This window comes from Puma concolor, chromosome D4 (genome assembly GCF_028749965.1).
Source record: "Puma concolor isolate L17-30 chromosome D4, mPumCon1.1.hap2, whole genome shotgun sequence".
NCBI classification, from domain to species: domain Eukaryota; kingdom Metazoa; phylum Chordata; class Mammalia; order Carnivora; family Felidae; genus Puma; species Puma concolor.
Window position 1 is genome coordinate 85693770 of NC_141679.1, and position 72089 is coordinate 85765858.

Genomic DNA, 72089 nt, shown 5'->3' on the forward strand with positions numbered 1-72089 from the left:
AGGAAATGGGGTGACAGCAGATCGGGAAAATCTGTCCTTTGGGGCCACCTGTATGGTGCCTTGTTGGTTGACAGAGGACCTGGAAAGCCACATCTTGACTGGTGTTGACCACGAGCCATAGATAACCCTCCAGCCAGAGAACCATCGTGAAGATTATACCAGTCATATAGTCTGCTAAGGAGTAGACTTGTCTTGGTGTGGGTTCCTCCACAAGTAGAACCTGAGAAGGATTTCAGAACAAGGATTTCCCAGTCTGTCTGGGAACTGATCCCAGGAAACACCCATAAGAGAGTAGGGGAGGGAAAGGGAACACAGCCAAAAGCTGACAAAGTGAGTTGTCCAACAGGTTACCATGATGGGCAACTAGAGAAGGTTCTGCCAGGGAGCCTCAGGGACATTATAGAATGTGCCTCAGAGTTGCCCCAACCAAAAGATGGGACAGCTTGGGTATTTGTGCATCGAAGCCTCCTTCATCATTGGTCCAGAACTGCTTCCAGGGGCAAGAACCCTCTAGATCCTCCGGCTTGCCCTGCGTTTGGGCCAAGTGTGCTTACACAGGCAGAAGAGCCCCCAGGCAGAAGTTGCAGGTGCAGTGAGCAACCTTCGGCAACTAATGGTGAATGCTTTGGGCATGTGGGCAAGGCACCGACATAACCTGCTGCACGTGCCAGCTTAAACCCACTGAAAAGATAGTCTGCCATTTTATGTAACTGGAGCCAATCAGGTACTGCGTCGAAAGAACAACCCATCAAGCAGGTAACTGAGGTGTGGTCGTCCCTTCATTCTCCAGCACCTGCTTCTCTTCTTTGTGCCCCATGCCGGCCTGATTGCAGAATTCAGCTCCATGAGGGCCCTGAAACAAAAGCATTCATGAAGAATGTTATGAGTATTTTTTTTAATTTTTTTTCAACGTTTTTATTTATTTTTGGGACAGAGAGAGACAGAGCATGAACAGGGGAGGGGCAGAGAGAGAGGGAGACACAGAATCGGAAACAGGCTCCAGGCTCTGAGCCATCAGCCCAGAGCCCGACGCGGGGCTCGAACTCACGGACCGCGAGATCGTGACCTGGCTGAAGTCGGACGCTTAACCGACTGCGCCACCCAGGCGCCCCATGTTATGAGTATTTTTAGGCACTGTGGGAGAGGATGATGTACCACCCAGTCCGTGGTGAGCCCCAAACACCTCTTGGGCTATTCCTTTCATGGGGGTTATTTCCCTGTTCCTCTCCTGGTGGCCAGTCTGCTGAGGTTCTCTCCCTCAGCCCCACCCCATCGCAAACTTCTGCTTTCTGTGGCCCCTTGGGTATAGATGATTCAGCTCTGCCCCCGTTTCTCTCTCCAGCCTTGTTATTCCTTCACTCACCGTGTGCTCAGAGAAGCCAAGGGCCCTCTGGTTAACAGGGCCCAGATTTCCTAAAAGGCAAGTGAGCAAGACCATGCCCTTTGGAGTGTCACCCCCCACTCCAAATGGCTCATCAAAGTGGTTCTGCTCAATATAGAGCATTCTAGGGAGATGGAATTATTTCCATCTAGTGGTATAGACAGCTCCTGGGATGCACTTTGGAAGATGGCTGGGTCTCAAAGACCATGCTGGTGTGATATGGGGTGAGGAACACTAAGCCAGGAGGTGCTGTGGCCAGCACCTGGCCCAAGGCAAGTTAGAAGGGCCCAGTGTCTTAAATCTTCTTGGTTGAAGACTGTGGCTTATCTGAGGTCTGTCTGCTAAGAGTATCTCTCGATAGACACAGATCTGAATCCATAGTCTCCAGAGACCTGCAGTCTGGATGGAGTCAAGGCTAAAGCTGGTCCAGTGTAGTGTCCTGTCCTGTGGAGAACTCAACTGGGCAAGCTGGTCAAGTGGGAGCAGTACACAGGATGAGTAAAACATGGAAGCTGTAGAGAGAACCCCAGCCATCCCAAGAGCCCTCCCTGGGGGTCTGGGGAGGAGCCTCTTATAGAGCCACATATAGGTAGGTCTGAGAAGGCAGTGACCCCACCATGAGCAGGTGCAAAGCATCTCTGGGCCTTTGCACATGCCATTTCCTCTGCCTGGAAAACTCTAATCCTAATCCAACCTACGCAACTAAGTCCCCCTACTCATCCTTCAGGACTCACTATGAAAGTCACTTCTTTGGGGGAAGAGGGGAGGAGTCACTTCTTCAGGGAAGCTTTCCTGGACTCCTCGGTCTTGCTCAGGCCACAGTGCTATTTCCTTCCACGGCCTCCTGTGCTGCTTAGTAGCACTTAACTACAATTTTAGTAAGCGTAAGTGTATGGCGTTGCCGTGAGTTTATGTTTCTCTTTCCCTCTGGGCTCTAAACTCTACGGGGACAAGCTTATAGTGTGTTTCACTCATTGCTCCATCCAAGACTGCACAGTGCCCCGCAGACTGCAGAGCTCATTAAATGTTGAATGGATAAATGGATGGATGGATGGGTGCGTGGATAGACAGGTTTCGTTTCTTGTAGTACTTCAGTATCGTTTCCGTTTCCTCCTGTCTTTCCAGAAGATGTGGTTGGAAGTAAGGTACACCTGGCGTGAGGTTCACCTGGACATGAGGTACTCTCAGGGCTGATCTGTGAAGGTCTCTGTGTTCCTCCTCCATGTGCCACCAGATGATGCAGAGGATCCCGCAGAGAACCTTAAGGCCCTAGGCAGTAGCACAGCCACAGATGCAAGGTGCCTGGGTTACTGAATGACTGTGGAGCAGAACTCAGCTCTCCCCTTGCCAGTGGACTTTATCTCTTTACCCAAGAGGGAAATAAAATTTTATTGTGTGAAGCTGCTGAGGTTTGGGCGTTTGTCACAGCAGCGAGCAGAACCTACCCTGGCTGATACGTCTCCTACGACGGAGGCCCCAGGAGGAGCCTGGTCTGATTGTTTTTTTTTTTTTTGCTTTCAGCATCCCTGTCTGGTTGCCACCTGCCATCATAGCAAGGGAGATGAGTGTGGAGGGAAACGGGAGGGGGTTGTTTGCAAACGGTGGTTCCCCAGACCCCCCTCTCCCGGGAAGGTGTGTGTGACTTGAGGACATGGTAGTTCTAGAGCAGTGACCAGGCAGCAGACAGGGGGTAGGAGCTGTGTGTGTCCATGACCTCTGGATAGTCACTTGTCTCTGATAATAAAGCCCGCCTCGCGGAGCTGTGTGAGCACTAAAAGAGCTCGAATATGGAGCGCTTAGCAGAGCGCTTGGCCCTCCGTAAGCACTCCATAAAAGGGAGTTATCGTAATTATTATTATTTTTCTCAGGTCTCAGTTGAAGGAAGCCTGAATTGAAAACCTTTTGTCTCGTTCCATTTCCAAGCCAGACGGCCCCATTTTTCTCCCAGTTTCTGCAGTTCTTGAGCAGCCCCGGTGCCTATTACACAAACCCCAATGCATCTTTGAAGTTAGCAGCTAATTATGTTCCAGGAAGTTATAGATCTGGAGTTTTCCGTGAGCCAGAGGCAATTGCCTGCTCTGGCTCTCATTTCCCAGCACAGCCTTCCAAGGCCTGATTGAGGCTGTAATTGGGAGCCCCCTCCCCTGGCCCCAGGGGCCTTCTGGGGCCATCCTCTCTGTGTCTGGGAGTCAGGCTGCCCCTTCCCATTCTCACTTCCCAGCCTTTGCCCGCCCGGGGCTGCTTCCTGCAGCTGCTGACAGGATGAAGGAAGTGTTTGGCTGTGTGTAGTTGGGTTGGGAGGCAGGGTGAGGATCTCGTGCCCCAGAGCCAGGGAGCCCATGAGAAATCACCCGCTCCTGGTAAGGTGCATTTGGTCCTTTGTTGTTATGAGCAATAGTAGTTTTTGTAGTTTTTGCTGCTGAATGAGTAAGTGACTCGTGCCCGTTTAATGTATAAGTGATTGCCCCCTCCCACCTCGCTGCCTTTCTGAACTGCCTCTCCATTCCTGTCCTGCTCATCTCCACTTCTCCCTGCAGCCAGATGAGCACCCTTGCCAAGGCTTAGTCCCTCTCCCCCCATACTGGCCTGTCCTCAGGGGAGGGTGCCTCCCTCCGTGAATAGCACTCCCCAACCCGGGGCCGGGGCTAGGATGAGGCCGGTGAGGTGCCGAAGGTACAGAGTTTAAGGAAGTGTGTGCTTGTACTCCCCTGAGATCTTTAACTTGGGCACCTCGCTTGCTCCACCCTAATTGGGGCCCTGCTCCAGAGGCCCCCCCCTCCCCATCTCTTTGGGAGATGAGCTCCCCCAGCCACAGCCAGCAAAGGCATACATCCGTTTCCCCTGACAACTTTAGCGAGCTACGGCCTTTGTGAGGGCAGGAACCAAGGCTGCCCTGCTCACTGCTATCTCCTCATTCTTAGCACGTGGCCTAGCACACAGTAGGCCTAGCACACAGTAAGCACTAATGAATAAAAGGAATGAATTGCCCCCAACCACCAAGATAAAATTTAGCAAGAGATAATGTCAGTAAGGCACTCAGCTAGAGCCTGAACACACAGTAGGTGCTCTGTAAATATGAAGGCCATTTGAATCTGAAGTCCTCTAGGAGGGCAGCAGGAGGGGGAGTCTATGAGCCAGTCCATGGGACAAAGATCTGGGAGTTGAAGTGGAACCCAAATCCAGTATGTGCCTGAAATATGACACCCCAAGAAGAGCCACCCCACCCCTAATGTGTGCCAAACTGTGCTGGGTGTTCCTGTGGCATCACTCCATTTGTATTAACAGTCATTTCTGCAGCATGAATATCCCAGGCTTGTTTTGACTTTGAGTCTTGTTTGGCTGTGAATATGTCTGAAGAGTTCTTGAAACTCCTAGACAATTTTGCATAATACTGTGCCAGACATAGTACTGAGCATCTCTACGTATATTAGAGCATTTGACCTCTGATATCAGACCATATTAATAGATACATAGAGTCTGGAACAAAAGAGGTGATAGGCCCTATCATTTCTGACTTAGTGGGAATTTACCCAGAGTGGTACCCAGAGTGTTCCTTCCTCAGGAAGTCCCACTTTAAGAAATACCGTGGTAACAAGGGATACAGGAGTACTGATGCATAGGGGCACTTGTACCCCAATGTTTATAGCAGCACTCTCAACAATAGCCAAATTATGGAAAGAGCCTAAATGTCCATCAACTGATGAATGGATAAAGAAATTGTGGTTTATATACACAATGGAGTACTATGTGGCAATGAGAAAGAATGAAATATGGCCCTTTGTAGCAACATGGATGGAACTGGAGAGTGTTATGCTAAGTGAAATAAGCCATACAGAGAAAGACAGATACCATATGGTTTCACTCTTATGTGGATCCTGAGAAACTTAACAGAAACCCATGGGGGAGGGGAAGGAAAAAAAAAAAAGAGGTTAGAGTGGAAGAGAGCCAAAGCATAAGAGACTCTTAAAAACTGAGAACAAACTGAGGGTTGATGGGGGGTGGGAGGGAGGGGAGGGTGGGTGATGGATATTGAGGAGGGCACCTTTTGGGATGAGCACTGGGTGTTGTATGGAAACCAATTTGACAATAAACTTCATATATTGAAAAAAAAATACCGTGGTAATTCCAAGTGAGTTCAGAACCCCTCAGATGCAAAAGGATTCCATGTAATAAGAAGAGATGAAGTCTGTTGGGACACTTTGTCCATGGATGAGAAGAATCCTTTCAATTATATGATTTAACTTCTTTCATAAAGGATGAAACTTAATAGTGGGAGGCAGCTCCCTGGTCCTGGCTTGGCCCAGGCCGGGACTCCCCAGTGAGAGCCAGCCAGCTGTGGAGTGGGTTGTCTAGCTAGGTAGTAAGCTCCCTTCACCAGAGGTGAGCAAATCAGAAAGTGATGTCCATGCTGCAGAAACAACTATACGCAAAGGATAAGCTTCTAAACTCTTAGATATGATCCTGGGAGCCTGAGCTTCACACACTTCAGTCATCCATTCACCCATCCATCCATCCATCCATCCATCCATCCATCCAGTAAATAGTTCTTGAGTCCCAGCCATGTATAAGGTACTGTATCAAGTGCAGGAGGAAGAGTAGTGAGAGATACAGCCATGACCCCTGCCCTGTCCTGCCTGCATTCTGAGGGAGGAGAGATAATAAAGGCTTGTAAGCCTTCCGACAGGAGAAAGACCAACTTCTAGGAGGGTTTTAAATCTAGATTACTTTGTGGCCTGGGGCTTATCAGCTCAGAGCGCCACTCCCTGGCAAGTCGTCCAGTTTAGGGCTAAAAAGGTGGAACAGGATATGTCACACCCTGTCCCCCCCACTTCCTCAACTGGACTGTAGGCATGCTGAGGGCCTCTTGTGATCTTTGGCATCTTGCATGGTGCTTGCCACAGAGAAGGAACTTCTAAAAGTCTAGATGACTAAAGAATTGGAAGGATGCATGGAAGAATGGACAGACAGATGGGCTGACAGATAAACTACATGGCCGAGGCCGGAGAGCATGTGGCCCGTCATGACCAGTCAGCTGCAGAGCCCGTCTTCATCCTTAGCCGGGCCTAGGGTACCTCTGTGGTGCTATGCTGCTGTCTGTTAGTCAAGGGCCTTGGCCACTCTTGTCTGGGTCAGGTGACCCAAGCTCAAGGCAGCATTCGCTGTACTGCCAACCACCTCACTGAGCTCGTCCCCCAGTTCCCTCTGATGCCGTCTCCTCTCTCCTTTCTAATGGGAAGATCGATGTCGTTGGAGAAGTTGGAATGAATAGAAGTGGTGATTAGTGTTGCCTTCTCTCTGCCATCTGTAACCAGCAAGATGGTGTGGAAAGGACACAGGCCATGAGTTGGGCAGGCTAGAGTGAATCCTGCCTCACCCCTGATGCACATGGAGCACATGTGTTCTCCCTCCAGGCCTCAGCTTTCTTTCTCAAAAATGGAGGTAATACTATGGCCCCGTGGGTTTGCTGTAAGAGTTCATAGGGATTGAAAGAGCCAGGAAAGTGGGTACGGCAAAGGCAAGGCAGTCCTGGCCGAGGCTTGTCTGTGTTGGCAGGGAGCTTCCAGTCTTACGGGAGGGCAGAGAAGGGTGTTGACACTCCGCTCCATGTTGGTTATCAGGTACCTAGAAAGGGCCTCACACTCGGCTTTGGAGGCTCTGTGAGCTTGCTTGGCAGGAACGTGAGCTTGAATGGGTGGACCTAATCTGCACGTGTGCCTGGGGACCCTCCCCTATCTCACTGGAGGAAGCAGGGTCAGGGACTTTGGGCCCCACATGTATACTTGGACACCCAAACTTAAGGACAGCCCTGAGCCCCCAGGACACAGGCTCAGTCTAGGCTGGAGAGGATAGGTGCACGTGTCCCCAGGCCCAGTGGCCACACACCTGGCCTTTCTGAGAACTTTATGGTGCCAGATACTTGCTTCTTTTAAAGTTAATGTGTTATTTTTTTCTGATTATAAAGCCAGATCAGACTTGACAAATACATAAAAGAACAAAAAATAGGGGCGCCTGGGTGGCGCAGTCGGTTAAAGCGTCCGACTTCAGCCAGGTCACGATCTCGCGGTCCGTGGGTTCGAGCCCCGCGTCGGGCTCTGGGCTGATGGCTCAGAGCCTGGAGCCTGTTTCCGATTCTGTGTCTCCCTCTCTCTCTGCCCCTCCCCCGTTCATGCTCTGTCTCTCTCTGTCCCAAAAAATAAATAAATGTTGAAAAAAAAAAAATTAAAAAAAAAAAAAAAAGAACAAAAAATAAAAATCTTCCTTAATCCTATCACCTAGAGGTAGCCACCCATAACATACATCCTTCTTTCCTTTTTTCCTTCTTGTTGAAAATAACAAAAATAGCCACTCTCGCTTCTTGCTTGTTCATCACATGACTGCGCATGTCTTATCGCACACAGGCCTCACAGTGGTCCATGAAGCAGGAACCCTTTTGCTAATGACAAAAGGGAAGGATCAGAGAGGTGAAGTACCTTACCTAAGGTCACTCAGCTTGAAAGTAGCAAATGACCAAATACTTATTTGAGTGAACAAAAATCTCTGCTCTCAGGGAGTTTACATTCAGGTGCATGCTACCCAGACCTGTCAGACCCAGACCCAGTACTCTCTGCCCTGCACTCTACCTCTCGGATCTTCCTGTCTGTCTTTTTAGGGGTGTGTGTGTGTGTGTGGAGTGGAGTCTTGTATGTGTCACCCATTTGACAGGTGCACGGATCTAAGGTCTTTAAGTACAGGCACCTGACACATAGGAAGAAGCACAGGGGTCCGTCTTGGGGCTGCTGTAAACTGGCCGCCCTGCGCCCAAGGCCTCTGAGGTTGACTGGAGCTCTGGGCCACTGTGATGGGCTCATTCTTCCAGATGAGCCCATACAGACTCTCAGCTCTCTCTACAACTCTGGGAGCCCATCTGCCAGATGAGGAAGGAGCCTCACAGACATGCTATTACCTGCTCAAGGTCACACAGCAGTGCGGGCTAGGGTCTCCTGGGTTTTCCTGAGTCATCGATCTGTGTCCCTGCCCTTCTACCGGCTACTGAGAAGTCTGCCCTTCACTCTGCTCGCAGCTGTAGGTGGCCTGTGATCTGGGGCTTTCGGCAAATGAGTGGGCCATGCCAACCATGAAGCCATAAGTGGGGGCAATTCTGCTGCCTCACTGCCCTGTGTGCTAATGAAGGACGGACCCATAGGAACCACCAAAAGCAGAAAGGGTGATTGCTACCTGTTTCTGCATATGCCTGGACTGGAGGCCGGGAGGCCGAGTCCTCGGTGTGGTCCTCCCCTGCCAGCAGCTGTGGGCACTCACACACACTTATGCCCTGAATGTACCTGCCCCAGGGTGAACGCCATTGCTCACACCTGGTTTCTGTTGATTTTGTGATTCCCACTCTCTGTCTTTGTCTCCCCTTCTTATTTCTTGCCCTCTCTCCCTTTCACTCTCTGTGTCTCTTTCTCCCCCTTCTCTCTCTCTGTTCCCCTCTACATGTCATTCTTCCTCCCCACCCCTCCTACCCAGCCTGAGCTCTCTCCTTCCTTGAACCCAGTGCTGGCCCCCTGGGACTCTGGGCCTGGAGCAGCAGCCAGGGCCAGGTGGGGCCAGGCCGGGTGGGGACTCCCACAGAACCCCCTCCCCAAACTCAGAGAGGTGGTTCCCTCTGCTCTGCCTGGCGTGGGTGCCAGTGATTTCATCTGCCTTTGGATATGAAGCTCAAATTGCACATCAAAAAGGATAATGCATCTTTAAGCTGTTACAACGACTTCTCAATTTTTCATTTCCTGTCAGGGTGGGAGCTGCAGGAGGCAGGGGCGGCCGCAGAGCCTGTCTCCTGCCAGCGAAGTGTCTGCCTGGATTTGAGCAGTAAGAAACCCAGGGGTGATAAATCGCTATTTCTAAGTAAATTTCATGCATTTGCCCTTTGGTTAAAGTCTCCCCTCTCAGCACTTTCCCTGTGCACACAGCCCGACTAATAACGCGCCGTGCAAGCTCTCTCCGCTGTGACAACTGATTGCACTTTGAAGTAATAATGGCTGATTTAATAATTGGTATAATTTTTCACTAGTACCTGAATGTCATCGACGCACAAAATAAGCTACCTGGACCCATGGCTGCAGCACTTTCCCTTCTTGGGGAAATCAATAATGCATTAAACCCCCAACTCAGGACCCCGAGAGGCCAGGTCCCGGTGGAAAGTGTTAATGGGGAGGGTTGGAGTTGCCCCGCGGAACCTCCAGGGCAGGAAGGCTGGACAGAGACCTTCGGTTGGGCTTGGGTCTCTGAGGAGCAGTGACAGAGGGTCATGAGCCCCCCCCAAGGCCCGGCCCAGCTTCCACCTGCAAAGGTCCAACCCTCTTGGCGGCTGCGGAGACTTAACCACCCCTCTCCCAGCATCAGCTGCCATGCACACAAATTGTGTACATGTGTGTGCATATGTGTTGGGATTGAGTTCAACTTCATCTTTGTTTATAGGGGCCTACTAGGAGCCAGGAATTGTGCTGGGTACAGTGGTATGCAAGACTGACCCGGTCCCTGCCCCTAAGGAGTTTTTAGTCTCAGACCACGTGTGAGCATGGGTGCATGCAGATAACATCTAGTGCACTAGCGTGGGGTGGGGCCGGTATGTGCTGCGTGTATGTGTTTATAAATGCGTGCGTCTGTCTAGGTCTGCATGTTCGGGTGGTGTGTGAGTGTGTCTGTGTGATCTATCAGGGTATATGTAGGTACTTCCTCTCCGTGCCTCCCTTGGCTTTGAGAATGTATCCAGGACTAAGGCCAGAGCTACTTCTCCACAGTGAGCTGGACCAGGGTCAGTAAGTGGGTCCTCCCTGCTGCTCAGAATCTGCCTTCCCGGGGTCCAAGCTGCCTGCTTCCCTGAATTCCACCTTTCGCACCCTTCTGTGCCACCCCTGCCCACGTCACTTGCTTGGGCAGAATATTCTCCAATCCAGAGGGCACGGACTCTGCAGTCACGTCGGATCCCGTCCTTGGAAGAGTCAGATGCTCATCCCTGAGCCCATTTTCCCACAGGTTCTGTGAGGATGTAGGAGGTTTGTGAATGCAGCCTCTTTAGACCAGGCCTGCACTAGGAGGCTCTCCATAAACATTAGCTCCTCCCTCTCCATCCTGGTCCCAAGCAACTCTCATGAGTGCCTTGAGGGTAGGGAGTCGGTTCTACTCAAGGCTGAGGTCCAGTGACTGGGACAGGCCACAACACATAGGTGCACAGCAAACATCTGTTAAACAAATGCATGGCCAGGTCTGTCAGCCATTAACAAAAGAAATGGGTATGTGGAGAAACTGAAGGGCTTTGGTCAGTGCCTACTTTGGGGGTGATGGGGCTGGGGCTGTTTCCCACCAGCTCTGTAGTTTGCCAGAGTTTTGCAGGGACCAGGAGGAGTTCTCTGGGCCAAGTGGGCAGGAGGGCTCTTGTTCCTGCCAGATCTGGGACCCAGTCAGGCCCCCTGCCCCCAGCCCTCTCCCCTCCCACTCACCGCTGTCTGGCTGTGAACCGGGAAATCGATTTCAACTTCATCTCATCTCAAGATCAAACATCTTAAGTGAGATTATTCACGTTCCTCCATTGTTTCTAACTCATTTCCTATTTTCCAGTTGAAAAACCCTGCCAGAAGCATTCTGTGGCAGAGATTAAAACAATTTTGGAAGCAGGCACCCAATTCTTCTCTTTGGATGTAAGCAAATTGGATGTCTGTGAGAAGCAGGCAAATTTTATTATGAACACATAGTTTGCTACTTAACTATCCTTAAGACCCCGAGTGCTGCGAGTTCTCAGCAGGAGGGCTCCAGAGGGGGCAAGATGAAGGGTGGGGAGGGGTGGGGGTGGCAGACCCCCAGCTGGGTCCCCAGCCTTTTCCTGCACAGTGGGAAGCATTCCCCAGTCTCCTGGGGTAAAGGGAGGGAGCCACATTCGCTGGCACCCCCTAGGTCCCAGGCACCATGCCAGGCACTTCCAATGCATGATTTCTCTGAATTGCCCCAAAGGTCTTGTGGAAGGAGAAATTTGCTTTGACTATATTTTAGGTGAGGAAACCGGAGACTCAGAGAAGGAAAGTAACTTGCTCGGGATCACCTAGCAAGTGGTTTGTGAGTTAAAATTTGAGTCCAACCCATGTTGTTAACCACCACTGTGGTAGATTGCAAAAACGGGCCACAGTTCTTCACGTTTCCCTGTATCTGAGTGGAGGGGTTTAGTTCCCTACCCTCTGAATCTGGAATGGCCTGTGACTTGCTTTGGGCAATAGAATGTGATGAAAGAGACCCTGTGCTAGTTCCAGTCCTAGGCCCCAAAGAATCCTTGCACACTTTCGCGGTGTCCCCCCCCCCCCATTTAATTGAAGTGTTCATTCCAATTTAATTGAAAACCCTTTATGAGTCACTTTAATCCTCATGTGGAATCACAGAAGTCCTCTTGTTAGGGATATGACCTGGGATTCTGGACCTCCATTGGCACCAGAGGATCCTTGGACAGACTGGCATTACTGTCTCCCTCGAAGTTCCTTTGCTCCAGGGACCCTTTATCCAAGGGACATTTCTTCAGTTGCTGCTGTTTGTAACAGTCATCAACATGGCCCTGTCCTGCTAGTGAGTAGCCCAATCGGGACCACAATCGGAGGAGGCAGGGTCTCTGCCCTCCAGGGACCAAAGCCTGGCTGGGGAGACAGTAAAGCAGACCTGGATGAAGCACTGGGCCCCCTCCCAAACCTCACAGCTGCCAGGAGGTGGGGTGACTTCATCTTCACGCAAGGCTCTTCCCAGGCGGTTCCCTTAGCAACAGCGCCTTGCTTTGACAGCCGCCTTCACAGACAGTCGGCTTTCCGGGAGGCTCCTTCCCCAGCCCCATCCATTCTTCAAGTGGAGATCTTTGCAGAGCTTTTAAGCTGAGATTCAGGCAGTCTCTTCCTGACCCTCGGGGAGTCAGGAGGCCCCCAGACCTTGTGGCGTTCCTGAACTGGTCACGAATGTCCTGTTGATTGGTCTTCCCATTCCTCTGGCTTCCTCTTTCCTTCTGCTGCAAATCCTAATTAACTTAATCTTGCTTTTCTAACTGTCCCCCCCCCCCCCATTTTCTCTCTCTGCCTCCTCCTTGCTTTTTTCTACCTCCTGACTTCTCTTTTCCCTCCAACACACCTGCGTTCCACCTGCCTTTCACCCGCACATTAGCAGTTAAAGCGTCTGCATTGACATTTAATGTTCTTAATATAGGCCTCAGTGACAGAGAAAAGGGGGCACAGAGTTCCCACACTGCCGGGGAGAGAGCTCTTTATCTCCCATCCGTGAGTATGGAGACCCTTCCTTCCCAGTCACAGAGGAGGGGGCAGCTTTAATCAGGTCCATAAACCTTAGGCACTTGCTGGCTTTTCTGTCTGTTTCTTCCATGACCCCTTTTCTTTAAGCTTGTTGGGGCAGCCAGTAATGATGATAAGAGCCCAGCTCTTTCCCCCTGCCGGCCACTGTGCAGGGAGCCTCTATCTCCATGATGTCACCGACTCCTAGTAACCACCTATAAGCTACTAATACTAGTCTTCCCATTTCACAGGTTAGAAAATCTTCCAAGAGGTTAGCTAACTTGCTCAAGGCCATCAGTTAATAACCAGGGATGTCAGTAGCAACAGAAAATGTGAAATTCTTTTTGCCTCTGAGTCCCCACCCAGCAGAAGTGCTGGGACCCCCACACCCTTGGACAGGACCCTTATCAAAGCTTGTGCAGGAGGGAGTTTGAGCCCAATGTGCACCTGCACCCATAGCAGTGTCCTCAGGGAGCCAGTCCCAGGGTATGAGAGCACAGTGGCTTTTGTGTGGTTTACTAATGGCCAGCTGCTGCCGTCAGTGCTGACCCTGCAGTTCCGCCTCCATATTGTTCCTCTCTTGGCTCCTGTCACTGATGTGGTGAGGAAGAAGATTCCTCCACTCAGACCCTAAAATATGGCCTACATGCAAGAATGAGATTGGGTCCGTTCCCTGGGACCAGGGTGAGTCAGAGAACAGTTGAATGTTTGTCCTTGTTTCACACCCAAAAGAACCTCTTTCCACCAACCCACAGTCATAGGGTGGAGGCCAGGCAACATGTTATGGGAGGCAGGGGGCCCGGCTCTTGTTCCAGAACCATAATCCCATTGCTCTGGACTGTGGCTAACTGTCCCAGTGCCCCTGTCATCATTATTATTACAATTGTTTCTCCCCAGAGGCTCACTGAGTGCCATTTTCCAAATAGCTGGCCTGGGCTTGAGGAGACATAGGAGCCCAGAGCATAGAGGTGAAGATTGATAGTAAGGAAGAAAGAATGTAGGTCAAAGGGAAAGGGAGACCAGGTGGAATCCTGAGGGTAGAAGGGGAACCAGTGAAGGACCCCAAGTCATGTGAGAGTTTGGAGGAAATCCAGAGTGCAGAATCACCACAGCCAGGTGAGGAGGCATTGGGAGTGGAGTCAAAAACTGCTGCGAAGTCAGAAAAGGGGGGACTAAGAAGCATCAGCTGGGTCTACCAGCAGCAGGGTCACTGGTGATCTTGATGCGAGTTCTTTCCATAAAGAGGTGGGAGCAGAAGCCAGACTGCAGTAGGTCAGGAAATCAGTGGGAGAAAAGAGCAGAACAGACAGTTCTTTGGGGAATATTGTCCACAAAATCCAGTAAAGAGATACAGAGGGGCTGAACGTGATAAAAGATGTTTTTGTTTGCTTGAATTTTAGGATTGGAGAGACTTGGGCATTTTTAAATGTTGATGAGAAGGCTTTAGTAAGAGGAAGGGAATGGGGTTAATGGGTGGGCTGAACCCCTCCCCCCTCAGAGGTGGAAGGGGCCGGGCTAGAGCTCTGGTACTGATTTGGGGTTGGTTTCAGTAGGAGGAAGCCACAGTCCCTTCCATCACCCAGGAGGGAGGGAGGCAGTGACAGATGTGGATAGAGATAAGTGTGTAGGTTCAACAGGAAGAGACTGTGACACTGCCAGCTAAGGGGGAAGAGAAGGCCTTGAGGTGGGCGGTTTGAGGGGGAATGGGGAAAGTTGGCAGGAGTGGAGAACGGAAGAGAATGCTGGCCAGGAAAACACAGAATTGATGTGAAATCATCTGTGGCTGGGACCACGAATCATGTAATCAAGGGAGCGTACATCTCTTCCCATTGTGTCTAGCAACATCATGTTGGAAGCCTGAAATTGGCTATAGTGGGGGTATTTATACCATGGAAATTGGAAAATGCAACAAATCAGGATTATTTTCCCTGGAGACTGGTTAAACATTTGCCAACACACCTTGGAAATATTTTACCAGTGAATACAGCAAGAAAATAAGAACAAACAAGTGGTAAAACTATAAGAAAGAAGGGGGCAAAATGATTTTTCACATATTATATGCTTATTTACCTAGGAAATCCAAAAGATCAACTAGAAACTATTACAATTAATCAGGGAATTCAGTAAGATGCTGACTTAAAAGAAATATTCAAAAATCAATACCTTTCCTATGTACCAGCATTAATCATCTAGAATATATGATGGAAAAAAGATGACATTCACAATGGCAACAAAAATATAAAATACTTAGCAATAAACTTGGCAATAAATGTGTGAGACTAAACTTAACATAAAAATAAGAATTGACTGTATGGAAACGCCTGCTGTGTTCATGGAAAAGAAGATTAAAAATTGTCAATTCCATTAAGATTAATCCATACATTTAATTCAGTGCCAATTAAATCCCAAATGTATTTTCTTACTTGCCAACATCAGTTCATTGGGAGTTATAAATAGACAAGAACACCTAAGAACATCTTAATAAATAAAATTGATCGAGGTGGGAGCTACTTTCAAGGTCAGATATTAAAATGCAAGTACAGAAGGGGTGATGTTGCCTACTGCTTCATTGTCCACTGTTGATTCAAGGTTTCTAGAACAGCACCTGATCCACAGAACTACTCAATACATACTCATTAAATGAGTGAGTGAATGAATGAGTGAAAATGCATTGTAAATGTACAGCCTCTCAAAACAGTATGAATTGGTACAATTAAACAAATGAGCCAACATAAGAAAGTAACTCAAGCATTTATCATTATTTATTATATGATAAAGGTGGCATTGCAGAGCAGTGGGAGAAAACATGAATTATTTAATAAATAGTGCTAGCATAATTGGTTAACTATTTGAAAAAATAAAGTCATACAATTGGACACATACTAATAACGATCAGTTAAGCAAATTATGTGTATCAATATGATGGAATGCTATGGACCTATAAATGTTATGGATGATATCTCTTGGCATGGGTCACTAAACTGTTAGGTGGAAAAGGGAACAGGAAACAAAATAATAACGCAGTTCAAAGGACAAGTGATGGAGTCAGACCTTTGGCTTCCATTTCACCTACATGACTTCAGCTGTGTGACCTTAAGAAAGTTGTCTGTGCATCAGTTTCCTCTTAGGTAAAAGAGAAATAATAATTTAAGAAGTGCCTACCCTCATTTGTTATTATGAGGGATAAATATGAGGAAAAACATGTAAGGTGCTTGGCATTGTGTTTGGCATATAGTAGGTGCTCAATACATGTTTGCTGTATTGGGCATCTCCAGTGAGCCCTGGGGGAACAGTGACACATGGGATGCAGTCTTCACCTTGGAGGTGCTCACAGGTTGGGAGGGAACAAGAGGAGAGGTGGATGCTGGCTGTAGGCAGATGATACCTACCTTAAGTGTTAGGTTCCTTGGGGTGGGGGGAGATACATGGTGTTCTGGGGACAGAGGAGGTGCCTGGCCAGACAGCAAGTAAGAGAAGATTCCCAGAAGAGCTGCCCTCTTTCTTGAGCTCTGAAGGACCCTCAGGTATTAGAGAACAAGGGAGAGAAGAGCATTTGAGACTGAGGACATGGGCAAGTGGCAGGTGGGTCGGTTTTGTGGAGTGGAGATGGTATTAAAGTAGAGGCAGCAGGCGAGGATGCAGAGAAAGGAGAGAGGGAAGGGTCATGGGAGCCAAATCAAGGCATTTGAGATCCACTAGCATTGCAGGCAGATAGCCAGGGGGTCAGACGGGCAGTTTACAATCACCAGCCTGGCTGCTGTGGAGAGAACAGATTGAATGGAGGAAGCTGGAGTGGACATTCAGACAGGGAATGAAAGTGGTAACAGCGAGGTGGTGATACAGGGGTGGATAAAGTGCCTGAAGCCAGCATTAAGGAAGTAGCTTCCAAGGATCCAGGAGCAGATAATATGTTGCTGATGAGGGGCAGAAAGAGTCCAGGACCATATACAAGATTCAGCCTCAGGCCCCCAGGCAAATGGAGATGCCACTTACTGAGCCAGAAGACAGAGGGGGAAGAAAATGGGCTTAGGGGAAGATGAACATGGAGGTTTGAGACAGTTGATGAGATATACAGCTGACTTCCATATGGAAATTCCCACAACAAGGGGATGAGCACACAGCTTTGAGTCACCACAAAGCCATCTGTGCTGGAGAGGAGCACCTAGGATCCTAGCCACCATGTGAGGTCTGACTCCGTAGGGAGAATGGAGGAGAAGAGGGGCCAGGAGGTAGCCCTGGGAGGTCTGTGGGGCAGGCACAGTATGGAAGCCAGAAGAGGATGCATTGGAGCAGCGGCCAGAAAAGTAACAGGAGAACCGGGAGTGATCAATCCATGGCTCCATCTAGGGAAGAGGCGAGTCAGGAAGGCATGAGCTGGGAGCAGAGTCAAATGCTGAAGGTCACTAATGAGTAGAGGGACTCCACAGACTGGCAAGGAGGGTTTTGGAGAGTTAATATGAGCACTTTCAATGGAGCTGGGGGGTAGGGTGGTATGTGGTGGGGGAGAGAGAGGAGCCAGCTCACACAGGACCTGGAAACCAATCATTTTTAAATATTTTATTTTAGAAAAGTCTGAGATTCACGGGGGAAAAAAATGAGAGTATACAGAGAATTCCTGTGTAGCCCGTACTCAGTTTTCATTATCAGTGGCATCTTACATGAATACGGTATGTCTGTCACCATTAGTGAACCAATATTGATCCGTAATTATTAACTAATGTCCATACTTTATTCAGATTTCCTTGGTGTGTACATGATATCCTCTTTCTGTTCCAAGATCCTACCTAGGATATCATGTTACACTTACTTGTCATGTTTCCTCAGGCTCCTCTTGGTTAGGACAGTTGCTCAGACTTTCCTTGGTTTTGATGACCTTGACAGTTTGGGAGTACCGCTTGGGGATTTTGTAGAATGTCCCTCTGTTGGGATTTGTCAAGAGTTTTCCTCATGATTAGATTGAGGTTATGCATTTTGGGGGAGGAAGACCACAGCGGACCATTTCCTCACATCATAGCATGGGAACCTGCTATCCACATGACTGGTCACTGTTGATGTTGACCTTGATCACCTGGCTGAAGTGTGTTTGTCAGGATTCATCAGTGTAAGGTTACTCTTTCCCCCCTTCTTCATACTGTCCTCTTTCAAAGGAAGTTGCTCTGCACAGCCTACACCCAAAGAGTGGGGAGTTTACCTCCTTGAAGGCAAGTTGTCTACATAAATTATTTGGAATTATTCTGTGTGGGAGATTTATCTCTTCTCCCCCACTTACTTATTAATTCAATTATTTATTTCTATTGAAATGGGCTCATGGATAGTTATTTTATACTTTGGATTATAATCCAATACTTCTTTATTTCGCTGCTCAAGTCGTTGCACCCTTGGCCAATTGAGAGCCATTTTGCTTGGCCCAGAAACCCATTTTGGGTAGGCTTTTGTGAAACTAGACCACCAGGTAAATGTGATGTCCAGTTCCTTGGTTCTGAAGTCTTGCTGGGAGAGGACATGGATTTTTGGCTGCTGATTCAGAACCACTGAGTAGTGGATGGAGGCTACTTGGAAGAGGAAAGGTAAAAATACTGGAAATCAGATTTCCAGCCCTAGGTTCCTTGCCTGGACTGTGTTTGAAGGAAGAGAAAGCCGTGGCTGGAGCTGCTGTCCTTGGAGGCGAGAGTTGGTGAGCGTGACCCTACACACAGATGTTTTACAGGCAAGTACCAAGCCTGAGAACGGCCAATAACTAGTTGGAAGTGGTGCCTGGGTCTGTCCAGCACTCTGCAGGCTGAGTGCTCCATTCAAAGCAAGTTGACTCACTATTGGGGGCATGAAGGCCCTTGGCCTTGGCGTTGGCTGTCATGACTGGTAGGGGCTTTAGGGGTTGTATCTGAAACAGGTCAGCAAAGACAGGGGGCAGCTAGGAGAGGGGAGTTGGGTGGGATGGACATCAATTCCTGCAGAGGCACTGTAGCAGGCGGAAGCTTAGACACGGGAAAGAGGGAGGCTGGGCGGGGCAGGGTGGGCCCAGGCTAGCTGGCTGCTGAGTGTCCTCCCTGTGCCTTCAGGTTCGCTCCCAGGGCTGCTGGCCTCTTTTGTCTACGTAAGTGGTATTTCTGAAAACATAATAAGCCCCTGTGTGTTCCAAGCACACACTTGCTCCCTTGAACCATGCAGCCAAAATGAGTGCTTAATGGGGCTAATGAGGTGCCTGTTTGTTCTGAGCCAGAGGACATGAGGAGCCACCAAGGGCAGGCTCGGAGGCAGCTGATTAGGGGCAGGGTCTGGCCAGCCCCAAGGCTGTTAACTTGGTGAGCACCTGAGCAGAACTCCCACCCTCTACCAGGGGGTGAAGAAGCCCCACCCCACTATCCTGCCAGCCATGCTGGAAAGAAGGGAGTTTCTGTGGGCTCCCCTGACTTTTGTGTTGCCCTGAGGCTTCTCCAGCCTCCACAGGGACTTTAAGGGGAGAGCCCTGGGCTGAGGCCGTGAGTGTATTCCCATCAAAGACTCGCATAAGCTCGTGGTTAGTGGCTCAACCAGCCATGTGTTGGCACTGTACTGGACCGGGCAGAGGAGCAGGGAGGAGTCAGGAACCTTTGGGTCCCACTTAAATTTTTGTATACTGGGTGACCCTAGGCAAACCAGGTACCCAACCCGAGCTTCAGTTTCCTCAGTTGTAAAATGGGTACAGTAACGCTCTTAAAGATTTTTGAGATTAGTTTAACTCAGTGATGTGGTTTTGCCCTGGATTTGGAGCTGGACACTGAGTAAATGCTCAGAAAATGGTACCTGTTGTTTCTATAAGCATTGGTGTTCATGCTGTGTGAGTTGTTGACCTCCTAGCCCACCAGCCTAGCCAGTCAAGCTCAATTTGGGTTAGCCCACTGTTTCTATTTGGACTGTCAGAGCAGAGTATTGTAGACTGGGTGGCTCTTAAACAGCAGAAATTTATTTATTTACTTATTTATTTTTTTAAGTTTATTTTGAGAAGGGGAGGGGCAGAGAGAAAGGGAGAGAGAGATTCCCAAGCCTACTGTGCATTGTCAGCTCAGAGCTTGACACGGGGCTTGAACTCACAGAGTGAGATCATGACCTGAGCCGAAATCAAGAGTCGGACGCTTCACCGACTGAATCACCCAGGTGCCCCTAAGCAACAGAAGTGTGTTGCTTAAAGTTCTGGAGGCTGGAAATCCCAGATCAGGGTGCCAACATGGCTGAGTTCTGGTGGGGGCCCTCTTCTGGACTGCAGGCACTGACTTGTAGCCTCACATGGTAGAAGAGAAAAAGGAGCTTTCCTGGTGTGTTTATGGGTTTATATGGGTGCTGATCTCCTTCCTTAGGGCTATGCCCTACTGATCTAATCACCTCCCAAAGGCCCCACCTGCTAGCTGCCATCACCTTGGGGGTTAAGCTATAACGTGAATTTGGGTGGGGGCACACATTTAGACCATGGCACCTATTTAGCCCTAACATTGCCCCACTCTCCCCCACCCCTTATACTCCCTTAATCCTCCACCCCACCCCCCCACCCCCCGGGGCAGGTACATCTGGTGGGAGGCACTGACCTGCACATTCCCAGCCAGCTTCCTCTCCCCCACCATGGGCTCCATCCCTGTAGAGGCGCTATGCTTCGGTTCCCTGCTCAGTACTCTTGTCCCCTCTGAAAAGAGAAGTGAGAGCTCAGGGACTACAGCGAGGGATTCTGAAATTGAAGATTGGAGGAGTTCGGGAGGCTGGCTGAATTAATTCTGACTGTAGCTATAGTATCAAAATTGTACTTGCTTTCTCTAAAAACAATATAAACCATTTTTAGAAGTGTACAATTCAAAATTTTTTAGTATATCCACAGTGTTTTACAATCATCATCACTAATTCCAGAACATTTTCAACAGCCCTAAAAGAAACCCTGTATTCAGGAAGCAGTGACTCCCCATTCTCCCTCTCTCCAGACCTTGGCAACCACTGTTCCATTTTCTGTATCTATGGATTTGCCTATTCTGGACATTTTATGTGAATGGAATTCTACAACATGTGGCCTTTTGGTTTTGGGTTCTTGTATTTAGCATCATGTTGTCAAGGTTCATCCATGTTGTGGCACATATCAGAACTTCAGTACTTTTTATGGCTGAGTAACGTTCTGTTGTATGGATATACCACATTTTATTTATCCATTCACCAGTTGATGGATATTTTGCCTGTTTCTACTCATCGGCCATTTTGAATATTGTTAATATGAACGTGTGTCTATAAGTTTGCGTGTGAGTGTGTATTTTCAGTTCTCTTATAGAACTGCCGGGTCATATGGTGACTCTATGTGTAACTTTTTGAGGAACTGCCAAACTGTTTTCCACAGCAGTGCTACCATTTTACATTCCCACTGGCAAATGTGTTAGAGTTCTAATTACTCCACATCCTTGCCAACTCGTGTTATTTTCCATTAGAAAAATTACTGTTATAGCCAGCCCAGTGAGTACGAAGTGGTATCTCATTGTGGTTTTGATGTTCATTTCCCTAATGACTAATGATGTTGAGCACCTTTTCCTGGGCTTACTGGCTATTCGTTTATCTTCTTTGGAGAAATGTCTGCTGAAGTCCTTTGTCTGTTTTTTCATTGGATTATTTATCTTTTTGATGTTGAGTTACAAGAGTTCTTTGTATATTCTGGATATATGATTTGTAAATATTTTCTTGCATTCTGTGGGTTTCCTTTTCACTTTCTTGATAACGTCCTCTGATACACACAAGCTTTTAATTTTGATGAGGTCCAAATTACCGGTTTTTTCTTTTGTTTGTGCTTTTCATACTTAAGGAACCCCTGCCTGATCCACAAGGTCATGAACATTTACTTACATCTTCTTCTAAGAGTTTTATGGTTTTAGCTCTTACATTTAGGTCTTTATTTTTTTTTTTTAATTTTTTTTTCCACGTTTTTATTTATTTTTGGGACAGAGAGAGACAGAGCATGAACGGGGGAGGGGCAGAGAGAGAGGGAGACACAGAATCAGAAACAGGCTCCAGGCTCTGAGCCATCAGCCCAGAGCCTGACGCGGGGCTCGAACTCACGGACCGCGAGATCGTGACCTGGCTGAAGTCGGACGCTTAACCGACTGCGCCACCCAGGCGCCCCTACATTTAGGTCTTTAACTTATTTTGAGTTAATTATGTAGATAGCATGATCTAAAGGTCTGATTTCATTCTTTTGCTGTTGCCCATTATCGTTTGTTAAGGGATTCTTCTTTCTCCTATTAAATGGCCTGGGAATTCTTAACTTCTTAATTTTTGGAGCATCATTTTGCTTGATATAGCATCCTTGGTTGATAGATTTTTTTTTCCTTTCACAACTTGAAATATTTCATCACATAGCCTTCAGACTCCCATGGTTGCTGCTGAGAAATTGGCTGTTCATGTGATTGAGGATGCCTTGTGCATAGTCGCTTGTCTCATGCCGTTCTCAGGATTCTCTTTCCTTGCTGTGATTATAATGTTTCTGTGTGGGTCTCTTCAGATTTCTCTAAACTGAAGTTTTCTGAGCTTCTTGGATGTGTAGATTCGTGGTTTTCATCATGTTAGGAAAGTTTGTAGCTGGTTTTTCTTCAGATATTCTTTCTGCTGTTTTGTCTCTTCTTGCCTCTCCTTCCGAATTCCCATTATGCACATGCTGGTGTGCCCGACAGCCCCCTACAGGCCTCCTAGGCTCTGATCACTTATCTGCAGTCCTTGTTCCTTAAAAAAAATTTTTTTTAATATTTCTTTATTTTTGAGACACACACACACACACACACACACACACACACACACACACACACACAGAGTGAGTGGGGGAGGGGCAGAGAGAAAGGGAGTCGCAGAATCCAAAGCAGGCTCCAGGCTGCAAGCTGTCAGCACAGAGCCGAACGCGGGGCTCAAACTCACAAACCGCGAGATCATGACCTGAGCTGAAGTTGGATGCCCAACCGACTGATAATAACCTCCTGCCGCCCAGCAGGCGCCCCTTCATTCTTTGTTTCTTTTGTTCCACAGACTGAATAATCTCAGTGGACATATCTGCAGATTTGCTGATCGTTTCTTTTGCCGACTCAAATCTGCTATTGATCCCCTCTAGTGAATTTTTCATTTCTCTTATTGTACTTTTCCACTCCGGCATCTCTGTTTGTTTTTTTTGTTTTTTTTTTAAACACTTATGTCTTTATTTGTATTCTTTATTTGGCAAGAGATCATTCTCATGGTTTCCTTTGGTTCTTTGGACGTGGCTTCCGTGAGCTCTTTGGCCATATTTAAAATAGCCGATTGAGAGCCTTTGTCTAGTACGTCCAGTGTCTAGGTTCCCACAGAACCTAACAGTTCCTAGTAACAGCTTTTTCTCCTGTGTAGGGGCTGTACTTTCTTGGTTTTTGCATGCCTCTCCTCTCGCTTTCTGTGCTCCGCGTGCCTCACCTTCCTACCTTGGGGTCTTCAGCAAGCTGCACTTCTTCCTCCTCAGAACCTTCGCAAAGGCTGAGCCCTCTCCTGGAATGAGTGCATTCACCCCCATCCCACTTAGTTAATGCCTTCTCATCCCTTAGAGCCTCTGTCACATTAAACACTTAACCTGTTTGTTGTGGGTATGAATAACGGTTCTAAAACTGGTTTGCACCAAACAAAACTGTCATTCTTTTTCTGTATCTCAGCATCATTCCTGATCCTGAGCTCTCCATCTGTGGACTGAGAGGGGATGGATGTCATCTTTCTGTGGCTCCAACCCCCACCCTTGCCACCTCCTTACCTCCGCTTCCCCGACATGGCTGCCTCTATCTAGGTTCCCTTTGTCTCTGCACTATTGGTGAGGCTCATTCCCTGTCTCTTCTCTTTTCTTTTCCCTCTAGCTAGTAAATCTCTTCTCCATGTGAGAAAACTGGTTCTCCCCTCATATCTCTGGCTGAGGCCCTTTGTCTATGCTTATGTCTACACCTGGAAACCGGTGCCAGCTGGGGTTAGACACTTGGTGAGTGGGGCGAAGCCATTGCCCCTCCAAGTGACAAAACTGACATCGTGTGCATGGATGCTCACAGGAAAGAAGAATCCGGGACCCCCCCCCCCCAACCCTGGCCTCCTTTGGGAGTCTGGAGGCTCTTAAACTGTGTCTGGTGGACTGGGGTGGACTGAAGAGGTCCAGATGGCAAACAGTTCCAGCAGGGCCTGGGGAGGGGGGCGAGAGGCTTGTCCTGGGCGCTGGGGCCCAGCGCACCTGTCTGGTGCCCTAGACTTCCCCTCAGGCTGAGCAGTGGGAGGGGAGAGAGGTTCTTGGCAGGGGTCCTTGCTGTCAGCACCTTCAAGCACGATCATCTCCACATCATTTGATGTAGAGAGCGAAGGAAGGAATGAACCAACGGAAGGAACGCTTGGGGCCCAGGCTGCATTGGGATATAGCAGTGACGGAGGAGGACTCTTTGTGGGGCGTCACAGGCATCCATGGTGGCTGCGGAAGCTTGCGGAGAGGTGAGAGTAATCAGCAGTGACTCCGGTTTTGGGGGGTCCAGGACATCTGGACTGTGGGGCTGGGCGGGTGGTAACCTGGAGAACAGTGGAGAAACAGGATCTCTTGAGGAACTGGCAGCGGAGCTCGCTGCCATTATTCCCGGGATGATCACGGAAGCTTGACTTCGTTCTCGGCCCCGGGGCTGATGAGGATTGAGGACATTTGGGTTCCACTTAGAAAAGGAATAAAGGGGAACGAGAAAAGGAGAGGTTAAGAGAGAGACTAGGTGAGGCCGAGGAGGAGACCTGGGGGGAAGGATAGGCGTGGACAAAGCCTGAGAGGAAGCGAGGGGTGGAGAGGGAAAGGGGACAACCAGTTAGCAGTGGGTACAAGTTGGAAGTGAAAGGCATCTGGCAACGTTGCATTGCCTATGAAATGATATTAACATTTTATTATTGTAAGGTGAGCTTTTTAAAACGGAATTTTAAATGTTACCCTGCTGTTCGGGAACACAAAAACCTTTAATTTTATGCAAATGAACAGCGAGGAGCTGAGCGCTTAATGTAAACGAACACTTTCTTTGTAGGAGAGGTTGGAAAAGAGAAAAAAAAATTCCCCAGGATTCTTTAATTGCTGTCTGAAATTATGTAAATCCCAGCACCAGGCAGAACACAATTACCCCGCGGCCCTCCCTGCCAGCGCCGCTAATGTCTAACAAAATATCGGTGGGTGACATTTAGACGAGGTAATGCAAATGAGAATTAATTTTTTTCCAAGACAAAGGGCAGCTGAAAGATCACCTCATTCATATACAGGAGCGAGGAAAGCTCGTGGATGCTGGGGGTGGGGTGGGGTGGGGCGGACTGGGAGCCCTGGGGGTCCCCCGTCCTTGGGCCCAGGTCCCTGAATTTCTGGCTTCTGGCAGCCTTAGATCACGAACTCTCTGGCTGCAGTTCCCAAGTAGTTCTTCATAGAAATCGGGTTAACAAATGTAAATAGCCATAAAAAAAAATACTCCTACACGCGGAGGTGATCCATCCTCAGCTACGAGGCACTTGCATAAACTTGGTATTATTCCATATTCATGGCAGCCTGGCAGGGTGCTAACATGAACCTCTTATATGGAGGAGGAATTGGAGGCTCAGAGAAGTCTGGTCATCCAGCTAAAGGCACACAGTTAAACGTGATGGCAAGAGTTGGGTCCTGTTCTTAGATAGATGTTACTGGTTTTGTTCTTTTCTCTGTCTCTTTTTCTCTTTCTCTTTCTTTCTTTTCCTTCCTTCCTTCCTTCCTTCCTTCCTTCCTTCCTTCCTTCCTGGTCTTTCCACTTAGGATGTTTTTCATTTAAAAAGTGTTTTTAATAAAGAGGGCTTGCGGAGAGAAAACCATGGTTCCAGTTTAGCATCTTCTGCCCTAAATTCTTTTTCTCCTTGAGATAACCTCCACACACATGACCCCCTCTGCTCAGCTCCTGCTCATCCTTGAGTCTAAGCATAAATGTCACTTACTTGAGGAAGCCTCCTTTGACCCACCCTCAACCCCACCATCCAGGACTTTGACTTCCAAGCATTTACCAAAAATTACAGTAACGCGGTCAATTCTCTTTTCCCTGTGAGATCGTAAATTCCACAAGGGCAGAGGCAGGGTCTGTGGTGGTTGTCACCACAGCCCCAGTGTCTAGGACATTGCCTGGCACTGCCTTTGCTCAGTAAATGTTTAATGAATTCATGAATAAATTAATGATATAAACGGAGTTTGTGTACCGGTGAAAGTGATCATGATGGTTTATGTATATAAAAATGTATGGCAGAAGTTAGTAATGATTCTTTTAACAGTGGCTCCTGGAATTCTAGAAATACATTTTGCAGTTGGAGGTGTGAGAGGAAATATTTTGGAGAGAATAGGTCAGGAACTCGCAGGTTAAGAGAGCTCTCTCTTATTAACTTAGTCTTAATGCCAACACAACTGACATCATAAATTCCAACAGCTGTTGTGACTAGGTTTAGTCAACTCATGGTTGTATGGTCTTTAATGCTGGCTTTGGATCCTGAGACAATCCCTCTAATCACCCCAAAAGATACTTTGGGCTTGAGCCAAACCTGGAGGCAGGCCAATCTGCTATTAAAAATAAGACAAAAAAACATTTTACATGTATTTTTATAGAAAAGATAGTATCCACATCTATAGTTTTAAGGGGTGATCTGATATTTAATGTTTTTCTTCTTTAAAAATAACCTATAACCTACATAGATCAACAACCTTAGGAAATCCTGAGAAGTTTTTCTAGTATCCCACTTTAAAAAGCTCAAGGTCCAGGCAAATTTATTCATTTGGGCTTAAAAGCAGATAACATCAGTGCTTTAAGATTCTTCTAGAGCATAAAGAACTTTCTCTTTTTTTTTTTCTTTTTAAAAACCAAACCAATGTAGTACTTCTTGAGGTTCAGGAAGGAAAAAGAAATCGCTCTGGGTGTCAGGAAATTTACCAGGGGAATTGGTTGCCCATGTGATGGAAGAGCTGAGAAACCAAACAGAAACCAGATGTCGACAGTAGCAAGCAGCTGCCACCATGGGAGGGACAAAGGGAAGAGGTATATTGCTAGAGACTGAAGGCAGAGGTCGCTAAGAGGAGGCTAGGACCCATGGGGCACTGTGGTCCAGAGAGAGGCAGCAAAAATATGCAGGCGATGATGGAGACAGATCTGAAGGAGAGAGGGAGAGCAGCCTCCCAGTCTCCTGCCGGTGCCTCCCGTTGGGCTTATCCAGCTGGAGTGCTGCTGACACAGGAGGCTGGGAAATGACACAGGAGGTCGGACCTGTGTGGGTCAGCCCCTACTTCCTGCCCTGATTCAGAGAAGCACTGAGGGTTGGAGGAAAGAGCAAAGAGGCAGAACATTCCACCTGCTGAGATAGACGCTCTGAAACCGAAGCAACCAGTGATCGAAGTCAAGCTAATGGCGCACTCTTTAATGTGTGATCAGGCTGACGACACCAGAACTCTGATTGGTCTTAACATCACAATTTAAATCTAAAATCACATTGATTCAAAGTACAAAGAAGGAGATGATAAGAGAATGGAGGGAGAGGTAATATTTGAAGAGATAGTATCAAAGGCATTTTAAAACAAATAGAAACCCAGAGACTATATTAACAGTCTTTCCTTATAGGATCTTCTAAAAAGTGTACCTCAAAAAAGAAGAAAAAAGATCCAGAAAGGAAAGTTTGAGATGTAGATAGGAATGATGAGCAAAGAAAATGGTGAACATATGGTTCACTAAGTAAATATTTGTTATATAAAACAACAAAAGAATATCAAATTTGTGAGGATTACAAAAGGAAAGAAGAAAATATGGGAGAAAAGTGGCTTATGAGTTTGTCCGAGTTAAAGTGTTGTAAGGCCCCTGCATTGTTCAGGGGTAGGGTAAAGATGCTAATTTCAGACTCTAAGCAGCAGCATATCCTTGTTAATTTTAATAGTTAATTTTAATAGGAAGTTGGTGTTTGAAGCCATTAGGTTTTGGCTTGTTTATTACACCCCAACATACAACTGATACATTTGCCCTCCCAGATATTAGGAAAGCATTTTAAAGCTACACTATTAAAGCAGTTTGGTACTGGTGCATAAATAGACACACAAAAAAAAAACCAATGGAACAGACTAGAATCTAAAAATGGACCCAAATAGTTAAAAAAAAAATTATTCAGTAAGCGATGTTGGGACAATAGCTTGTCATGGGGGGGGGGGTGAGGGGGTTGAAATTGTTCACTTTGCAGTGCCATTAGGTGGTTGATTTTGTATTTTGTACAAAATTTATAATTATTACCCATATGTGGATAAGTCCAGCATGAACAGAATCCTCAAGGGCTTTACTTTTACCGTTTGCACCGACCGAAGACGACAGAAGCAAAACCGTACGGTGCTGGGGGTCAGCATAGTTGTGTGGCAGTGGTGTAAGTGCATGTCGGGTGGCTAGTGCTCCCCCCTCAGAGAGCCTCCTTTGCAGTTGAGTTAGAGCCACATGGTCCTTCCTGTGGAAAACTCAGCTCACTGCTTACCTGGTAGGCACTCTTCCCCTTGCTTTTCCTGGTGGAAGGATGATGTTGAGGGGAGCAGCAGTGTGCCCTGCTAGGGGAAGGGCTGACGAAAGTACACAGAAGTGTGGGGCAATCCAAAAAAGAAAGACACAAAAGGAACCACGATAGAGAAAAATGAACTAATGCGAAAAACGAGTGGAATGACACATCCCCAAAAAATCCCATCGTCTTTCAGTTGCTGAAGCATACTGGTTTTTGTTCTCTTCGTGCTAGTCTGCATTTCCAAGTTTTCTGCAAGTGTGGTTTATATTTTTGCGAGAAAAAAACCCCCAACAATTGGCGTATTTCTGAATTGTTAACCAATTTATTCCAAACAGCATGTTGTTTTATATGTTTTTATGAACTGTGTCTCCTCTTTCATGAGTTGTTGGCTCAGGTCCTTTGTTAACATTTCTATTTTATGGGGGCCTTAATTTTCCCTCTTATTGATCCATATTGTAATATGTAATAAGGGTAGTAACCTTTTCTGATTCTCCAGTTCGTTGGTTGCCTTTTAATTTCATCAGTGGAATTTTTAACTTACAGAATTAAATTGTCTCTAAGTGAAATTTATCAATATGTTCCTTTGATACTTATTTCTTGGCTAATAGGCCTAGAAAGTCCTTCTCCTTTCAGTGAAGTTAAATATGCTCTTTATTTGCATATGTATTCTTCTAATTTTCCTATTTTACTTTAATTCCATAAATCTGGGGGTGCCTGGCTGGCTCAGTCATTAGAGCATGGATGGGACTCTTGATCTTGGGGTTGTGAGTTCAAGCCCCACATTGGGTGTAGAGCTTACTTAAAATGTATAATTCTATAAATCCTGTGGAAATTGTGTTTGGTATAAAATAAAAGTTTTTTAATGTTTATTTTTTTTTTGAGAGAGAGAGAGACAGAGCACGAGCAGGGGAGGAGCAGAAAGAGAGGGAGACACAGAATCTGAAGCAGGCTTCAGGCTCCAAGCTGTCAGCGCAGAGCCTGATGTGGGGCTCAAACCCACGAATTGTGAGTTTATGAGCTGAGCCCAAATCGGAGACTTAACTGACTGAGCCACTTAGGTGCCCCAATTTGGTATAAGATAAAAATTTAACCTGAGGGTTTTTTTTTGTTTTGTTTTTTGTTTTTTTACCAAACATATTAGGCAGTTTCTCTAACATCATTAAATAGTTACTCTTTCCTAGCCTTCCATCTCACAATGATTTAGATATTTTCTATGGCAGAGATTGCTGCTTATCTATAACACTTAACACTTCTTCTTATCAACAGAATCTTAATTTTGTTTGGAAAAGTGTTTCTCCCAGGTTCCCTTACAGTTTGGGGCGGCTGTGTGACTCACTTTTGGTCAATGAGATAAAGTGGGTGTCTGTTGGAGATTTCTAGGGGAGTTCTCCTTCTCAGTATAGATATGGCTACTTCGTCCTTTCCTCTCCTTCCTTTCTTCCCTTCCCCTTCCCTCTCCTTCTTAAAAAAAATTTTTTTTAATGTTTATTTTTTTTTTTTTTTGAGAGAGAGAGAGTGCAAGCATGGGAGGGGCAGAGAGAGAGGGAGACAGAGAATCTGAAGCAGCCTCCAGGCTCTGAGCTGTCAGCACAGAGCCCAACGCGGGGCTCGAACCCGCAAACTGTGAGATCATGACCTGGGCTGAAGTCAGTCGCTTAACCGACTGAGCCACCCAGGCGCCCCTGTTAGCATCTATGATAAAGGTGGAGTGGCCATTTTTGCCAGCTCAGGATGAAAGGCACACTCTAGGCATGATGGAGGAAGGATGAAACTCTACTCCTGAAATAACTGCATCATCTTTGAATTGTCCACTCTTGGCCGGCTTGTTTTAATGAGAGAAACCATGCCCTCGTGCAGTGAGTGGTTAAACCCTAAGAGTCAGGTTTCTGTTGCATTCAACCAAATGCAACTTCTATGTTAATAGAACTTAGATCTTAATGTATCCTCTTACATGTAAGTTCTTATTAGTAAAGCCTGTTTCCAACTTGTTTATCATGTTCTGACGAGGTGTCTTGTCAAATACAGTAACAATAAATTCTTAAAATCATTGCACTGTGCAATAAGTTTTGTTATTGGATGGGGCTAGTGACCGCTTTACCTCACTTTTTTCAAAATATGTATACTCAGAAGTGTATTCTTCCTGATGAACTCTAGAATTACTTCTCAAGTCGGTCCAACCCACTTTCTCTTTTGAATGGAACACTATTAAACCTATACGGTAATTTGGGAAGAAGTCATATCTTGGCAACATTTCATCTTTTAACTCTTGGGCGTGGTATACCTTTCTGTTTTTTTCTAATCCTCTGTATCTCTGAAGAAGGGTTTGGAGCATTTTTCACATATAATTTCTGCACAATTCTTTTTATGGTTACTGCTAAATATTTTATGTGTTTATTGCTATTGTAAATAGAATCTATTTTCTATTATACCGTATAACTGGTTATGGCTAGCATATAGAAAAATCATTGATTTTCAAATATTTGTCTTGTATTTGACTGCTCATTTATCCTGAGAGTTTTTCAGTTGATACTTTTATGTTTTCTAGGTATGTAATTGTATCATCTGTAAATAATGATGGTCTCATCTTCTCCTTTTAAATAGTTAGACCACTTATCTCTGTTCACATATTTTATTTCATTGAGCAAAAAAAATGTGGAATAAAAATGAAAGTAGTCATGCTTGTTTTGTTCTTCATTTTACAGGACGTCTCTTATGTCCCCATATACACATTCCATTGTTGTTTTAACATAAGTATTCTTTATTGTGTTCGACAAATATTTTCCTATTCCTGGTTTTTAAAGAGTTTATAAAAATTAGTAATGAGTGTCAGGTTTTATTCTATGTATTTTCTGCGTTCAGTGAGGTTATATCTTTTTTTTATTGGTCCTTCTGATAGCATATATTATGTGAATGGATTTCTTACATATAAATAATGCTTAAAATTATGGGATAAATCATACTTCGTTGTAAAAGATCGTTTTAGGAATATCATCGCTTATTTTATTTTTATTTTTTATTTTTTTTTAGAGAGAGAAAGTGCACACACGTGCATGCAAGTGAGGGAGGGGCAGAGGGAGAGAATCCCGAGTGGGCTCCATGCTCAGCCCCAGAGCCTGACATGGGGCTTGATCTCATGACCCTGAGATCATGACCTGAGCCAAAATCAAGAGTCGGATGCTTAATCAACAGAGACACCCAGATACACCTAATTGACAAAATTTTAAAACATTTTCACATCTAAATTCATAAGTTAGGCTCATCCACACCATTATTTTTGTATTATCTCCCTTCAGCATTGTCTTCAGATTCCGCTAGCTCCATAAAACGAAATAGGCAAGGTAAAGTGAATTAGATTGAATTCTGGGCCCAAATCTTTACTCTTCCGTTGTATAGTTAACATCTACACCTTCATCACGTCCTCATAGGGAGAGAGTGTATGTCTTGCCCCTTGGCATTGCGTTCAGCCATACACCTTGCTTTGGCCAGTGGAATGTGAGTCGATGTTTTAAGAGCAGATGTTTGAAATGAGTTGTACAGTTTGCTTGCCTTCATATGATACTGCCATCACCATGAGAAAAACATACCCCAGTTAGTCTACTAGTCCAGGAGATGAGAGACACTTGGAACACACCTGGACCTACCTGCAGCTTGGACCCAAGACCTGCCAAGCCAACATGAGATCAGCCAGTGCCCAGATGACATACAGACATGTAAACAAGAATGGATGATTGTTGTTTTTTTTTTAAGTTTCTTTTAATTCCAGTGTAGTTAACATACAGTCTTATATTAGTTTCAGGTGTGTGATAGAGTGATTCAGCAGTTCTGTATATTAGCCAGTGCTCATCAACATAAGTGTACTCTTAATCCCCTTGACCTATTTCATCCTTCCTCCCACCTGCCTCTCCTCAGGTAACCATCTGTAGTTAAGAGTCCGTTTCTTGGTTTGTCTCTCTCCTTTTTCCATTTACTCATTTGTTTTGTTTTGTAAATTACAGATAAGTGAAATCCTGTGGTATTTGTCTTTCTTTGACTTATTTTGCTTAGCATTATACTCTCTAGATCCATCCATATTGTTGCAAATGGCGAGGTTTCATTTTTATGGCTGAATAGTATTCCATTGTGTGCACATGTGTGTGTATACATATACAGAGACATACACACACACACACACACACACACACACACACACACACACACACACCTCACATCTTTATTCATCACCTGGTGGAGACTTGGGCTATTTCCATAGTTTGGCTATTGAAAATGCTGCAGTAAACATAGGGGTGCATGTTGTATCCCTTTGGATATGTGTTTTTATATTCTTTGGGTAAATACCCAGTGGTATAATAACTGTATTGTAGGATAGTTCTATTTTTAATTTTTTTGAGGAAGCCCCATGGTGTTTTTCATGATGGCTGCACCAATTTGCTTTCTTACCAATGGTGCAAGAGGGTTCCTTTTTCTCCATATCCTTGCCAACACTTGTTGTTTCTTGACTTTTTTCTTTTAGCTATTTTGACAGGTGTGGTGATATCTCATTGTAGTTTTGCATTTCCTTTATGATGGGCGATGTTGAGCATCTTTTCATGTGTTTGTTGGCCATCTGTATGTCTTCTTTGGAGAAATGTCTTTTCATATCTTCTGTCCATTTTTATTCATTTTTTAGTTTTAATTAATTAATTAATTTATAGAGCATGAGCAGGGGAGAGGCAGAGAGAGGGAGAGACAGAATCCCAGGCAGGCTTTGCACTGTTAGCGCAGAGCCCGACATGGGGCTCATACCGTGAGAGCATGACTTGAGCCAGGATCAAGAGTTGTATGCTTAACTGACTGAACCACCCCTTCTGTCCATTTTTACATTGGATTATTTGTTTTTTGGGCATTGAGTTGTAGCAGTTCTTTATATGTTTTAGATACTAACCCTTTACCGGATATGTCATTTGCAAATATCTTCTCCCATCCAGTAGGTTGTCTTAGTTTTGTTGGTTATTTCCTTTGATGTGCAGTTTTTTATTTTGATGTTGTCCCCTAGCTTATTTTTTATTTTGTTTCCCTTGCCTCAGGAGACTTACCTAGAAAGATGTTTCTATGGCCAGTGTCAGAGAAATTACTGCCTGTGCTCTCTTCTAGGATTTTTATGGTTTGGGATCTCAAACCCAAAATGGATTTAGGTTCTTAATCCATTTTGAGTTTATTTTTTGTGTGTGGTGAAAGAAAGTGGTCCAGTTTCATTCTTTTGCATGTAGCTGTCCAGTTTTTCCAACATCATTTGTTGAAGAGTCTGTCTTTTTCCTATTGCATATTCTTGCCTCCTTTATCGAAAATTAATTGACCATATAATTGTGGGTTTATTATGGGCTTTCTCTTCTGTTCCATGGATCTGTGTGTCTGTTTTTGTGCCAGTATCATACTGTTTTGATAACTACTACAGCTTTGTACTATAACTTGAAGTCTGGAATTGTGATACTTCCAGTTTTGTTTTTCTTTTTCAAGGTTGCTTTGGTTATTTGGGGTCTTTTGTGATTCCAAAGAAATTTTAGGATTGTTCCAGTTCTCTGAAAACAACTGTTGGTATTTTGATATAGGGATTGCACTTAATCTCTAGATTGCTTTGGGTAGTATAGACGCTTCAACAATATTTGTTCTTCCAGCCCATGAGCATCGAATGTCTTTCCATTTCTTTTTGTGCTTCATTATTACTGTATAGAAATAGAACAGATTTCTATACATTGATTTTGGATCCCACAGCCTTACTGAATTCATTTATCAGTTCTAACAGTTTTTTGGTGGAGTCTTTTGGGTTTTCTATAGTGTCATGTCATCTGAAAATAGGAAAGTTTTACTTCTTCCTTACCAATTTGGATGACTTTTATTTATTTTTGTTGTCTGATTGCTGTGGCTAGGACTTCGATCTTTTTGAGTTTGTTGAGACTCCTTTTTTGGCCTAATATGTGATCTCTTCTGGAGAATGTTCCATGTGCACTGGAAAATGATGTATTTTGCTGTTTTACAACTGCATGTTTTGAATATCTGTTAAATCCACCTGGTCTAGGGTGTCAAAAGTCACTTTCATTTTTGATTCCCTATTTGGATGATCTATGCATTGATGCAAGTGGGCATTTAAAGTCCCCTACTGTTATTGTATTACTGTCAATTAATTACTTGTGTTTGTTATTAACTGTTTAATATATCTGGGTGCTTTCATGTTAGGTGCATAAATATTTACAATTGTTATATCTCCTTGTTGGATTGTCCCCTTTATTATTTTATAGTGTCTTTCTTTGTCTCTTGTTACAGTCTTTGTTTTAAAATCTATTTTGTCTGATATAAGTATTGCTACTTTGGCTTTCTTTTGATATCCATTTGCATTATAGATATTTCTCTATCCCCTCACTTTCAGTTTGCATGTGTTTTTAGGTCTGAAATGAGTCTCTTGTAGGCAGCATATGGATGGGACTTGTTTTTTGGTTTTTTATCCATTCTGTCACCCTAGGTCTTTTGATTAGAACCTTTAGTCCATTTACATTCAAAAGAATTGTTGATAAGTATGTATTTATTGCTGTTTTTGATTGTTTTTGTAGTTCCTCTCTGATCCTTTCTTCTCTTGCTCTTTTTGGGAGTTTGCTGGCTTTCTTTAGTGATATGTTTGGATTCCTTCTCTTTATTCTTTGCATATCTATTACTGTTTTTTGATTTGTGGTTACCATTAAGTTTGTATATAACATCTTCTGCATATAGCAGTCTATTAACTTGAAAGTTGCTTATGTTTAAGCTCATTCTTTTAAAAAATTTTTTTAACATTTATTTATTATTGTGAGACAGAGAGAGACAGACTGTTAGCAGGGAAGGGGCAGAGAGAGGGAGACACAGAATCCGAAGCAGGCTCCAGGCTCTGAGCTGTCAGCACAGAGACTGACACGGGGCTTGAACTCACAAACCTAGAAATCATGACCTCAGCCGAAGTCGGACGCTTAACCGACTGAGCCACCCAGGTGCCCCACGTTTAAGCTCATTCTTTACTTCTCTCCCTGACCCCATGTTTTTGGTATATGGTGTCATACTTCACATCCTTTTATTTTGTGAGTTTCTTGGCCAGTTTTTACAGATATACTTATTTTTACTGCTTTTCTGCTGCTTACTTTTCTTACAGTCTCTCCTTTCCACTCAAAGAGTCCCCTTTACATTTCTTGTAGGACTGGTTTAGTGGTCATGAACTCCTTTAGCTTTTGTTTGTCTGGAAAACTCTTTATTTCTCCTTCTATTCTGAATGATAGCCTTTCTGGATAGAGTATTCTTGGTTGCAGAGTTTTTTCCTTTCAGCACTTTGAATATATCATTGCCACTCCCTTCTGGCCTGTAGAGTTTCTACTGAAAAATCCACTGGTAGCCTAATGGGGTTTCCCTTGTATGTAACTGTCTTTTCTCTGGCTTCTTTTATATTTCCCTCTTTATCACTACTTTTTGCCATTTTAATTACTGTGTGTCTTGGTGTGGACCTTGGGTTGATTTTGTTGGCTTCCTGTGCCTCCTGGATCTGGATATCTGTTTCCTTCTCCAGATTAGGGGAGTTTTCAGCTATTATTTTTTCAAATACATTTTCTGGGATCCCTGTAATGCGAATGTTATTATGCTTGATGGAATTTCTGACTTCTCTAAGTCTGTTCTCATTTTGTGTGATTTTTTTTCTCTTATCTGCTTAGCTTGCTTATTTTCCATTACTCTGTCCTCCAGCTCATTAATTCATTCCTCTACTTCCTCTAGCCTGCTATTTATTCCATCTAGTGTGTTTTAAATTCTATTTCTTGTTTTCTATATCTATGAATGATTCATTTTTGTTTTGTATCTCATTGTCAAGAGTCTCACTGATGTCCCCCAGTCTTTTTTCAAGTCCAGTGAGTATATTTAATGATCATTACTTGAAATTCTCTATCAGGCATATTATTTATATCCACTTTGCTTAGGTCTCTTGCTGTGATCTTATCCTATTCCTTCATTTGGGACACAGTTCTTTGTCTCCTCATTGTGTCTAACTATGTTTCTCTGTGTTAGAAAAGTCAGTTATGTCTCCTGCTTTTGAAAGTTATGGACTTAGAAAGAAGAGGTCCTGAAGTAGTACCCTGCAGTGCAGTATCCTCTGTTCAACAGAACCTGATACTTCAGGGGTGTCACCTGTATGTGTTGCATGTGCAGCATATGTGTGTGTTGCATAATGTTGTGTCCTGGCTGCTTTTTCCTTCAGTATGGTAGTCTGCAGAGTCTCTCTTTGCCTCTTTTGGGCTGTGTTTGACTGAGGTGGGGTGTGCAGTTTTAATGAGTGTCTAGGGATTCCACAGGGCCCACAGCTGCCTCTGCTGCCAGGACTGAGGTCCTAAAGAACATGAGGGCCACAGTGTTGGCAAGAAATGTACCAATCTTTGGGGGGAGGGAGATCTATAGCACCAGGATTGAGGCAGATGTGACTGGGAAAGGTGAATTTGCTGAATTTGCTAAACCGCAGGGGACTTGGCTTGGTGTAAGGAAGTTATGCTAGGGGGCAGGAGAAGGTGTTGGCACCTACCAACTTCTTTGTTCCTGGAGAAGCCCCTCCACAAACCCTGCCCCTCTGGCACATGCTCAGAGGTGCATAAATAATTCTCCCTCCTGTGTGCCCTAGGCGTTCTACAAACTGCTGTTTCTACCTGTATGTGGGCTGTTGTGCCGTCTCTTTAAGGATAGAGACTCAGGTTCCTATTACCCTCTGGACTCTTCCAGAGCTGAGCCCACTGATTTTTAAAATTGTAGGCTTTAAGTCTTTCTGGTTGTGAGAACTCTCAAAATTCGGCCCCTCTAGTTTTCAGTCAAATGTTTTGGGGATTTATCTTCCCTGCACAGAGCTCCCTGGTATGATAATCTGTCTCTCTCACTTCTCTGGGTTCTTGGCTCCCTCCCACCCACAAGTGGCCAAGGTCCTTTTAGTTCCCCACCATGTCTTCGCCCTTCCCACCTTCTCCATCCTCTTTGATGTGACCCCTTCTCTACCTTGGGTTATAGAGTTTGTTCTACCTGTCTTTGGGTCATTTTCTGGGTTATTTACACTGATGTATTACCTGGTTGTATCTGTGGGACAAGGTGAGCTTAGGGACCTCTTACTCCATCTTGGCCCCCAGAATTAGTCTGGATAATTGTTGTTTTCATCCATATAGTTTAGAAGTGGTTTGTTCCATAGCATTATTGTGGCAATAGCTGACTGATGCACAGGTAACTCCCCACCTTTTCTGGCCTATATCATTTTCCTTCTCTCTAAAGAACTTCTTTTAACATTTCTTACAAGAAAAGTCACTAGCAACAGATTGCCTCAATTTTGGGTTGTCCAAGAAAGTCTTTATTTCTCCTTCACTTTTAAAGGATAATTTCGCAGGATATGTAATTCTATGTTGGTGTTTTTTTAATTCTATTAACACTTTAAATATTGACTGCAGTCTCTTTCTGGCATGGTTTCTGAAGAGAAGTCAGATGTAATTCTTAACTTTGTTCCTCCAAAGGAAGCTGTTTCCCTGTCTTCACTCAGTGTCTTTTGGGATTTCTTTTTTGTTGTTATTGTTAATATTTATTTATTTTTGAGAGAGAGTGAGTGAGGAGGGGCAGAGAGAGAGGGAGACAGAGAATCTGAAGCAGGCCCCAGGCTCTGAGCTGTCAGCACAGAGCCTGACGCAGGGCTCAAACTCACGAGCCGTGAGATTGTTACCTGAGCTGAAGTCAGATGCTTAACCAACTGAGCCATCCAGGCACCCCACGTCTCAAGTTTTAAAGAGCCTGTTCCTTTGGACTCTGAACTCCACAAGTATTTCTCAGGGGTTTTTTTTCCTGTTTAGGTGAGACAGGATGGGTAAAGAATTGGGTATTTCCCTTCCCCAGCTCATTTGGGCTCTGGTTAACTCATTTCTCTTAAGGTCAGAGTACTTGGCATATTTCAAAATGGTTCATTTTTCTCCTTTCCTTGCCAGAAGCAGGAGGGATTTTTCTCCAATATTTACTCTGAGAACCTGGTTGACCTCCTAGAGTTGATAAAAGTGTTGGGGTCCCCTATGACTGGGTTTTCATGGAGTCTTTAACTCACAGATGTTCACACTGAGCCTCCAACAATTGGCTAATTATAGCTCATGTTTTCCTACCTTGACACTCATTCCTGCTGCTGTTTCAACTCATGAGTCTCTGCTCTGATAAAACTACTACTCCCTACATTCTCATCTCTCCCTTTCCCTCCCTTATGAGAATTTAGCATAAGAAAAAGGCAGCATTTCTTAAGGGAGGAAAATGATGGGCTATTTAGTAAATGGTATTGGGATAACTGGGCAACCATCTGAAAAAAGTTAGCTTAGATCCCTACCTCACTCTTTACATCAAAATGAACTCCATGAAGCTCATATGTAACTTTTTAAATATAAAAAGTTGAAAAACATGAACAATAATATAAACATAGAGATTTAAAAAATCTTATGAGAGAGCTTTCTAAATACATAAAATCTAGAAACCATTAAAAAAGTTGTTGAATTGAAATAAAATAATTTTTAATGTGCAAGACAAATACAGCATGAGAAGACAATACACTGGGATAAGAATTTGCAGCATGTAGATCAATAAACAACTAATTTCGTTAGCATAAAGAATGTCTACACATGAGCTTTAAAAACCTGACGACTGACTAGAAGAGCTAAGGGCAAAGAGATTGTAGAGGCAGTGACCTAGGAAGACAAATTCAAGTCGTTCTTGAACAAATGAAAAGATGCCCAATCCTGCTCATAACAGAAGTAAACATCTGAGGCAACATACCCCTTTTCATCTATGAGAATGTCAAACATCAAAATCTTGATAACACAAGATGGGTGTGAGAAAACAATAAATACATAAAATATCTGTAGGAAGTAATTTGGCGAAAATCTTCTTAAGTTAAAAATGTACATACTGGTTCCACAGCCTGTATCATCAGGGAAGCACAAATAAAACAACAGTGAGATGCCACTAAACACCGACTAGAATGGCCAAAATCTGGAACACTGACACCACCACCAAATGCTGGTGAGGGTGTGGAGCAGCAGGAAGTCTCTTTCACTGCTGGTGGGGATGCAAAGTGTTGCAACCACTTTGGAAGTTGGTTTGGCTTTTTTTGTTTGTTTGTTTTGTTTTTTTAATTTTAATGAAACAAAACACACTCTTACTCTAGGATCCAGCAATCACACTTCTTGGTATTTACCCAAAAGAGTTGAATATTTATGTCCACGCAAAAACCTGCACGTGGATGTTTCCAGCACCTTTATTCATAAGTTCTAAAACCTGGAAGCCACGAAGATGTCCTTCAGTAGACAAATGGATAAATAAATGTAGTGTTATATCCAGACAATGAAGTATTTTTCAGCGATAAAAATAAATGAGATACAAGCCATGAAAAGACTTGGAGGAACCTTAAGTGTATACACTACTACAGGAAAGAAGGCTATCTGAAAAGGCTACATATTGTATGATTCCAACTGTATGACATTCTGGAAAAGGCAAAAGTTATGGAGACAGTAAAAAGGTCAGTGGTTGCCGGGGGTTGGAGTTGAGGGGATGGCTAAATAGAACACAGAGGATTTTTAGAGAAGTGAAAATACTGTGTGATACTATAATGATAGATTGATGTCATTCTATAGGTATCCAGAAGCATAGAATGTACAACACCAAGAGTGAACCCTAATGTAAACTATGGAATTGGGATGATTATCATGTGTCAGTACAGGTTCACCAACGGTCACAGATGTGTCACTCTGGTGGAAAATGTTGTTGATGGGGAAGACTGTGCATGTGTGAGGGCGGGGCATATGTGGGTAATCTCTGTACCTTCCTTTCAATCTTGCTGTAAACCCAAAACTACTCCAAAGTAAAAATAAAATACTTTTTAAAAAGCACATACCTTTTAGCCTAGAAACTTCACTTTCAGAAATTTATTCTTCAGAGATACTAGCCAGATTGCAACTTAATTTTATTCCACAGTTACTGATTGAGCATCTACAGTGTGCCAGGCACTGTAATAGGCACAAAGGATACAAGGATGAGTGAAACACAGCCCCGTTGTAAAGTCACTTTATTATCTTACGATTGGAATTAAAGTTGAATTGAAGTACTTCATTTCAAAGATGAAAACAGTAAGTTTCAGGGAGGAGGTGAACAGGAGCTTGAACCAAGGTCTGTATGACTCTAGTAAAACACTAGGTGGGTGGGGGCACCTGGGTGGCTCAGTGGGTTAAGTATCGACTTCAGCTCAGGTCACGATCTCACGGTTTGTGAGTTTGAGTTCGAGCCCCGTGTGGGGCTCTGCGCTGACAGCTCAGAGCCTGGAGCCTGCTTCAGATTCTGTCTCCCTCTGTCTCTCTCTGTCCCCTCCCCCACTTTGCGTGTTCTCTCTCTCTCTCAAAAGTAAACAGACATTAAAAAAAAAACCCACTAGGTGGATGGGTTAAACCTTTTCATCCAAGTGACCCTTAAGCACAAGAGAATATAAAATATTCCCAAAGATCAGGGGGCATAGCCTAGAGTGGCCTCTTGCAAGCAAGGGAATATTTATTGTTTCTAAAATGTCATGCACATTGTGCATTGTTTCATCTGTCTCTATATTTAAAAACACACATACATGTTTAGTATAAAGTAGTGTTTCAAAAATTAGTTCATTACTTACCAGTTAAATTAATGACCTTTTCCCTCAAAACCTATATGTGTATAATGGGTACATGAGGAAAAAGATCCATGTTTAATTGTGGTTTCTCTCCCTTTCTCCACCCCAAACATACTCCAAAAGAGAGAGACATCAGCAAAGCCAAGCTGCTTCTTGAATCTGTGGCTAAAAAGACACTGCTCTGTGTTGCTGTCTTGAAATTCTGCATCATTTTATCTTTGTGTTTTGTACGTGGAGTCTGAAAGGATAATAGAGCACTCACCAGGGTCTTGGCATCTGGGCTCCCACAGTCTGGCTGTGGGACAGGTTCTGGGCTGCCGCCTTCTCAACTTCTGGCACACTGGAAAGGGTAGGGGTCAGGCGCACACCCCACAGTGTCTCTGGGGAGGGGGAGTGGCAGTGGCTGTGCCTATACTGGCTGACTGCACCAGGTACATTCAGCAGGTGGCTTGGCAGGGATCTCTTACCCACCGCTGATCCAAATACCAAGTGCATCTGGCACAGAGGTTGCAGTCCTCCGGGAGGTTGCCCGAAGCAGTAGGTTGGGGCTGCAGGAAGGAGGCATTGACTTCCTTGTCCTAGCCAGTCCCAGAACTGGACCTTGACACATATCTGCCAACCCCCTTCCCTTGCCCGTGGTCCACATGGCAGCTCAGAAGAGTCCCTGGAGGTGGAGCAGCAATGGGGAATGAGCAGTGGAGGTGGGGCTGGAAGGAAGAGGGACTGGATTGTGGGAGCCTCTCCTACGGTGATGTGGGAAAGGTGACAGGCCAAATATTGGGGGCTTGGTCACTCTTTGTCGAAATGACACCTGGTGGTCTGGCCACAGTGGGGTTTGGAGAGTCTGGAGGTTTAGAGGGTGAGATTGGAAACATGCCCACCGCCCCCCCAGTTCTGTTCTTCACCCATCACTGTATTCATGCCCGTTGCCATGTGGCTCTGCAGCTCCTCCCATCAGGAGGTGGCTCTGTTTCCTTCTCTTTGACTCCAGGTTGTCTTGAAACTTGCTTTGGCCAATAGAATGTAGGAGAATCCATGTGTGTGGAGAAGCCGGAGGTGGCGTATTGAGTTAGGAATACATGAGTTAGAGAGGGTGCCGGCCACTCATAATGGGTTGGCAGGTAGCTAGCTCCCTCACCATCCGAGCTCCCGCTTTGGGGAGGTGAACCACTACCCTCGGTTCCACTCCCAGCCCCCCTGAGCCTGGGATGCTGCCCTTGGTCCCCCAGACACTCCCACACCATCACTCACAGTCACCCTCTTGCCTCCCCTCAGGCCGGAGCTGACTCAGCCATAAGAAAGGGAAGGGCAAGACTGGCTGCGGGGGGTGGGGGGGGGCCCTGCCCCCAAATCCAGTCTGACTGGAGGCAAGAAGGGGCTGGCTCCCTTTCCTGGGCCTCCTCGAGGTTCAGGTGGTCCAAGTGGCCAGGTGCTTGGCAGGGGACTTCACCCACCATCTGCCCGTGGTGTGTGTGTGTGTGTGTGTGTGTGTGTGTAGGGGCAGCTGCTGCCCTCCTCACCTCCAGCCCCATCCTCAGCTCCCCCAGCTGGCTAGGGGATGCTGTAGGAGCTGGCTGCTGACTGCCCTCATTAATATTTATGACAAGGAGAGGAAGTTGCATAAATCTTTCCTGATACTTAATTAAACCAAACTTCTTTTGATTTCCCCTCTTTCTGCCTCACTGAGTGTGGCCAGCATGCCTATTAGATGTTCTTCCTCCCCGAGTGGCCTGGAGTGGACAGAAACCCTCAGCTATTCTGTGCACCCAGCTTACTTCAGCCATTAGCTGGGAGCTTGGGGAAGCCTGGGGACCCCAATGTGCCTTCATAAGACTGTGCATGTGGCTTTAGGAAGAGGCTCCTTTCCACTTCTCTGGAGTAGTAGAGAGCTAGGAAGACACTGGCTGCACCCCTCAAAACAGGGGTGCAGACCCTGTTCTAGACCCGAAAGATGGAGGTTTTAAAGAGTGGCCAGGGGAAGCTGCGGTCTCCCTCCTTCCTGCTGCTCTGACAGGGAAGACGGGGTTAGTCCCAAAGCCACTGAGGAATAACCGAGTCCCTAGAAAAGCTGGGTCTGGCAGTGTCCCTGCCCCCCCCCCCACCACTTACTACATGGCACCCCAGCCAGAGGACCCCAGTGTCAACCTGGTCAGAGCCCAAAGTCTCCCTGCGCTCCGGAAGCTGGTTAGCACCCGGCTGACATATCTTTGATATGGAATCATATACAGGAAGCAGCTTGACCCCTGAAGGCCCCTCTTAGCGTGGGATTGACACCGAGCATTGACTTTGCTTCAGGCTTATCCACAAATCTCAGCCAATTTTATTAAAGAGCCGCGTGTGGTGTGGAACATGCCAGGGAGACAACTTTATTTATAGATCTTGATCGGCAGAGAGGAGCCCACACTTGATTTTGTTGGCGCTGGGCCTCAGGTGGGAGGGGGTGATTGGCAGGTGCACTCCCCACTGCCCCCCAGCTGCATGAAGACACTCACAAACACACAAGCGGGCAGGCACATGGGCATTAAGCCAGAACAGACTTGTATACATTCACGTGAGCAAACACACACGTACACACTAATATCCCACAGTGCCATGGACTCAAATGTGCCCTGCCCCCCAGACTCATACGTTAAGGTCCTAATCCCCAATGTGGTTATATTTGGACCTTGTGGGAAGTAAGTACGGTTAAATGAAGTCCTAAGGGTGGGGCCCTAAACTAATAGGACTGGTGCCCTTATAGAAGAAAAGGAAGAGACACCAGAGATTGGTCTGTTTCTCTCTCATTTTCTATCTGCATGTGAGGAGGAAAGGCCATGTGAAGACACAGTGAGAAGGCAGCCATTCCCCAAGCCAGGAGGAGAATCCTCACCAGAAACCAAATTTGCTGGCACCTTGATTGTGGACTTCTAGCCTCTAGAATTGTGAGAAAATAACTGTCTGTTGTTTCTGCCACTCAGTCTGTGGAGTTTTTTTTTAATTAAACATTTTTTAATGTTTATTTATTTTTGAGAGCGAGAGAGACAGCACGAGCAGAGGAGGGGCAGAGAGAGAGACACACACACACAGAATCTGAAGCAGGTTCCCGGCTGTGAGCTGTCTACACAGAGCCTGATGTGGTTCTTGAACTCAGGAACCATGAGATCATGACCTGAGCCAAAGTGGGATGCTTCACCAACTGAGCCACCCACTGGTGGACCCATGGTGATATGTACCCATAGCCCTGCACCAATTTGCATGCAAATCAAGGCAGCGTCTCCCTTGATACACCTAGAGCCCTAAAGGAGATGCTCAGTGCTGGGCTGGTGACTCAGTGCGGGAGGGAAGGCGTGTGAATGTAGACACAAGTATGGGAACATCACCCTGTAGATCTGCATATATAGACACTTGTACCCTGTAACCTTACAGTGTATACAGAACTTTGTAATAGTAATCATAAATAATGCCCACAGGGCTGGCTTACCCTAATAAATGCAGCTGGCATTCATTGTGTTTTCTAAGCCAGGCATCTCACACGTACCATCTCGTTTTTGCCTTCACAACTCGGAAGAGCACGGACACTCTATGGAGGGAACCAAGAGATGTCAGGAAAAGGTGTGCAAGGTGACACAGCCAAAGACAAGCAGCGTGACCCCCCTGCGGGCCAGTTGACAGGGATTATAACTGATCCTAGTGCAGGCAGGGCTCCGGACCTGGCTGACTCAGCTGTGGAGGGAAGGGCAAGAGACGCCTGTTGGCCATGCCGCCATCAAGGCTGGCTAATGGGAGAGGTCTTCGGGTCTCCTCATCATTAATTTCCGGCCGCGGTGTGGCCATTAATGTGGACTAAATCCAGACACGGGCAGGTGACCTGTCTGTGAGGTTGTCAGACAGCGTTTCTCTCTGGCTGCAGCAAGGTCAGACTGAAGATGTTTTGGCTCCAGAAACCTCTCTCTGTGTGGAGACGAGGGGTTCCAAAGGGACATGTGGACGGCTGCCAAGTGTGCATGTTCAAGGAAGATGGACTTCAACCAGATTCCTCCGGCTCCTTGTGTTGAGCCTGGGCATAAGGCTGTGTGAGCGCTCACAGCCGCTGGCCCCGAGGAGCTCTGGGTAACAGGACAGCATGGGGCTGAGAGCCGTCCCCACAGACAGTGAAATCCCCGAGGGGGATGGGCAGGACTGCAGGGCCACAGGTCAGGAAGGGAGGGGAGATACTGAGCTGCGGTGCGGTGGAGGGCCAGGACTCCCCCAAGCTCCCCAATCGGGAGCCTTCCATTCCTCATGCTAACCCTGGAGGTAGTAAGGGCAGAAGGCTTGGGCTGCTCACAATCAGAACTCCAGGCCTTGTGTGAAAGGCAATGCTGAGCCTGATGCAGGCATCTTGCAGTTGGGATGGTAGAGAAGGGCTCCAGGCTGTGGGGCTCAGGCAGGGAGCAGGGCGGACCCGGGGGCAGGGCTCGTTCCATCCTGCTGGTGAGGTGAGTGGCCTGGGCCAGGACTGCTGGGGAATGTCCGGAAGGGCCTGAGGCAGGCAGGGGTGACAGTGCTCGCCTCCCCCTCCCCCTGACAGCAACAGGGCTGCCAGCAAAGATGCAGTTTCCAGCATAACTGAGAGGGACAGATTAAGAGCATGGGCACAGAGAACTCAAGAGTGACTGCTCGGGGTGGTGAAAATGGAAACTAGATAGAGTTGGCGATTGCAGAATACTGTAAATGTACTGAATGCCGCTAAATTGTCCATTCGTAAATGGTGTATGTACATGGGGTACACTCGTTATGTAGATTTCACTTAGAGAAAGAAACTGAGAGGGGGAAAAGTGGGTATTGAGCTCTATACAGCTGCCCTTGAACCCCCGCTCTGTCACTCACTAGCTGGGTAACCTTGGAAATGTGTTTATAGCCTCTTAAGTTTCACTGTCCTCATCCATAAAATGGGATAATAGTACCTGCCTAATGTATTGTTCTGGATGAGATGATGAGATGGATTTGAGAACTTAGAACATAACAGGAACTCTGCCAGTTTATAAAATGAAGCCAAAGGACATGGTAGATGTGCCTCACAGTCTCCTACCTTCCCAAGTCTGGCAAAAAAAAAGGGTAAGTTCATTTCAGTAGTGCTTGGGGCCAGCGCTCGTGTTCAAGTATCTGCCAGCCCAAGGGCAAGATCTCCAGTAGCCAGTCCAGGGAGCCCCCCCTCCACCCAGCATCAGTCTTCCATTTCCAAGTTAGGGCTTCTCTGAAGTGCTGCTGGGTGCCACCCGTGTGAGCTTGAAGAGCTTGAGGAAACTGAATCAGAACAGTGGGAGAGGGGAGGAGAGGTGCATTCTGGGAATTACAGTTCATTCATTGTTTCCTGCCAGGAAAGAACCACAGAGCGTTCAGAGTATCCAGGAATATGTTGTATTCCTCATAATCTGGCAGCTCCTCCAGGGCATTCCTCGTCAAGTCACAACACCCACACTAGATGATCAAATTAAGACAAAAGAACCCATCGCAATGATGCCCGGGGCCTGTTTATAGGCAACAGCCTTCTGGTGTGAGGTTGGAGAGGAGGCAAAGGAAGCCTCCAGTATGTTCACTGGTAAAGAGTAAAGATGCGTAAGCAGAGAAAGTGGAGGCAGCATGGGCTACAAAGAGACTGCCTGTGAAATGCACAGTCTGGGAAGAGCAAACATTTAGAGAAATTTTGCCATAGGAAGCAAAAGTAAATTTTAGAAAGTATTTGCTCTCTCAATAAAAGGAAAACAGGAGCATTATAAAACCAGAACATAGTAAGACCAAGGATGGAGTTGCAAAGGAATCTAGCAATGAGGTTAGCAGAAACCAAAACAGAGTGGCATCAGATCTTGAAATATTATAAGCAGAAGTAAAAATAAAAACACATAGGTAAAATCAACATTAGAAACAATGATTTTGAAAAATCAACACTGCAGAAAACGGAACCTGTCTTGTAGAAGAAAGTTTGACAAGCTCTTCTGAAAACCAAGGGAAGGAAAAAACAGTTTTTAAAAAAATGATTGAGAGGTGCCTGGGTGGCTCAGTCACCCTAGTTAAGCTTCCGACTCTTGATTTCATATCAAGCCCCACGTGGGCTTGGGATTCTCTCTTCCCCTCTCTCCCTCTCTCTTTGCCCCTCCCCTGCCCACTCTCTCTTTCAAAATAAATAAGCTTTTAAAAAATAAATAAAAATGATTGATAGAAATGACAGAGACCCAATTAATTGGTAATCTATTTAATAGGTATTGCTGAATTAATGTTCTATACTTTTATGTTTTATTTAATTTTTTGAGAGAGTGTGTGAGCAGGGGAGAGGCAGAGAGAGAGGGGGACAGAGGATCCCAAGTGGGTTCTGCGCTGACGGGCTGACAGCAGCAAGCCCGATGTAGGGCTTGAACTCAAGAACCGTGAGATCATAACCTGAGCCAAAGTCAGATGCTCAACTGACTGAGCCACCCAGGCGCCCCTGAATTAATAATATTCTTAAATAAGAAAAAAAAGAAAATGAACCAGAAGTAATAAAGATATAATGGAAGACTGCTTTTCAAAAATGAAGAAATTAGTAAGCTCACAGATTAAAATGTACAAATTAGTTTTAAGAGATATACACATAGACATGTTCCACTGGATTATTTTAATTATAAGAATAAAGCTACAGAGAGATACAGGCAGACAAAAAAAGTTACCTCTGAAGAACCAAAATTAGGCTTGTCCAAACCAGTAAGTGTAAGACAACAGTGAGGCAACATTGTAGAGTTAGGAAGGAAAGATTCTGTAGTGTAAACATTTTATGCCTGTGTTGTCCAGCATGAAAACATCTGAGTTAAGTCTACACCCCTAGGCTCATCCTGAAAAAGCCCTTTAAGAAATTTTCAGCTCAGTTCTTACTAACCTTTTTCATGTGATGGCACAAAAATAATTTCTAGAGGGGTGCCTGGGTGGCTCAGCTGGTTAGGAGTCCAACTTTTGAGTTTGGCTCAGGTCATGCTCTCACGGTTTGTGAAACGGAGCCCCAAATTGGGCTCTATGCTGACAGCGTGGAGCCTGTTTGGATTCTCTCTCTCTCTCTTTCTCAAAATAAACCTTAAAAAATATAATTTGTAGCCTACCCTGGTTTAAGAAAGTCTGCTCTCATGGGATCTGTGAGGATGAGTTGAGATTTGGGAAGATTGTTTTGGATGCAAGAGGAGCACAGGTTGTGGAACAAGATGGGAAGCACAGAGCAGTTAGGAGGATGGCTCAGTAAAAGAGGTGAGCAGCTGTGAGGCAGAAGAAAACCAGGAGATTGTGTGGTTCTGGAAGCCAAGAGAAGAAAGTGTTTCCAAGAGGCTGAGCCACTGGGCTGAAGGCTGCTGGGAGGCCAAGAAAAGTGAGGGCCAAGAAGTGACCCCCAGAATTAGCAGCATGGAGGTCACTGATGGGTTGGATTTGAGTGGCCTCCAAGGAATGGGGGGTTTAGGAGAGAATGGAGGGAAGAAAAATGGAGAAAATTTGTATAAAAGATATTTTTGAGAATTTTTCTGCAAAAGGGCATTGAGAAAGAAGACCATTGTTGAGGGGCAGATGGAATCCAAAGTTGGTTTTTGTGAGGTGGGGGGAATATCAGCATGTTCACAGGACAATGGGAGTGATCCACTGGAAGGGAACTTTAGTGAAAGAGAAGAGAGGGAGAGAATTACTGGGCAGTGCCCTTGTGTGGCAAGAAAGGTAGAATCTCATGGTCAAGTAGAGGGTTGGTTGAGTGACAGGAGAGTGGATGGGTCCACATGCTGGTGGGTGGATGGGTGGTGGGGTGGGGATTCTGAGAGAGAGGATGGCAAGTGAAGTGCAAGAGGGATGAGGAAAGAGGAGAAGATTTGAAAGGGTCTAGGAGGTGGGAGAAGGCATGCCCTGGGGAAATGCTGTATGGTTGCTGGGCCACATTAAGGCCCATTGAGACTCCTGGTCATAATTGGAAAGGGAGAGCAGTGATCATGGTTGCACGTTTTTCTCCAGTTACATTGAGCTGATTAGAAAGAGCAGGTAAGGACAGTGAAAAGGATGCATCAGTGTTTCTAAGTCTCTCTGGGGTCAAAGGATAGTTGAGGATGAGGCACTGGAAGGAGTGGGCTGGAGAGACAGTTCGGAGAGTAAGGTGGAAATCTTGGAGGGGGCGGCTATTAGTAATGAAAATGTCTTAGAGTATGATTATAGGGTAGAGTGAAGTAGGGTGGATAAGATCTCAGGAGGAAAAGAATTTGGACATTGAGAGCCCAAGATGTTAGAATATCTTTGGGGATATTGAAGCTGTCAAAAATGAGACTAAAATCAGTGAGGAATGAAGCATGGCATCTGTGGATTGCCTCAACAATCTGGGGACAGGGGGTAGATTAGTGTGATGCCTTGAGATTCAAAGCAGGGATTTTTTAGGGACGAGACAGTGAGGAAGAATGACTGTGACCCCAGTTTTTTCCACCTTCCTGTACCCACACCCACTGCAACATGACTTTTCAAGAAACTTCTATCAAGAGGACGAGTCTGTTTTTCACCCCTTGAAACTGGGCTGGCCTTTTGACTTGCTGTAGCCAACAGAATGCAGCAGGAACAATGGTGTGCCCGCAGCTCAAGAGACCCAGCAGCTCCCACTCGGTCTCAGAACCCTGTCCAGCAGTCCTATGAGCAAACATTCTAGCCTCCTGGAGGCTGAGAGAGCCCATTAGGCGTAACCTTAGCATCCCAGCTGAGGCCATCCAAGATGGGCCTCCAGCTGGCAGACCCCAAAACTTAGAAGAGAGCCCAGCCCAGATCTGCAGAGATGCCCACCCATCCCACAGCTAACCAGAGACAGCTGAGTGAGCCCAGCTCACTCAGAACCATCCAGTGGACCTGAATACCCATGAACCAAACAAATGCTTATCATTGTAAGCTGCATTGCTTTCCTGCTGCCGTGTGACATATCACCACAAACTTAGTTACTTAAAACATCACCCATTTATTGGCTCACAGTTCTTTAGGTTAGAAGTCTGGGTGGATCCAATTGGTTTCTTGGCTTAAGGTCTCCCAGTCAGTGTTTACTATCATTGCTGAGCCGGATAGTGTACTATAAGTATTTATTTAGATTTTTTTCTCATGCAACTGGGAGTAGATTGCTGCTGGGTTTTTTTTCTTAATTCACTTAGAGTTTTATGTCACTGTCACTATTCAAAAAAAATCATAAGACTTGTTAACATTCTTTTTTTGTTCTTTTAAAGTTTATTTATTTCTTGAGAGAGAGAGAGAGAGAGAGAGAGGAAGGGACAGACTGAGAGAGAGAGAGAGAGAATACCAGGCAGAACCGTGAGCTCATGACCTGAGCCGAAGTCAGATGCTCAACTGACTGAGCCACCCGGGCACCCCTTAACGTTCTTTTTCACATGGCTGAACACATGAGGTATTTTGCCAGTTCTTTGTGCTGGAATGCCTGCTTTGGGGCCTGCTGTTCAACTCTGTTCCTTCACCTCTCTGTGTCTTAGACCCTGAAGCTTCCTCCTTTCTTTTCCACTCCCGTTTCATAGAGTCCACCCATCAGTAACCTCATCATACCCTGGAAATGGTGGATGGAGGAGATTGTACCTTTCTGAATATGTGTTGTTCCTCTCACATTTGGTTACTATTTGGGCTGCAAATAGACTTACAGATTAAATATCACCTTCCCGAGGTGCCTGGGTGGCTCAGTCAATTTAGTGTCCGACTTCGGCTCAGGTCATGATCTTGCGGTTTGTGGGTTCAAGCCCTGCATCGGGCTCTGTGCTGACAGCTCAGAGCCTGGAGCCTGCTTTGGATCTGTGTGTCCCTCTCTCTCTGCCCCTCCCCCACTAGTGCTCTGTCTCTCTCTGTCTCTCAAAAATGAATGTTAAAAAAAAAATCATCTTCCCTCAGAACGATGACGATGTTTGTTTGCTCCACTGTCTTCCAGTTTCACGGTTACTGTTGAGAACTTCAATGCCATTCTTTGTGTGTGACCTGCTTCTTTCCCCTTATGGAAGTCTGGATTGATTTTCTGGGACCTGATGCTCTGAAATTTCACAGTGATGGGGTGGGGATTTTTCATTCACTGCTCGGGATCCTCAGTGGATCTTTCAGTTTGGGAACTTGTGTTCTTAATTCCAGCAACTTGTTTCTTCGATAATTTCCTCCCTGCTGTGTGCTCTATTTTCCCTTTATGGAACTCCTGTTAGTGAGATGGTGAAATTCCTCAACTAATCCTCAAAGTTTTAAATCTTTTTTTCCCCTCTGCCTCTTAGAGGGGGAGGAGCACCTATCTGAGACATTTCTCCAATTTTATCTTTGAATTCTTCTATTTAATTTTTAAGTTTCTATTATCATGTTTTAAATTCCAGCCTATGGCAGGGCTTTGCCTTTTCCTTCTTTTCTCGTATAAGCATATAGCTCGTAGCTGCAATATCTTCTCTCATCTGAGGAGTTTAGAGTATTGTTTTTTTTTAAGTTTCCTTGTGTTTGCTGCATTGCCTCTGATCCCTCTGTTTCTGTTGTTTTTATGTTTCTTTGGTTTTTATTTTTATTTTTTAGAGAGACAGAGCATGGGCAGGGGAGAGGGACAGAGGCGGAGAGAGCGAGCAAGAGGGAGAGAATCTTTTTTTTTTTTAATTTTTTTTTCAACGTTTTTATTTATTTTTTTGGGGACAGAGAGAGACAGAGCATGAATGGGGGAGGGGCAGAGAGAGAGGGAGACACAGAATCGGAAACAGGCTCCAGGCTCCGAGCCATCAGCCCAGAGCCTGACGCGGGGCTCGAACTCACGGACCGCGAGATTGTGACCTGGCTGAAGCCGGACGCTTAACCGACTGCGCCACCCAGGCGCCCCAAGAGGGAGAGAATCTTAAGCAGCCTCCACACTCAGCGTGGAGCCCAAGGCAGGGCTTGATCCCACAACCCTGGGATCGTGACCTGAGCCAAAATTAAGAGTTGGATGCTCAACCAACCGAGCCACCCAGGCGCCCCTGTTTTGGTTGTTCTGGGCCTCTCTTTCACGATGAGGACTGTCCACCATATTAAATACCAGAAGGTGATGTTTGGAGCTTTTTATTTTCCCTTCATATTTAAGAGTAGGGCTTTAAAAAGCAGTTTAGAAGCCCTGTGTGCATAGATGGAGCCTGTCTCCTGGTAGGTGTCACCAGACACTGACCAGATGGGGCTTGTGGCCATTTCACTGGGGTCTCCCAAATGTTAGTATCCGTAAATCTTTTCTTTAGGACCTAACATTTCTCACAAACAGAAATAAAAACAAACCCCAAACAAAACAAACTAAAAATATCCTCCCAACTCCTTCTGGGGACAGACTCCTGGCTGTTGGAGCTTTTGGAGATAAGTGGCAGAAGGAACTGGATGGGCATGGGGGCTCACCATTTAGCACGCAAGCTTTGATTTTACCTGTTTGCAACATGCGGCCTCTCTCACCCTCCTCTCACCCTGGGCCCTTGCGACGTGGCCAGCCAAACTGAGACGCGTTGTAAAGGCAAAATATACAACAGATTGCAAAGACTCAATATGAAAAAGAATACAAAATATCTCATTAATAATTTTTATATCGGGGCACCTGGGTGGTTCAGTTGGTTAAGCATCCGACTTTGGCTCCAGTCATGATCTCGTGGTTCGTGAGTTCAAGCCCCGCGTTGGGCTCTGTGCTGACAGCTCAGAGCCTGGAGTCTGCTTCGGATTCCGTGTCTCCCTGTCTCTCTGCCCCTTCCCCACTTGTGCTCTGCGTCTGTCTCTCAAAAGTAAATAAATAAATTGATTACCTGTGGAAGTGATAATATTTTCTACCTGTTGCGTTAGGTAAAAATCTCTTAATGAAATGAATCTCTCCCATGTCTTTTTCCTTTTTCACTCGTGGCTACTAAGAAGTTTAAAATTACATACGTAGCTTGCATTCTGCTTGTAGTGGGCAGGGCTGGTTTGAATGCATGCTCCAATTCCTCACCTCTTGTTCTCCCTTGAGCTCACTCTCCTCTGGCCTCCACTTCGGCTGCTCCCCTGAAATGGCTCTCTTCAGGTTCACGGACAAGTGCCATGTGGCCAACCCTGAATTCTCAGACCTCCTCTTACTTAGCATCTCAGCAGCATATGCCCAAACTGGTTACTTTCTGCTCCTTGAGACACTGCCTTTGCCTTGAACTCTCCTGGTCCCCCTCCTTCCTCACTGACTGCCTCTCCCCAGTCCCCTCTGCCAGTCCCTCCTTCTCTGCCCCACCTCTGCGTGGTGCCACACTCCAGAGCTCAGACCTGGGTTTCCTCATCTATCCATCTTCATTCCCTTGATGATCACATCCGTTCTCATTGTTTTAGATACTTGTACGTAATCGGGGCCGTTGCTCCCTCCCTGACCTCATCTCCCACCAGCCTTACCCACTTGGGCTTCCTTATTGTTTCTCAACCGCTCCTGACACAGTCTAGCCTCAGGGCCTTTGCACTTGCTGTTCCCTCTGACAGAAACATTTTTCCCCCCAGCTTTTGGAATGGCTCCCTCTCTTTCTTCTCCTATAACATGCCCAGGGAGCCCCCCTGGCCACTCTCTCTCAAACTGCTGCCCTCCCATGCAATACTTCCCCTCCTTTTCTCACCCGTCATTTTCCCCCGGAGCTCTGACCACTGTCTAATATCCTTTTTGTTTCCTTTACTCACAGTCTGTCTCCCCATCTAGAATGCGGGCTCCATGAAAGCAAAAGTATAGCATAGCAGACACCCTATGTTTGTTGCACAAGTGCCTGAACAAATCCTCCTGCTTCTGCCCCACACCCGAGGCCTGGTCTTCCTTGATGGCTGATGCTGCAGCCCCTCTACCCTTCCGGGTGCTGTGCTGGGCCTCGGGTTGGGGGTGGGCATTGTCGGCATCCACCCTGCTGGCTCCCAACATTCATCCTTCCCGGCTTGTCCAAACTCCACATCCTCCTCCCCCTTCCCACAAACACATTTGTCTCTCGTCTCCTCTCATGTTCACTTGGCCCTCATGGGTTTATGTCATTTTTATTCCTTTCCTATTAGCGGCGTTTCAGGAGGAAGCAGAAATAAAAACGTTTTCTCAACCTGCCACGTTTAGCCAGAAGTCCCAACCTCACACTTCAGGAACACCTTTTTACCCTTGATTGTATAGGGTATTTGTGTGTGTGTGTGTGTGTGTGTGTGTGTGTGTTCATTATAATTGGCTGCATGGGATTTTGCTATGTAGATAGACCATAACTTATTACACTAATTCCCAATGCTGGACTATTAAAGTTGTCCTAATTTTTTGTTATGATAAAACACTACAATTCACGTTGTTATATCTTCTGCTATCTGTGTGATTATTTAAATTCTAAGGAATGGATTTTCAGAGGCCAAACGCATGCATTTTTCCAAGCCTTCTGGTACATACTGCTCAATTACCCTTCCAAAAAGGGTTTCAATTTACACTCCTGCCAGCAACAATTGTTCGAGAGGGCCTGTTCCCACATGCACACACCAGCAGTGGGTATTATTATTTGAAATATTTACCAATGTGATAGGTGAAAAATTATATCTCACTGTTATTATAATTTGTATTTTCCTTAATTACCAGTGGGGTTGAACATCTTTTCCTATTTGTTAGCCTTTTATATGTCTTCATCTGTTCATGATGTATCGTAAGAGATAAAAGCAGGTTACAAAACATTATGTATGATATGATCCTGAGTTTGTAAAATTAAAGTTTATCTAGGCATCGAAAAAGGAGAGACGGGCTGTACTTATGTCTGGGCAGCAAGGTAATGAACGAGTTTTCCTTTCTCAAACTTCTGCTTAGTTTTCTAAATTTTATACAAGGAACGTGCTGTTATTTTTGTTACGAAAAAGTGACAGTGTTACATTGTTTCACACTGTTAAAAGCAACAATGATAATAGTATTAAAATAGCCCAAAGTTTTAAGAACAGAGTTGAGGAGCTGCCACAACCCGAGGGGTCATAAAAAAAAAAAGCACACTCCAACCAAAGCCCCAAGGACATCAAAGATTGGCTTCCTTACAACTGCAGAAAACCCACACGTGATGTATTCTGCCTCTAGAAAGGGCAAAGGTGGGCTCCGGGGGGCGGGGCAGTGGACCCGGGATGTGGCCGGTGGGTACCAGGCGCTCACAGGCATCAGTGGGTAATTACATCTCCTTTTAACGCATGCAAATTGTATCAGTATTATTTATATATTCAAAGCCACGGATGAATAATATATGCATTTATGCAGAGGTAATTGCCTTAGCCAGGTTCTTCCTGGGATTTTTATTGTCTCCCCAGATACTGAATATTCAGCTCCCCTCTCCGGATGTGGAGCCGGGGGTGCAGTGACAATGTCTGCAGCCTGGGCCTCTTCCATGGAAGGGAAAGAACAGGGGAAGGACGCCTGACTACGTGTGTGTGGGCAATGGGGGCTGGGCCACGGCACTGGACTTCCAACTCCAGCTGATTCCTCCGTGGCCCATTTTGGAATAGGGACTCTGGGGCTCTGGGACAAGGCTCGGTTCTGAATCCTTGAGCCTGGCCCAGGGATGACACTCAGCTGTTTCCTTTGGTGCAGACGGTCAGTCCTGCATGGGTCTCAGTTAAACCTGGATGTCTAGCCCCGTCCATGCAGCCAGCACCATAGAAAAGGCCCCCACCTCCTTTGTCTACTGACAGCCTTATTTCTGAACCTTCGACCTTGACTCATGCCTTTTTCCAACATCCGCCAGCTAGACCCAGCCAGGTTTGAGCTATGACCATGAGACCGTGGTGGGCTTCTGGTCTCTGTCGGGGCATTCTGGGTAGACGCCCGTCCCGTCTCGTCCCGCCTTCTGGATTCGGTGCAATGTGCCTCTCCATCTCTGGCCATTTCTTGACGGGGTATAAGAGGGAGCAAGAGGCATCGTTCTAGATGTTTTCAGTGAAGAGGTGGAAATCAAGGATTGCAGTAGGTGAAAGACACAGCAGAGTGCCAGGATCTGCAACGGAGAGAGCAGACCCATAAGCCAGACGTCACCCTTTGGCACCTTTGTTAGCACCTCCTGTCTGAAAAGGTGCCCCTTTGTGCACCTGCACCCCCAGCTGCCCTCCCCCACGTGCTCCTCACCAGGCAGAGAGCCCACAGGGGTATCACACGAAGACTATTCTAAGAAAACTGGCAGAAAAAGGAAATGGAGAGCTTTGATGGAAAGAAAAATATGCGCCAGGGAAAATTTTCAAGACGGTACAGACTTCGGCATGATGTTTAATGATGGGACATGCCAGTGAGTGGGGGACGGTGGGCGGGGACACCAGAGAGGGAGGGTTGTTGGCTGAGTGGGGCCTCCGCTTAAGCGAGATGGAATAGGGTCGCCTGGGTCACAGGTGGAGGCGCCACCCTGGCAGGAGAGGGAGAAGGGAGCCAGGGCAGTGGGCGGGCAGCGCAAGAGATGCTGTGGGCTCGGGAGATGGGGCTGGGGACCGTGGGAAACAACTGGAGTAGCTGATGAGGGGGTGGGAGAGGAGCCGGACATCCTCTCTCGCACCCACTGTTACCGCCATGTCCCCACAGCAGCTTTGACAAGATCACCTGTGACCTCGGCATTGCCCAGTCCAAGGTCAGTTCTCAGTCCCTTCAAAACACTGTCTTCGTGTGGCTTCCGGTGTGCTCAGTTCTCCTTAGCCTCCTTTGCTGACTCCTTCTCTTCTCATCGTAAGACATTTGCATGCTTACCGCTTGGGCCTCAGACATCTTCTCTAGGGACACTTGCTCCTCAAGTGACCCCCTCCAGTCTTACAAATTTAAAACTTTTTTTTTAATGTTTATTTATTTTTGACAGAGACAGAGACAGAGACCGAATGTGAGTGGGTTAGGGGCAGAGAGCCAGGGAGACCCAGAATCCGAAGCAGGCTCCAGGCCCTGAGCTGTCAGCACAGAGCCCGACGCGGGGCTCGAACTCACAGACCGCGAGATCATGACCTGAGCTGAGGTCGGACGCTCAACCGACTGAGCCACGCAGGCGCGCCATAGTCTTACAGCTTTAAACCCCCATCGTACAGATGACTCCCAGAACCCAGTCTCCAGCACCGACCTCTCCCGGCCCTCCAGGCTCATGTGTGCAACAGCTCCACACGGTTGCCTGTGAGGCACCCCTAACCTCACACACCCACAGTTACGGTCCTGAGTTGCCTCCGTGAACCCACTTCTCCCAGTCCTCCCCATGTACGAGTTGCTCAGGCTAAAACCCATGGCGTCTGTCTTGACACCTGCCTTTCTCTCCCACCCACATCCAATCCATAAACCTGTCAACAATACTTTTGGAATCTATCGGGGACTGGACCACTTTGGACCCCCTTCGCCACCACCTGACCCGAATACCTAATTTGGATTCCTGTGGGGGGCCTCCTAACCTGCCCCTTCCATCCAGGCTCCTTCCTCTTCCATCCAGGCTCCTTCCTCTTCCATCCAGGCTCCTTCCTCTTCCATCCAGGCTCTGGCAGGCACTTCACTCTGCGGCCAGAGGCATCTTCTGCGCGTAGATCAGATCATGTCACTGCTCCAGGCCGTCCTCCAGGGGGCTCCACCTCACTTGAGTAAGAGGCAAAGTCGCGCCCTGGCCTCGCTGCTCACCATGGCCCTCTCTGCCCACTTCCCCGACATCATCTCTGACAGTCCGCTCCCAGCTCCTTGTGCCCAGCCACCCTGGCTGTCACTGCGTAGGGCTGGCCTGGGGCCCCGCTCTGGCTGGGGGGTGGCAGCTGTTGTAGTTCAATCATCTTAAAACTCATTTGAGGTGATGTGGAAACCCACCTGCCAACACCACGTCCCGAGGTGCCTGGATACAGCCAACTGCACAGCCAGGTCATGCTCCCACCAGGTCAGCGTCTGCTCCATGATGCACAGGCCACAGGGGAGTGGAGCAGCCACTGGGGACGCTGCAGATGGCATAGGGGTTGTCATTAGCCAGAAGGCAGCAGGGGCCAGGCCCTGGTTTGGGGAAGATGATGGAGGAAGGGGTTGCCTCACTGGAGAGGGTGAATTTTTTCAAATTTTTTATCATAAAAAATTGCAGACATTCAAAATTACAAAGTATAATGGACACTCTGTACCCATTCACCCAGTTTCAACAAGTATCAACTCAGGTTTCAGTTTTGTTTCCTCTATATTACCATTCACCCACCTTCAATTATTCTGAAGCAATTCCCATACTTAATAATATTTTAGCTTTAAATATCTTAACTACACACGAGGTTTAAATTTCAACCAGAGCTGCCTCCATGGGCTGGGCAATGACTCTTGCTTCTTTACTCCCAGGACCAGACTAGGCTCTGAGTCTAGGCTCCAGGCTGGGTGTGGGGTTCTGAGCCTTTGGACACCACAACCTTCACCCTGTGGCCTGGGTTTCCAGTAAAAGACAATGTCTTGGTTGGAATGCTGATCTTTCAGTAAATGATGTTGGTGGAGAGGGCAGGGCAGTTGAGAGTGGCTTGTCAGGACTTTCAGAGTGCCATGCTTGTGGCTTGGGCCAAACTGGCAGGGTAGGGCACAGAAGCCAGGAGTAGAAGGCCAGGGAACCTCCCAAGACCCTTCTCAAAGTGACCTGCAGAAAAACTCAGATCCCAATGAAATTCCCAACAGGCTTTCCAGTAGAGATTGGCAAACGAATTCTAAAATATTGGTGGAAAAGCAAAGAACCTACAATAGCCGAAACAATCTTGTAAAAGGAAAATAAAGTTGGAGGATTTAATGTACCTGATTTTAAAACTTACTATAAAGGTACGGTGATCAAGACAGTGAGATCTGGCATAAGAGGAGATAAAATGGATCAACAAATCAGAGTCTAGAAACAGACCCACGCATACAGAGTCAGTTGATTTTGTTGTTGTTGTTGTTGTTTAACAAAGGCAACAAGGGTATTCAACGTGACTAGGAAAAATCTTTTCACCAAATTGTGATGGGACAACTGGATAAATGTATGGGGGAGGGGAACCCTCAACCCCTACCTCACACCACACAGAAATATTAATTCAAGATACAACATAAAAGTTACAACTATAAAGAAAATATGGGGGAAATACATTGATGACTTTAGGGTGAGCAAAGATTTATTAGAGAGGACACAAAAAGCATGAAAAGGTTGATAAACTGGACATTATGAAAATTTTAAATTTCTTGTCAAGAGATACTGTTTTTTAAAAAAATTTTTTAAAGGTTTATTTATTATTTTTGAAAGAGAGAGAGACAGAGCGTGAGAGGCAGGGGAGGGGCAGAGAGAGAGGGAGACACAGAATCCGAAGCAGGCTCCAGGCTCTGAGCTGTCAGCACAGACCCTGATGTTGCGGGGCTGGAACTCATGAACCATGAGATCATGACCAGAACAGAAATCGGATGCTTAACTGACTGAGCCACCCAGGCACCCCAGGACTTGTGTTCTTAATATATAAATATCCTACAGGCCAATAATAAGAAGGCAAACAACCTAAATGAAATTGAACAAAATACGTAAACACCTCACAAAAGAAAATACATAAATGACCCATAATCACATGAAAAGGTGATCAATAGCATTTGTCATAAGGAAATGAAAATTGAAACAATAATCCTATACCGCACAGAATGGTGAAAATTAAGAAGACTGACTGTATCAAATATTGATAAGCAACCAGACCTCTCTAGCTCTGCTGGAGAGAGTGAACAATAGTGTAACCTTTTGGAGAACAATTTGAAAGTTTATTTAAAATGGTAAACAGACACCTATCCTTCTACTTAGCAATTTCACTATGAAGTATTTACTTCAGAGAAATAAAAACCTTTCCATAATTTGTATTTCTGCAAAAAGATTTGTATGCAAATGTTCAAAGAAGCTCTCATTCGTAAGAGCCAGACATTGGAAACAACCCAAATGATCATCAACAGGCGGGTGAACCAAACTAGTATAGTCGTACGATAGAATGTTGGGCAATAAAAATGCACAAGCTACTGATACAAATCATAAGAGCACATACTATATGATCTTGTTGATGTGAAGTTCAAGAACAAACAACTCATTTGTAGCCAAAGGAATAGAACACTGGTTACCTTTAGGAGTAGGGGAGGGAACAGACTGCAAAGGGGCAAGAAAAACTTTTTCGAGGTAATGGAAGTGTTCTGTATCTTGGTTGGGGTGGTGATTTCATGGGTAGATTACATTTATCAATATTTAAAGACTCTGCACTTAAGATGTGTGCACACTGCATTGTATGTGGTGGCTTCCTCCCCCCACAGTCCGGGGAAGTTTTGGGTCATTCACTCCAACCTCTAGTTTTAGAGGGATTCCTGTGACCCAGAGAAAGCAAGGGATCGAACTAAGGTCACACAGCAAGTTGGGACAGGAGTAAGAGCTGGAACCCACGCCTCCCCCAGTCTGTCCAATGGATCTACCCTCGGAGGCCCTAGACTTGGCAAAGAGAAGAGGGAAGGAAGACAGAGGGGATGGCATGAGGGAAGGACCCCCGCCCCTACAGCTGTCCACAAAGCTGCGGAGAGCCCTCTGCCCGCAGGACTTGGGCAGCTTGGGGCCTTCCCCTAGCATTAAAGAGAAGCAGGAAGAGAATCGGAGGTTACCAGGGTCCAGGGAGAACCTGAGGACGGTGGTCGCAGCCGCCCGCTCCCCGCTTTCCCAGGGCTGGAGAATGCGCCTGCGCAGTGCAGGCAGGAGGGAGCGCAGGAAGGCGAGAAGGGGCACCTGGGAGGGAATGTTGGGGGAGGGGAAGCCGTGGTGGGGAGAGGCGGCAGAGAGCTGGAGCCTCCGCGGACCTGCTTGCCCCTAAATCATGCGGCCGCATGAATAATAAATAAGGACTGCTCGGATCCTTAATAGTAGTCGCATGTCTTATTAAACTAATATTTCACAAACTTTTATTCTCCCTGTGGTTGGAGGTCGGGGACAAAGTCCCCCCCCCTACCCGCTTCTCACCCCCTTTTGCGGCGGGACGGGCCTGGGGGCTGGTCCTGGGCGCAGGAGGAGCTGAGCTCGCCCCCTCCCAAAGGGCCTGGAGGGGGACGGGCCCATGGGTCCATCCCGTTTGCTCGTCCTTTTAAGCCAGGTCTACGGACTCTTGGAATGCACCAGGGCCTGTAGGCGGGGACGGGAGATGCTTGGGACCCCGTTCCTGCCACCCCCTCCCCCGGTCTCGGAAAAGGGAAGACAGAGCCCTAAACAAATCGTTTGTCCTTGGGGGTGACAAAGGGCTGAACTGTTAGGACGAGGGGGCAGGCGGGAAGGCAGGAAGGCTGCACGGAAGGGGAGACCTTGTCTCTGAATCTTTGCTGCATCCTTCCAGATGAGCAAGGCAAAGCCCTTCCAGGTAGAACTGCAGGCCCAGGGAAGCCCCAGGGTCATAGGCACCCAGGGTAAACCCTGTCTCTGCCACCAGCCACATGACCTTGGTGGTGTCTTCTCACTGGCCCTGGCCAGAGAGGGTAAGGGACAAGCTCTGAGAGTAACTCCCACACTTGCTGTGCAGGAAACCAGGAGGGGCTCCTCCAGGAGCAGAAAGGGCAGGGACCCTGCAGAGCCAGAAGCCCAGGGTAAGGGTCCAGCTGTGTGCATGCTTTTCTCTCATCCAGGGATTCGTTTTCCTCAAAGATCTGGGTTCAAATCCCATCTCCACCACTCCTCTTTAAAAGCAGAGTCGGATGGTGTCCACATCGTCTCCAACAACTTGTAGGGCTGTCTGGGGAAGAGTGTGAGATCGAAGCACATAGTGGGTGCCTGATCAATGTCTGTTGCCATCACTTCCCGTTGGAGCCACGGCCTGCCACTCCTCCAGACACTCCAGTGGATGGCCTCTGGGGACCAAATTCAGATGTGCCACCCCCACTGCCCTGCTGGCACAGCTCTCCCTCCGCTGCCCACCCCCCCCCCTGCCTTCCTCAGCCCCACTGCTGCATCCCCCTTCCTCCTCGGGACCGGCACCCATCCGGTGCGGGGCTCTGTGCTGAGCCCCGGGGCTCCTGGCCGGGTGGAGACGGGGGACTCTGCCCCGAGGAGCCCCCAGTCTTCCTAGTCTTGTGGTAGAGGCAGCCATGAAGCCCGGCATGACCTTGCAGGGAACACAGGCAATGCTCGGGAGGCCCCAGCCTGGCTGGCCAGCATCTAATTCCCTCCAGCAGCTCCGACTACCAGTCCTATGCTGCCAGCCCCGACTCTATTTCCAGCTCAGACCACTGTCCTGAGCCTCAGACCCTGTCTCCAGGGATCCCTGGATATGACACCTCCCTGGCTCCTCGGAATCTACACGGTCAACACTGAATTCCCTACCTGCCCCTCGGCCTTTACTCTCGGCCAGTTGCTTTCTCCTGAAAGGCAGCAGTCACCCCTCCACTGATGAGGTCAGGGTGTGTGACTTCTCTTTGTCCCATCCCCGGCATCCCCAACCCCATCCAGTCAGCTGATATTCAGCCAGTCCTGTCTCTGAGCTGGCCCTCAAACTTCTCTCCCCCACCTGTTCCCACTGCCCTGGCATGTGCCTCTCCTCCCTGTCACCTGGCCTGTTTCCTGGACCCATCCCAGGTCTTCCTGCTTCTACTGCCCCGCCCCCAACCCCGTTCATCTCTCATCCACTATCAGGTTATTCTGCCAGCCGCTCAGGTATAACCTCAGAAGCCTCCTATGACTCTTCACTGCCCACAAAACGAAACTCAGGCTCGGTTCTCTGACATTTTATACCCTCCCCACCTAAGAGCTGGTCCTGACCCATTCTTCTAGACCTAGTTCTCTCTACGGCCCCCAACACACACGTACATGTGCGCACACACGCTGGCCCAGTCGCCCATCCTCTGCTCTGTCCCTTGGCTATTACTGTTCTAAGGCAGACGAAGGAGAAAGAGTATACACCAATAAACCACATTTCTTGGAGCGAGCTATTTAACCATTCTGAGCTTCCTCATCTCTAAAGTGGGAAAATGAAAAAACATTTAATTACCTGCTATTTTCAGTAACCGTAGTATTGTAGGAGTTTCCGTATCTCAGTTGAGATTCTAGAATGGAGTATAAAGGGATGATCGATGAGCCTCTAACAAGAGGAAGTGTGTAAACCCAGGAGAGGGATAGGTTTGCCAAGGAAAGGTAAGATCCAGCTGTCCCATGTTCCTGTCTACAGGGTGGCTGGTCTGGTAGGTCAGAGAAGTGAGCCTAAGAGAAGGCATCTGGATAGAAGATAGGCAATAAGGTCTCGTGGGACACGCTTGCGGGGGGTTGGGGGAAACATGGGATGGACCAAGAGCCAAGTGAATATCAGTATGGCAGCCCATGCCCACAGGGGGTCTCTAGCGGAGTGCCCTAAGGCTCAGTGCTGTTGGCCTGTGGTCTCAGCCCCTGTGCATGTAGGTAGAGGTTAGTTTTGTAGGGCTGGGGGAACAGCACCATGATGGCTGCTGAACCAGGATAAGGAGAGACAGGCTGAATCGCGACAAGACATCTGTCCCAGGAACCCATAGAAGCTCTTCTATTTGGAAATGACTTAAAGGAGAGAGTTCTAGGCTACCTTGTGTGTAGTTGTGGGGGGGGAAGGGGTTAGGAGACAAGGGGGGATGATAATAACAAACAGCAGGGACCACTAGAGGGGTTTTCCCTCTGTGTAAGAGCCCCTCACGCAGAGGCTCTGTTACACTGGAGGAAACCGGGGCTCCAGCAGGTCAAAGGACCTGTGCCAGGTCACCAGGTCAATGGGTGGCAAAGCCAGGACACCAACCCTGGACACACTGCCATTAGCACTCGCTGCCTGAAGCTGCTTCCCATTGGGGTGGCCACCTGTAGACTGGGGGTTTTCACGCTTTTTACTATGCAGAACGAATCACAAAGGAGATGGAGGGAGAGAGGAGTCATCCCTTCAACTCTAGGGCAGCCCCTGCTGTCTAAGAAACCTCAGGGCTCTGGGCATCAAAGTCTGAACACTGTGCATCTAGGGTGAAGGGAACAGTCCAGCCCTGCTTAGCACACAGCAAGTCCTCGGCTCTGCCCCTGGAGGCTCACTTGGCTGGAACTGCCCAGAAGAGCAGCCAGTGCCAGGAGGGGACTCGCCAGCCAGCCTAGGAAGAATATTTGGAGCAGCTGAGAATGGTCGTACCTGATGATTAGAAAGTGGGGTGGGGGGTGGGGTGCTGTGAATAGCTTCCAGTTGCTGACTACAAACTTCTGCAGGGCTGAACTGGGGTGGGCGAGGGGGTGGGGGGCCTGGGGGCAGCATGTAAAGGCTGAGTTTGAGGAAGGACCTTCTCAGAGTTGGTTTCCCAAGAGTGGTAATGAGTTCCCTGTCCCTGGAGGTAACCAAGTCAAAGCTGAGTGATGCTGGCTGGAGCTAGTATAGGGGAAATCCAGGCATTAGCGATGCACTAGGCTTTCAAGGGTCCTTCCAGCCTCGAAATTTGTGATGCTTTTGCATTAACTGTGACTGCCTTCTGGAACGCCCTTCCTTCTAATTCCACCTCAAGGCCCAAAACCCACCCCTGCTTCTTGCAGGGCGTCTCCCCAAAGCTGTCCAATCAGACCACATCTCCTTTTTCTTGATTCGTGGGTTGTAAACTAGACACTCTATCAAATGGCAGAGAATCAAATCAAATGGAATTGTCTGAAATCAACTCGAGCCAGGACAAACACGCTTTTAGAGTCCCCACTGGTGCCAGGCGCCGGTCCCCAAGGGCACAGATGTTGACTTGTTTAATCCTCTTAGCCACCGTCGGCATAGGTATGTCGGCTCCACGTTCCAGACGGGGGCACTGGGCGCTGGGAGCGAGGTGGCCTGCCCAAGGTCATGCCGCTGGGGCCAAGGGGTGGTGCTGGGATTTGAACCTAGACAGGCCGGCTGTGGAGTCCGTGCTCTGAATCACTGCTCGGCGCAGCCAGGACGACGAAGGAAGAACCCATAGCGCACAGTGGGCACTCGGCACCGCTGGCCTTTTGTACCACAGCCTCGCCTCTCTTTGTCTTTGTCCCTCATCTCCCCGTCGCTGTCCCTGCCCTACTCAGTTCTGTTGCTCCTCGTTTCTCAGTCTCTCTGGCTTTGTCTGTCTTTCCCCCTCTCTCCCTGCCCCATCTCTCTGTCCTCACATCTGCCTTCTCCCTCCTCTGCCCTGCCTCTCGCTCTGTGTCCCTGTCCTTGTCTGTCATTCTGTCCTTCTCTCTGCGAAGTCCTGCCCCTTCCCCACCAGCCCCCTGCCTGGCCCCCACTGCCGCGTGTTTCTGCTTTCCCTGTCTTCCCCGGTGCCTCTTACCACCAACCGCATCCTTTGTCTTGATGGCCAGCCTGGGGTCTCTCTTCCTCTCTCCCTCCATTTATGAGCTTGTGTGTTAGTGGACAGGGCAGCGGGCTGGAGGCCACTCACTAGTGACCTGTCTCTGCGATCACCTCATTATTTATCACCGGGGACGCCAGTGTTTCCATAAATTACCCCGACCCAGAGCCGCCTGCGCCAGAATCAATAGTCGCCTCTCGCCTAATACCCAATTATTAATAACCACGGGGGAAGGGTGGCCAGATGTGGCCAGATGTGGCACTCTGGGCCCTCGCCTGGGAAGGGGCGGGGGGAGGCGAGAGCTGGGAGGGAGCTGGCACCCATGCTGTGAAATGCCTGCTCAGGGCCAGAGTTGGAGCCTGGAGAAGGAACCAGGGTGCCCACGTTCTCTCCAGGACTGGGTGATAGAATCAGAGACATGGCTCCACTCCAAGGTCAGAGGGGAGAGGCAGAGCCCTGTCTCTAGGCGCCTCCAGTCTGAGGACGGAGACGTGCCATGCTCTGAAGTCGGCTCCTTCAGGACCCGCTTGGGACCCTAGATACGAGGTGCAGCTTCCCAGGGAGGGAGCTGTGGCAGTGGCAGGACCTTATCCCGCCAGGCTGCAGGCAGGCCTGACGCTGCCAGAAGCAGGTGCTAGGCAGGGGAATTTGTTCCATCAGGGGAACGGGGTCAGGAGGTGACTTGAGCTCGGTAGGTACCTCTGGATGAATATCTGAGGCTGCGGGAGCTGGTGTTTGGTGGAGAAGGCATCAGAGAGGAAGGTGTAAGGGCAGGGAGCGGGACAGGGCACTTCTGGGGGGCTTGCCCACCTGGGGGAGCCAGTGGTGGGGAGCTGCGGGTCAGAACCAGAGCATCTGTCCGTGTGCGTCTTGGTGGGGGGCAGGGGCCAGCGGAGGGGGGAGGCTGAGTCCCAGAAGTCCCTGACCTTGATGTGTCCTGCTATCCAGGCACACTCATCCCACAACTACTGGCTCTCCTCAGAGAGAGGCCCAGACGCCCAGTCAGAAACACACACACACACACACACACACACACACACACACACACACACACACATTCCACCATCATCACATCAACACAGTCACAAAGCAAAGACAGATACGCTAACAAACAGAAGTGCATGGAGGCAGAAAGAGACCATACGCAGTCAGACACGCATTCTATTAGTCATGAAGATGCACACACACACACACACACACACAGGGACACCTATACACAGCCAGAGACACAAAGACACGCCGATAAACACGGATGCGTGGGGGCACACGAACACACCCACATACAGAAATCCTAATACGTGTTTGTACCTACGCATGCAGACCCCTCCAGACATTCCCCCCGCATGCAAGCAGCCACACAGGTTGACACGGTGCACACCCGTGGCCCGGCCCGCGCAGGCACCCTTTGTGCACACAGTGTGCGCTCACTGGCCGCGCAGCCTCTAAGGGCATCTTGCAGGAGCCACCAGGCTGAGGCTTCCGTTCCTCTGGAGCCCAGTTGGTGCCAACACTGCCACCGTGTGGCTGCAGGGGCTCGGCGCCATGCAGCTGCGAGGCTGGAATGCCAGGCCGGTGGTGAGGACTGGGGAGGGACAGCACTGAAGTCGCGTCCCCAAACTTGGGCTCTTTTTCCTAGATGAGCCTGAGTACCATTCTGGCCGCTTCCTAGTGAAACCAGACACGGTCCTGGGGAGCCAGGGTTGGATCACGTAGCAGCTGGAGCCACCGTGGGCCAGTGCCGTCCCCCCCCCCCCCCCCCCCCCCCGCAGGGCCTGGGCTGCCTCCCTTGGCCTCTGTCTTTGCAACCTGTAGCTAGTGCGGAGTGGTAGGCAGACAGCCCCATGTTAGTGTAGACTGGATGCCAGGCTGCTTCCACTCTCCCAGAGAGAAAAACAAACAAACAAACAAACAAACAAAAACAAAAAAATTCTCCCAGACTGGGGTTCAATCCCAGCCTGCAACTTTATTATTTATTCATTCACCAGAATTCATTGGGGTTCTGTATTGTGTCCACATACAATGGTGGGCATTTAATATTATCAATTGTGAGCATTTAATAAATGTCAGGGGGTCTGCCATTGAAAAGATAACACGATAAATGTTTATCAGGTTGAACCATAGGAAATTGCCATTAATGTAGGTCCAAAATGGTCAACCATTGTCAATTTCCTGTGATCTACCCTAATGATGATAAGAATGTCAGTGTTACAAAATGGAACAGAGGGGCTTAACCTGCGTAAGGAAAATGTCATCGAAGGCTTCCTTGAGAAGCTAAATCTAAGCTGAACTTGCAAGAATGAGTAGAGATTAAGTAGCTAAAGGCAGTGGAAGCCCTGTGCAAAGGCCCTGAGGCAGGAGAGAGCTTGAATTGTGTGGAAACCCGGTGATTAGAGCCAGAGGAGCAGGAGGTGAGGGGTGCAAATAAAGCTGGAGCGGTTTGGGGAAGCAGGCTTTCCACGCGGGACCCTGATCGTGCCATGTTTAGGACTTTGGACCCTGGGGAGACCTTTCCTTTAAGAAGGTGGTAAGCAGAGGAATGTCATCAGTAGCTCAGTGTTTTGGAGAGCTCGCTCTGGCTGCAGAGGGGCTGGGAGAAGAGGAGAAGGATGGTGGTGGGAGCAGGGCACACTCTCTGAGCCCAGGTTTTGCCCTCTGTAAACTGGGACTGCAATTTCCTCCTTGCCAGAAGGATGAAATCAGAAAATGAACGTCAAGCACTTGGTAGTTGCTTGGTCAGAAAATGGCGTCTTCTTCGAAACCCGAAGGACCCGCCCCCACCTCCCGCCACTGCGGTGGCGGATGGAGCTGACCGATGGAGCCCAGAGCCCACTGAGGCACGGATGCCCTTGCTCTGGTTGTCGCAGGTCCTGGAGCTCCCAGGTGCGCCCCCCAGCCCCAGTTTATGCTCTAGACCTCCCCGGGGGTGGGCTCCCTGAGAGCCGTGTCTGGGAGGACATGCCCTGCCTTTATACCCTCTTGCGTGCTGCACGGAGCCAGGGCAGACCCTCGGCCACGTAAGCTTGCCAAAGAGGTGTCATTATCTCCCTTGTACAGATACGGACACTGAAGTTCTGGGAGATTAAGTCACACGCCGAGTAGCCACACTGGGACTGAAACCACAGCTGACCCCCAAAACTATGCTTTTAATTTTGGCAATCTCAGGTGCAGAAAGTTGAGTTAATCACGCAGCTCAGTTCCAGGCAGGGTATTTATGCGAGGTCTGACTTACCACTAAGAAATTAGTACGTGCCAAGTATTCTCGGAACACCATGGTGCACCAGGCTTGGTGACGGGACCCTGTGCCAGAGGACCCACAGGTGGTTCAGGGACAGTTCTTGTGCTGGGGGAGCACACGGGCTCGTGGCCGCCGACTCGCGGACCAAGAGCTTCCGCTCTCCTGCCCCACCGCGCTGATTGGAGGAATTTATCTCCAGGAAAATAAGGTCAAAGGTCTATAAATGTGTTTGTAGCGGAAGGATAATAAAAAACGTCATGCCTTTCAGTGAGGACTAAATGTATTATCATACATCAATTTAATGAAATACTATGCAGCCATTAGAATCGATGGTGTGGGTATTAATTTGTTGATGCGGAAAGATGGCAAGGCTTTGGTGTTCAGATTTTTTTAAGAAGACCATAAAATAGTTTTTATGGAGATTCCCATTTTGAAAAACAGATATATGCTTATATCGTATTTTCTTGATGCTAAGATGTACATATTTTTTACTTTTACACATTTCTGAAATCAGGGTGTGCACTTGCAATTAATATATATGCTTCATACAGTAGTTATTTCCCCCCCTAAAAGCTGTGTAATTAAATCAATGATGCATTCTACGATCAGCGTTGTCCTGGAATCAAGAAACTTCCGCGTGCGCATGCGCACACACGTGCACGAAGACCTCCAGAAAGATACAAACCAAAATGTTAAATAGTCCTTAATTCTAGCTGATTTTCACATTCATTTTAAACCTCTCTGTACTGTCTGAATTTTATAAACTGAGCACAACTTATTTTCAGAGGAAAAAACATTCTATGTTAGAAAACAAAGCAAAGGCGCGGTTCAAAAAAGCAAAGCTTCTCAAACGCTGGAGACCAGAATGATTGCTAACCAGAGCCCCCAGCACGAGCTCAGAGGAAGGAGAGAGAGGGGTCGGGGAAGCCTTATGGCAGAGGTGGTGAACGAGCTAGGTCTCCTAAGACAGGAGGGACTTGGGTAGGTGGAGAACAGGTTTGGGCACAGTAGGCCCAAGAGACAGTCCCAGAGGAGGCCTGGGGATCTGGAGCTGTCCCCATGGCTGGAAGGAGCTGTCCCCGTGGCAGTGGTTAGAATAACAACACAGCCAGAATTTACTGAGTGTTTACTTTGCTACAGGTACTGTTCTAAGTTTTTCATATGTACTTACTTATTGTTAGGGGCTGAATTGTATCCCCCACCTCCCCAAACTTCATAAACTGAAATCCTAGCCCTCTGCACCAAATCCAGTGTGACTGGATTTGGAGACAGGGTCTTTTTTTTTTTTTTCCTTCCAGTTTTATTGAGATAGAATAGACATAAGAGATAGGGGCTTTAGAGGGGCAATTAAGTTAAAATGAGGTCACGAGGATGGGCCCTTATCCGGTATGACTGGTGTCCTTAGGAGAAAAGGGGATTAGGACACAGATGGGTAGAGGGAAGTCCACGTGAAGACACGGGGAGAAGGCGACCATCTACAAGCCAAGGAGAAAGCTCTCACCAGAACCCAGTCATGCTGGCAACTTGATCTTGGACTTTGAGCCTCCGCGATCGTGAGAGAATAAATTTCTGTTGTTCAAGCCTGCCAACCTGTGGTGTTTTGTTACGGCGACCTCGGGCACGAACACACTCATGTACCCTACAACAACCCTTGGGGGCGGGTGTTTCTGTTACCTTTTGCTGTGTGACAGGCTGCCCTAAAACAGTGGCTTAGCATAACCATTATCATTTATTTTGCTCCAGGGCTTGGCAGGGTCAGCTCCTCTCAGCTCCGCGTGGCATTGGTTGGGGCAGATGGCTTTCAGGATGGCTCACACACATGGCTGGCCAGTTGGTGCCCACTGTCAACCAGAACCTATAATGGCCTCTCCACGTGGCTGCCCAGCTTCTCTGCAGCACAACAGCCAGGCTCCAAGAGTGAGCATCCCAGGAGAACAACAGAGAAGTCCGTGGCGTTTTCATGACCTGGCCTCAGGAGTCAGATGGCGTCACTTTTGCCATATCTGTTAACGGCAGTCGGAAAGGTGCACCCAAGTTCAAGGGGAGGGAGCACCATTGTCACCATCCCCTGGAAAGAGTCATGGTTCTTACAACAGGAGCTTTGTGGGATGCGATCTATATTGCAGTGGACATCTTTGGAAAATGCAGGTGGCCATAGTAGGTACTATTTTTATTCCTCCTTTACAGCTGAGGAAATTCATGTAGAGAAAGAGTATCAGTGAGGCTAAAATCAAGCTCGTGAACGATGGCATTGGGTAGGTTGGTGCTGGATCGTGGAAGGCCTTGAATGACCAATTCAAGGTTTAGGTTTAGAGTAGGGGGGCAATGGAGAACCACTGAGGTTTTTGAAGCAGAGGGTGACATCAGTAGATCTGTGTTTAAGGGCAATCACTCAGGCTGCAGGACAGAAAGAGGCAGGGAGGAGGAAAGTATGAATGCCATTAGGTGGCTGGGGCCACAGGCCTGCGGGGAGTGGATGCGGACCAACTCAGGGCAGCACTTGGGGGATGGAGGGAAGGACCCAGCCACCGCTGCTCCTCAGCCCGTGGGCCTCTGGGTGGTGAATAGTGCCGGTCCCACCCCTCCACCACCGGCGGAGCCCCGTGCGCCCTTGGTTCTGCCCACAGCCATTGCCACACAAGGCACCGTGCAGGTGGCTCGGCCAGCCCTTCCACTCGGGAGCGTCCGGCTGGGGCTACCAGCCCCTCGCGCTGGCTCTCACCACCTGCTGGTTTGATCTCACTGCTCGTCATGGGTCCTCAGTGTCTGCTGAATGAAGGAATGAATGAACGAATGGAAGACAAGCCACAAAATACAACATCCCGATAAACTAGGGGAGAAAAAAAGGAAACTAGACCCTAAACACAACACTGCACAGAAGCGCGGATTTGGGGTTCCTAACTGGAACCCTAGCAGGAATTGGGCGCCAGGAATTTGGAAGTGGGCGGAGTAGAAAAACAAACAAACAAACCCTGAGCTAGGACGGGTCTGGGTTCTGATTGGACGCAGTGCGTGTCAATCGCCGCTGCTCGGTCGGTGAGCCTATCTGCTGGCTGGCAACCGGGAAATTAAGACGCCGGAAGCCTCGCGGGTTCGAATCCCTCCCTGCGAGATCTCCAGCGCGTTACTTCGCAGACTCAGTTTGCTCAGCTGCGAAGTGGGGGTGAGAGCACGCCGTGGCACGGACACATAGAGGCGCGGTCGGAGAAGCACCAGCACCGGGTCCGGCCGAAGTCGGGGCTCGGTAAGTGAATACCCATCACCGGGGACTTTTGGCCTCACACCTGCACCGGCAGAGGGCCCGGAGGCAGTTGGAGTAATGATCTGCTCACCCTCCCCCCATTCCCATTTTGTCCTCTCCTCCCAGCTCCTGAAGGGCAGGGACTGTGTCCCTCCCGGGGCTCAGCCAGGGCGTAGAGGAGGGCTGGGGAAGGGGAGGGGAGATAGCTGCTGTGAACTGTTAAGATTCGCTAGAAGCTGTTGCCAGAGGGCGGACGGGCAGGGGAGTGCAAGGGGCAGAAAGGCAGCCCCCGTCTTACGATGTCGCCTCCCTCATCTGCACGCACTTTGGATGCCAGCCAGGAAGCCCAGAGTGCGGACACCACACAGCAGGGCCAGCCTGGCCCAGGGGGAACAGGTCAGGAGGAATGAGGGTCTCCTAGTAGCCAGGAACCAGAGAGAGGGAGGCGGGGCGGGGGTGGGGGGTGGCGGTGGAGGGACATCTGAGTTGCCAGAACACTTACAACGTGCCAGGATCC